The sequence below is a fragment of the Physcomitrium patens genome, chromosome 15 (assembly GCF_059467195.1).
Source record: "Physcomitrium patens ecotype Gransden chromosome 15, ASM5946719v1, whole genome shotgun sequence".
Classification (NCBI taxonomy): domain Eukaryota; kingdom Viridiplantae; phylum Streptophyta; class Bryopsida; order Funariales; family Funariaceae; genus Physcomitrium; species Physcomitrium patens.
In genome coordinates, this window is record NC_143424.1 from 6,392,070 (window position 1) to 6,464,158 (window position 72,089).

Below are 72,089 nucleotides of genomic sequence, written 5' to 3' on the forward strand. Positions count from 1 at the left end.
GGATTGCCAAATAATATTATATTGCATAGAAGGACTCAATTTGTATCAAGATTTTAGAAAGTTCTATTCAAGATTCTAGAGTTAGATATAAAATTTTCTTTGAATTTTTAACTTCAAATTGATGGACAAATAGAACAAGAATATCAAGTTTTGGAGCAGTATTTGAGGTATACCATCAACTATCATCAAGATGATTGGATATTTCTTTTATCATTGGTAAAATTTACGTACAATAATTTGGTGCATTTTTCTACTCAATAAACACCTTTCTTTGCCAATTATGGTTATCATCCACAACTTGATACTCTTGACTTTTCAAAAGTTGATAATCTTGCGGCAAAAGATTTACCAAATCAATTGTCAAAGCTACATGCAACAATGAAGATACAATTAAAAGAAGCTCAAGAATGGTAAAGGATCAATACGGATGCCTATTGCAAGGAGCAACCATAATTCAATATAGGTAACATGGTATGGTTACTTCATTGAAATATCAAGACTACTAGCCCTTGTAATAACTTAAACTATCGTAACTTGGGACCTTTTTTTATTTGTAAACAAATCAATCATATTGCTTATTGATTATATCTATCGGAGTCTATGAAGATTCATCCTATATTTCACATATCTCTTTTCAAGCCGTATAAGACAATGAATATCTTGGAAAGAAGACAAATCCCACTTCCTCCTATAGAAGTGGATAATAATAAAAAAATTGAAATAGAAGAAGTCTTAGATTCAAGGTAGCATCAAAATAGGTTGGAATATCTTGTTCATTGGCATGGGTATGATCTTAGCAAATGCACATTGGAGCCAACAAAGAATCTCATAAATACAACAAAAAATATTGAAGCCTTTCGTCAACGACATCCATCAAAATTAAGATAAAGAATTTCAAAGATCTATGAAAGATGATGACCGCTCCTTGTAGAACTCGTCTCTAGAAGAAGGAGTAATATCATGGACATATACATTTACCTCAATAGTTACTTATATGATTAGGTAGAAATAAATAAATATAGATTAATTTCATAAAGTCTTCTAAAAAAGCTTTGTAGAAGCTTCATAGATGTGGTTTTGACTTTAGATGTGTTTGTAGATGAGAAACTTGGCACACAAGCTAATCACATGTTGGTAGCTTCAAGAATAATTTAACTCTATATAGTAGCTGTGATTGTCATTTTACTTATTCTATAATTCCTTCCACAATAAACATGTATAGGAAAATTTGAACACAGCAAAAGACTAAGTGCATGAGTTTCACTTATTAGGGTCACACAATTAACTATATTCCGAACCACTAAAATACTAAAAAATACTACAATGCTTCCTCCCAGTAACAATACTCCTTCATCAATTGATAACCACAATGTACAACCCTGCACTCTCAAAAGACCGCTCAAAACTCAATAAATTCCATCCAACACCAAGAATAACAAACTTCACTCCAACCAATCTGAATTCACAGAATTCTTATAATCATAGACATCCTTTGTTGAAACATACACACACAACTCTCAATAAACAACAATCATAATCTTCCATCCATAATCAATCTTCCAATAACTTCTCATATAATTCAATCACTCAGTACTCCAATTACATAATCAATAATTCATAAATCAATCTCTGATTTATTCCACACACTCACTTCTAAGTATTCACAAACTATCCATTACTCTTCAACAACAAAGAAAACAAAAAAAAAATAAAAAATAAAAACAAAAACAAAGAGGAGGTACCAAGCTTAACCCCGGCTCATGACTATCACTGTCTAGCCCCCCGACAAACTTCTACAACTCCTATATAATTGCTATTAATTTCCAGATTCTAACCGTAATCTTATAATAATCACTTTTAATAACTGAATCAATCATCTGTCTTCCTAAACTAACTGTTCTATGGACTATTTGTTTATTTTACCAATATCTTACAAAAACAAACTAATATCTATTCTACATAGCCCCACTCCTATCTGTACAGCATCCTTGCAAACACACAATTGATTCCTATTTAAAAACTATTTAACAAAATTCTATAAAATTACTAATTCCTCTGGCCCACCCAATTAATCATTTGTTGCATTATCAAATGTAGGTTCCACCGATTTTGGTTCTAAATTCAAATTCTCCACCTCTTCTAATCCGTCTATCGATTCTTTCTTTAGCTAGTTTGATAGATCTTCATTATACTCACCCAATTCATGGACTTGAGCCTCCAGTTTCAAGATCTAGGCATCACGAAGTTCCAACTGATACTGTTGCTAACTCATCCACTCTAGAATATCTTCAATTGACACTTGAGATTGACTTCTCACTGTTAACTCTTCCGTCAATTTTGTCACCTCAACTTGTAAAACTTCGATTTCAAACCTCAACTTTTCTATTTTACATCTAGATTGGTCACTCAATACTTCTTTCTCTTTCGTCAATAACTTAGCCTTGTCTCCTTCCGCCTGCAACTGGCATTTGAGTTTCTCCCATTCCAAATCCCATGTCTTGTGATTCTGGATCAATTCGTCCTGTTGTCCTTCCACAATTCGTAAGATGTGTTTTTTTTCTTTCGTCCAAGACTCATATTGGTGAACCCATTTTTGCTCCAATACCAGCTTGGATTTTCCAATTTCATTTATCATCCATTCTTGCTCTTCAATTCTTTGATTTTGCTTTGATATCACCTTCTTACTGTCCTCTAAATCCCGTTTGCTACTGCCTTCTACATCCAATGTTTGCACCATACAATGTATTTATGAAATATGCTTCAATAAAATATTCTTAAGAAGTATTCCTTTGGATAATTGACCTTGTGGAAATGCCAACTGATTAATATCCATCGAAATTGGGGTTTCATTCTCCTCCTCTACTGCTAAACAAATTCCAACCCATTCTGATTCAATAACTGGAACGACTCCTTCTGCCACTGTACGACTTCACTCTCCAATTTTATATATTACATCCACGGTATTGATATTTTATACCAACAAATTTCGTTCTCTCTATGGAGACACTAGCACTGGTACATGACTGTCCTCTACTGGCGTTGTTTGATGCAATGTGTGCACGATCACAGCATATACATAATTAAAACAAAGCAAATAAGTGAATTTCTCCAATTTCTACTTGGCTCCTATCTCCGAATGAATACAAGTGACTACGTATGTAGCCTATTTGAACACCATCCCTTCCAATGCCCCTACCGCTGCATACAATAACCGTTTGGACATATATGTGGGATGTCAGTACAATCCTAACCGCTTCACTAAAAAACGAAACCATTCCACGAGTTTTGGTGAAATTACCTCAGTAGTCCGCCAACCTTGGCTTCTCTCAAAGGCCGACATACCTTCCTTGAAATATCTTCCTAGATTGAAGTTGCTTGAGTCATCAGCTCCTATCACAATTTCTCCAATGAGAAGACACAGCACTTTTTCTAAGATTGTTCTATCAATCCCGATAATTTGTCCTTGTACCACACTCGATCCATCCTTCGGGTCGTAATTCGTAATATATTCCTCCACTAATGACACATTAATTGATGGTAAGTAATTTGACAGGTGTAAAAATTGGAACAACTGTGCACTCCAAAAGTCTTTTATTCTTTTCGACGTCCAGCAGATATCCAATTTCATCGGCTCCATATTGGTAACAATTATCACAGAAGGTGGTTTTGATGCGCGTCTAGCTCTGACATTTTGGCCATTGTCCTCTTTATTTGTAGCTCGCTTTGTACTTTCAATTGCCATGATGCTCCCTCTCTCAAACTCTTAACTAGAACTACTACGCTCAAAAACGTAAGAAATACAAGAAGTAGCAATCTCAGAAAACAACTAAGAATGACAATATAGAATGACCTCTAACTGGTGCCCCACTCCTATTCTCTTACTATCGGTGATCATGACAACATATTACCCATATTGTCCATTTCTCACCTCCGTCCCATCTGACACATTAATAATTACTAACTATCTTTTCAGTTGCTTCTACACCCTAACGCACTTATACCATATTTAGGTCTACCTTGTATCCATTCGAAGTCACTCCTCAAAAAAAAAATGAAAATCCATCTCGAGTTTTATGTATTATATAAACGTAATTGGTTCCCGTTAATGCGAGTACTAAAGCGATGGCCTATAAAATCCTCCAATTGAACAGACCTATTGGAAAAACCTTCAATCATCCGATACGGCCTATGCCAACAAACTTAAAAAATTTTCGAAAAATAATTAAATCGGCTATCGTACAGTAATACCAAATCATTGGGCATAAAAATCTTTGGACGTAGTTTACTATCATAGTAACTCTTCCTCCATTGTTGAATTGCCTCTATGTAGAAAAGAGTTGTAGCCCATATTTCATCCAATTCTTCCAATTTTGCCAACCGAGAATGTAATGACTCTTTGTCATTGAGTCGTTTATCCAAGGCAATCCATAAACTTTGAACCTCTAACTCGATGGATAAAATTACCTCTTGACCGTAAACTAGTTGAAACGGAGTAGAGTTGGTAGTTACTTTATATGCGGTGCAATATGCCCATAAAGCCGCAAAGAGTTTGGGCTCCCAATCGATACCTGTCCCCGAAATTGTCTTAGTCAAGACCTTGCACAAAATTCCGTTAGTCTTTTTCATTTGTCCATTAGCACGAGGATGATATGGAGTGATTTTTTGATGCTTAATCTCATATGTGTTCGTCAAGGCAGCTATGGTAGCATCTAGGAAATGGGTGCCGCGATCGCTAATCAATTCCTTCGGACACTCAAATCGAGTTATAATATTCTCGTATAGAAACGTAGCCACCATATTGGCATTATCATGGCGGGTAGTAAGAGCCTCTGCCCATTTTGTTACATAGTCCGTGGCGACTAAAATATATCACTTCTGGCCAAGTTTTGATGTTGGTGCGATGGGACCGACAAAATCAATACCCCATTTTTTGAATGGTGCATATGTCAAGATTAGAACTAATGGTATGGTGGAAATACCTGTTGGTCGACCAATTTGTTGATAGGGATCACAACGATGAACGAATTGGTGTGCATCAAAAAACATTGTAGGCCACCAATATCCGGCCATTAAAGCCTTGCGAGCAGTACTATCTCTCGTAAAATGACCACCACAACTATCCAAATGGCAACCTTTGAGAATCGATTGTACTTCACTTGAAAAGATACAGCGACATAAAATGCCATCTTTACCTTGTTTATACAAAGCATCGCAAATCATTGTATATGGGGTACTCTTTAGAATGAGTCGCTTCTTAAGCTTCTCAGTGAAAGTCAGCAAAAAAGTGTGGAAGGTCAGAAATTGAATGATTTTACTATATTCACGGAAAATCACATCCACCACAAATAATTCGACGTCAGGAAGAGCATCCGAAACAAGCTCGTTGCCGAGAATATTAGACAACCGGGATAAATGATCAGCATTGGCATGTTTCTTCCCAAGTCATACGACAATCGTAAAATTAAACTCTTGTAAGAGTAAGATCCATCGAGCAATGTGCCCACTCAATTGAGGCTTATTAATCATATATTTGAGGCCATCATAATCCACATAAAAAATAAATGGATACCCAAGCAAATAGTACTGAAATTTTTGAACTGAATATATTATACCCAACGCTTCTCGTTCAGTAGTAGTGTAATTGTGTTCAGTAGCCACCAATTGCCGATTGGCATAATAGATAGAATGATTCAGATCCTTGTCATTCTTCTGACTTAACACCGATTCAATAGCCACATTGGATGCATCAATGTATAGATGAAAGGGCTCTGTCTAACGAGGAGCCACCAATATTGGTGCAGAGACCAATTTTGACTTCAATGCTTCAAAGACTATGATACACTCCATGGTCCAGATGGAACTAGTCCTATCTCACGGAGGTTTTTTTAGTAAGTTCGTTAAAGATTGACAAATAACTGCAAACAAATGAATGAATCTTCCATAATAACTGACATGGCCCACAAATCCATGAGCATTAGAGACCGTCTCTGATAGGGGCAAGTTCATTATATACTGCACTTTGTCAGGATCTATAGCAATACCATGGCTGGAGACGATATGTCCTAATAATTTACTGGACGGAACACCAAATTGATTCTTCTCCGAGTTCAATGATATTCTAAACTTAACGCACCGAGCCAAATATTTGCTCAAATAATTAAGATGATCATATTTTGTACTGAATGCACAAAAGTAATCTAAAAAGATCTCCATAAACGACCGGATATAGTCTTAGAAGGCCTGAGTCATCACTCTCTAAAATGTGGTTGGGATATTATATAACCCAAAAGGCATCATGCGATAAGCAAATGTGCCTCAATTCGTAGTAAAGGTTGTCTTAAGCTGGTCTATCGTTGCAAGTTGAACTTGATTATATCCGAAAAATCCATTGAGAAACAAATAACATTCGTGACTAGTTACGGCATCCAATATACTATCTGTGAAGGGCAACGAAAAGTAATCCTTCTTGGTGGCTATATTAAATTTCCGGAAATCTTAACAAATGTGGATTTTTTCATTCTTTTTTGGCACCATCATGATTGGAAAAATTCACTCGCTATTCGATATCAGGTAAATAAAACCAATCGCAAGAAGCTTGTCTAATTCCTCCTTTACCATGAGGGAATATTTAGGATTAAGGCGATGTTGCCTATGTCAGCTACATAGTGATCCTCTTTAAAACTTTGGAGAAGTCGATCCAGCAAATGCAACAAAATGGGCCTCGACTTCATCGGATTCCTATAGTACTCCCCTAGCAAAGGCTTGACAACTTCGATTGCCTCAATTAAGTGATAATGAGGAATCTGGGGAAACAATTGGTGCACAATATGTGTACCAATATCATGATGAATGATGTTAAAGATCCCGTAATCCCTATCAATTGTGGACAGCCCACCACGCATGTAATTCCACTCCTTGCCACGGTACCAAGGAACCTTCTTTTTGTAACTATGATGGTGCATATACGTTATAGTGTCTAGTCACACTACATTTACCTAGTACGGCACCACATACAGCTTGAGTATCCACATCAGTCCCACCGCTATCATAATGTGTGAAGTCTTGCTTGAGAATGCTCCGGGCACCTGGGTGTAGAAGGAAGAATAGAAATTTCGATAACAAAATCCTAAATAGAATACTAACAATGCTCTAATTAGACTATAATAATGGTAAACAAACGGAATCAAATTCAAAACAACTCAAAGAAATTTCAAACAAACAATAAAATTCTTAAAGAAATATTAGAATGATCACAAATTTTACTCAAATATATGTCAATTCAACCTTAATTTAATTCTAGTTAAAACCCTATTGAATTTTAGTCAACTTTAGACCAAACCTAATTAAATCTTAAACCTTAATAATTCCTAAATCCTAAGTCAAATCCTAAACAAATCTTAAATTAAACCCTATTCCAAACCCTAAACCCTAAACCAACCCTAAATCAAATCCTAACCAAATCCTAATCCAAACCCTAAATCAAACCCTAACCGAACCTTAAATCCTAATCCAAACCCTAATTCAACCCTAAACTCTAATCCAAATCCTAAACCCTAAACCAAACCTTAAATCAAACCCTAACCAAACCCTAGTCCAAAATCTAATCCAAATCCTAAATCAAACCCTAATCCAAACCCTAATCCAAATCCTAAACCCTAAACTAAACCTTAAATCAAACCCTAACCAAACCCTAATCCAAACCCTAACCAAATCCTAAATCCTAATCCAAACCCTAATCCAAATCCTAATCCAGACCCTAAACCGAATCCTAGCCAAATCCTAACCAAACCCTAAACCCTAATCCAAACCCTAAACCGAATCCTAGCCAAACCCTAATCCAAATCCTAGTAATTCCTATGATAGATTTAAACCTCAATATGTAATGAATAAACCGTTGATCTCAATTCAAAATTTGCACACTTCTTAAAAATCAAGTTCAAAACGAGTAAAAATATTTTGAAAAGGATCAAAGTTACCAAATTGACGAAAACCTCAAAAATGTGTTTGGGTATTAGCTGGCCTTCTTCTCCAATCTTGTTGCCAACCTTCCAGAGCCAATTTCTCTTCTTTGCGCCGTTCGATTGGTTTTAAATTTCTTACACATATAGAAAAACAAGTTTAATATCCTCTCACATAAGTTTTACTCCAATCCAACTAGTAGATTGCATGAAATCTTAAAAACCCTCACTGGACCTAAAATTCTACTTTTTGAGACCTTGACTCACTTAAACCTCAATATCTCTCAGTTCAACCATTAGATCAAGCTCGAATTCACAACATGTATTCAATACAACTATAACCCAAAAAACTTCACCCGTAGATCTACAACAAAACTCTCGAAATCACTCAAAACATAAATCCTATTTTATTTCATAAAATCCAAATCATCCGAAAAAAAAACTCAACTTTGCAAAGCTCTTACAAATTCATATCAACTCCAAATCACCCAAAATCAATGCTTATAGAAATTCTATCCAACCTTCTCTCCAATCCCACTCTTTGATCTGCCAAAGAGTCTTGGAGTCGTCGTTGAGACTTGGTTTTGTGCCTCAGGGTCTAATTTCGACCCTGATTCATAACCGGCCCTCTCCGGGTATCAATATCTAGTTTTTCTAAGTAACTTTTTTCTAGAATTTACTCTTAACTTTCTTCTAAAGATTCCTATATCATTTTTTTTCCCAATCTACTTTGATTTGCCTTACTTATGGTACTACAAAGTAAGTAGAAGTCACCTTTCTAAAAGGCAGTATTGATACCTTTTAATTTTTCTACCCCTTTGGCTATTAACTATATTTCTAAGATGATTTTTTCTAATACTTTGAACTAAGATCTCTTAAATTATAATAATCTCCATACTCTTTCACCTATTAATTGTATTACATCACGACACCGCGAAGCTGAGAGCTACAAGGCCTGCAAGCATTGCTGCCCAGCATGTTGTAGAAGTGATCTCATCCTTCGCCTCGCTACGAACAAATAGGTCACTCTTAGAATCGTTGTAGTATAGTGGTAAGTATTCCCACTTATCACGCGGGTGACCGAGTTTGTTCCCCGGCAACGGTGCTAAAATATGATTGTCGTTTTACTTATTCTACAATTCCTTCCAAAATAAACTTGTATAGGGAAATTCGAACACATGGAAAGACTAAGCGCATGAGTTTCACTTATTAGGATCACACAATTAACTGTATTCCGAACCACTAAAATACTAAAAAATACTACAATACTTCCTCCGAGTGACAATACTCCTTCATCAACTGATAACCACAATATACAACCCTGTACTCTCAAAAGACCGCTCAAAATTCAATAAATTCCATCCAACACCATGAATAACAGACTTCACTTCAACCAATCTGAATTCACAGAATTCTTGTAATCACAGACATCCTCTGTCGAAACACACATACACAACTCTCAATAAATAACAATCATAATCTTCCATCCATAATCAATCTTCCAATAACTTCTCATATAATTTAATCACTCAGTACTCTAATTACATAATCAATAATTCATAAATCAATCTCTGATTTATTCCAAAGATTCACTTCTCAGTATTCAGAAACTATCCATTACTCTTCAACAACAAAGAAAACAAAAAAAAAAAACAAAGAAGAAGCATCAAGCTTAACCCCGACTCATGACTATCACAATCTGGCCCCCCGACAAACTTCTACAACTCCTATATAATTGCTACTAATTTCCAAATTCTAACCGTAATCTTATAATAATCACTTTTAATAATTGAATCAATCATCCGTCCTCCTAAACTGACTATTCTATGGACTATTAGTTTATTTTACCAAGATCTTACAAAAACGAACTAATACCTATTCTACACTAGCTTATAGAATAAGCTAACTGTATGGCACATACATAGATAACTTGCCTTGCAAGTTAAGACATGGAGATAACAAAGTCAACATGTTTTGGAATTCCTATAGGACATTGCCACATAGCTTCTAGTTATAAGTATATAAGGAAGCAAGAGTGAAGCCTTCTTCACTCTTGTCAATGCCGATCTAGTCTTTAGACTTGTTTCAAGTCTTTCTAATCTTCTTATTTTTGGCAATAGCCATTCTAGTTAATATTACATTACCTTTTGAGTGACTTTCTAGTTGTCTTCAATGACACAAGAGTGTATCAAGGATTCTCTTTTTTTGAGATTCATATCCTTGACATAAGGTAAGAATGAAGCCTATTTTATTTGACTAATGTCTTTTTTATTTTTAGTTTTATTTTAAGAGTTTCTTTTTTTTTAACTTTGACAATAGTCATTATAAATTAATATTATATATTCTTTTTTAATAAAAGAAGAGTGCATTAATCTCTTGGTATTTTATAATTTATGACCTTGATAATTTGACAAGAATTTTAATTTACTATTCTTCTTTTTTTTAAAACGAGTAGATTATTCAAATTCTTTTGTTGTATTTTAAAGGTTACAAATTATCCATTTTTAAACTATATTTTTTATTTTTTAATATTATTTTTTTATTTTAAAATATATATATATATATATATTTTTATAAAAAAAATTATATATTATTAGAGATTTTGAATTACTTTCTTTTAATTTTATTAGTAGATTTTTAAAAGTCATATGTTATAGATATAAAAAAATTATGGATATTATACTTCATAAAAGTGAAAATAGATTTAAAACTATTAAAAAAAAATTATAATCATGTTAACACTTTTGAAGTGGAAATCTCACCAATTACTAATGTCAACTATAAAAGTCATATTTCCATACCTATCAAAGATGTTAATAATAAATTTTAATGTCTATGATAAAAAAATTAAGTAATTAAGAGAAGCAAGTAGATTAACCTCATAATTAAATCTAAAAAGTCCTCCTGTTATAAATACAAGATATGTAAGGATCAATATGCCAAAGAAGTTTGATGGAAAAGATCAAAATTCTAAGGATTTTTATAATAAGCTAACTTCTATATAAAGTTGCATCCTTCTCAATATTTTAGTTGATTTACTCAAATTAAATTTATAAGCGCATTCTTGTTTAAAAGTACTCTCTCTTAGTTTGTAGCTTTGATGGAAAATGATTTATGATTCTTCTATGATCTAAATTCATATTTGGAAGTATTTATGGCTACATTTTTAAAAAGTGATTAAAAAAAAGTTAATAAAATTTAAATTTCTATTTTTTTTTATAAGAATCATATTCATCTAATATATATGTTACTAAATTATAAGACTTTGCTTGTAACATAGATTGAAATGACAAATTATTTATCAATAAATTTTAATATGGATTAAAAGTTAATATCAAAGATTTATTATTGACAATCTTGAAAGTAGACTTATTAAAATAATTTATTACTCAAGCCACTACTTGCAACATATGATTTTTTGAAAGACATCAAGAACAAAGATTTGGTTGAAAAAGAATAAGTCAAGTCACAATAATAACTCTTGAGTTTTCAAAAACTTATTTATCAAGACCAAAACTTATACAAATTAATATAGTACATTTTAAATCTCTCATCCAGAAAAAAAAAGATTTAATATTACCAAGAAAGATTATATTTATATTATAGAGAATCTAAGCACATTGCTTAACATTATTTTAAAAAAAAATAATGCAATTACAAATTAAAAAGCATAGTTGCTAAAGATGAAAATATATTGAAAAACAAATTTATTTAGCTAAAATAGAGTTCATGCGGTTGGAATCTTATATAATATTTGGTAAAGGTCATATTTTCTTTTAGATCTTTCAACTTGCTTTATAATAGATATTTATTTAGGACCAAATAAATAAATTAAATCCATATTAGATTTAAGAGACTTAGCTTATTTAAATAAAAAATATTTTGTTAAAAAATAAAAATATTTTTAATCAAAAAATTAAGCTATTATATATAGAAGTCATAGATAGTCATTTATTATCTTTTAGAGATATTATCTATGAAACTATTTCTTTAGATATAGCAACTAATAGACATAATAGCTTAATAATATTTAATATTATTAAATCTCCATCCAACTTAATTATTTTAGATTTATTGTGGCTAAAAAAATATAATCTTTGAATATATTAATTTTTTTATAACCTTAAATTTTTTATGACATAATCCAAATTTTTATATATAAATAAAAAGTCATAAGTTCAAATCTTCATTGATAGGTATAATAACTTTCATACAAGCTGCAAAAAAAATATCACCTTTATCTATTTATATCATATATATTTTTTATAGTAAAAAGATTTTAAATAGCATTCCAAGTTGGTATTAAAATTATTAGAATATTTTTTTTAAAAGAAGAATGCAAATATTCTTTTAAAGTATTGTTCTTAGGATTTTTCAATTGATCGTCAAGAAGGAGTTCAACTACTATTTAGACCATTTTATAACTTATTACAAAATGAGTTGGTTTCACACAAGAAATATATTGATAAGAATTTGGCTAAAAACTTCATATGTCATTCAAAATTTCCAATAAGAGTTGCAATCTTGATTATAAAGAAAAAAGATAGATCATTGTAGATGTATGTAGTTTATGAAAGACTTAACAAGATCACCATTCAAAAATAAATATCTCCTATTCTTAATTTTAGGACTTTTTGATTAACTAAATCAACTTATAATATATAAAAATATAGATCTACAAAGAATATATAACTTAATATGCATTAAAGAAAGAGATGAATGGAATATTGTATTTTGAATCAAGTATGGACGTTTTGAATAAATGATATCATGCCTTTTAGAATGACAAATGTATCAACTACTTTTTAACATCTTATAAATGATATTTTTTGATAATTTTTAAATTATTTTATTTTCTATTATTTAGATGAAATCTTAATCTATTTTAAGAATATAAAAGATCATGAACTTCATATTTTTTGTATATTACAAAAACTTAGAGATGCAATATTATACATCAAGATAGAAAAGTTTTAAGTTAAATTAAGTTGAATTTTTATAATAAATAATTTAAAATGATGGCCTTATAATAGATTCTAAAAAAGTTCAAACTATCATACATTAAAAATTTTCAAAAAAATAAAATATGTCTAATATTTTTTAAAATTTTTCAATTACTCTCAAATTTTCATTAAGAACTTTTTATAAGTTGCAAATCTATTTATACAATTGACTTGTAAAGACAAACTTGAGTAGAATAAAAAAACTAAAGCATCATTTGAAGCTTAAAGATAATTTTGATTTTTGCACCAATCTTGTATTGCATCAATTTTTCTAAGGTATTTTTTATAGAAATAGTTGCATCAAATTTTTCCTTAAATTTAATATTTTCACAAATGGAAAAAAATGTCAAACTGCACTTAATAGCTTTTTATTGTTGAAAATATTTAATATCACAAATCAACAATAAGATTCACAAGAAATAACTTTTTAAAAATATGGATTTTTTTTAAGAATAGCAATAATATTTAGAAGGTACTTTAAATTTAATGGCTATTTATATAAATCACAAGAATCTCAAATATTTTATATTAATATATATTTTAAATTATTGTCAAGCTTGTTAGAGCATGTCTTTGTTAAGGTTTGAATTCAATATCACTTATTGACCATAAAAGCAACAAGATTTGTTAGATGCCATTTATAAATATTCTTATCTTCTATCAAAAGATAAAAATATAGATTTTGATTAATAATAAATAATTCTTTTGAAACCAAAATAATTTTATCTTTAAAAAATGAAATCAACATTGACTATTTATTCAACTTTTCTTCAGTAAGTTCAATCCAATATGTATTTAGATCCCATTGTTTATGATATTAAGAATAATTATTCTAAATCTCATGATACTTCTAAGTTTGAGTTTAAAAATAATTTATTCTATTTTGAGAGATACTTATATATTCCAAAAGGTAAAATATAATTTTGTGTTCTTCAAACTTATTATGATTTCTTAGCTACATGAAATTTTAGATACAACAAGACCTTGAATTAATATCTAATGATTTTTGGTGTCTTCAAATTTAAAAGCCAGTTAAAAAAAAATTATAAGTATGTGATATTTATTTAAAGTCAAAACTTCTTTGTTATTAATCTTATAGACTTCTTTAACTATTACTTATATCAAAACAATGATATTCTTTTATTTCTATATATTTTATTATAAATCTTCTAATCTCAAGTTCATATAATTTTATATTTGTAATATTAGATTATTTTACAAAGACCTTTTTTATGTATAAAAATTATTATAAGTAAAGAAATAATTAATTTTTTTTAACAATATATAATACTATTGTAGATTATCAAAGAATATATCATAAAATAGAAGAATTTAATTTGTATCAAGATTTTAAAAAATCCTTTTTTAAATATTAAAAATAGATTTAAAACTATCTATGGTATATTATTGTCAAATCAATTTGAAAATAAAAAAGATGAATTAAATTTTACAATAATATTTGAAATATACTATCAATATGATTAGATAATTTTTTTGCTATTAGCAAAGTGTACTTATTATTGAAGAAAGAGAAGTTAGAAGCCACAACACTCAACATCAGTAAGGTTGTACATAAAGTAAAGTATGGAATAAGATGACTCTAACTTCCAACACTCTTTACTTATAGCTAGAAATTATATTTATTGTAGATGAATTTAGTCATTTTCATCCTTCTTTCTTTCATCCATCTAAATCCTAATTTTTTCTTACTCACTTGCCACCTAAAAATCCTAGTTTCTACTATAATAATATCTTTTAATCTTTTATTATCTTTTGACTATTAGAAACTTACTATAGTTTAATTCTATGTGGTGGCAACCATACAAGATCTTACTGATCTTCAACACTCCTACTTTGCTAATTGCCAAAAGACTTTCAAACCTAATGCCTCTATCAACTCGTGGTGTCTATCCTTTATCAATGCTTTTGTAAGTACATCAGCAAGCATGTCTTTTGTAGCATAATACTTCATACATATTACTCTATCTTCAATTTTTTCTTGTATGAAATGATGTTAAACATCAATGTGCTTGGTTCTTGAATGGTGCTTTGGATTCTTAGCAAATGCAAGACATCCTTGATTGTCACACATTATAGGAGTTGCTTCCAATTGCAGTAGTCCAATGTCTTCTGAGAATTGTCTTATCTAATATGCTTTCATTGCACAATGACTTGCTGCCATGTATTCAACCTTCATGGTTGATCTTTCAATAGTAGGTTATCTCTTATAATTCCATAAAATGGCTCCTACTCCAATAAAGAACACATATTCTATTGTGGAATTTCTATCATTTGCATCTCCAACCCAATTAAAATCACAATATCCTTGCAAAACAATATTATTACATTTAAGGTACAATTTGAAGTTCTTTATACCTTTTAAGTACCTTGATTTTTTTTTACCATTGTCATATTATGTAGCGTTTAGCTTGAAAATGCATCAGGCACCTGGCTATGGAAGATAAAAGAAAAATTATAATAACAAATAACTAATAACAGTAATTGACTTTGGTAATAGTAATCAGTAGTAGCAACCAATAATCAATAATAGTGACCAATAACTAATTGCACTAGCCAATAACCAGTAGCGGTAATCAAAAATCAATAATAGTAATCAATATTCAATATGAATAATTAGTATCTACTAGTAGTAACCAATAATTAGTAGTGATAACTAAAAATCAATAGCAATAATCAATATTTAATAGCAATAATCAATATCTAATAGCAAAAACCAATATCTAATAGTAACAACCAATTTTCAATAGCAATAACCAATATCCAATAGTAATAACCAATTTCCAATAGTAATAACCAATATCTAGTAGCAATAACTAATATCCAGTAGCAATAACCAATATCCAGTATCAATAACCAATATCCATTAGCAATAATCAATATCCAGTAATAATAACTAATATTCAGTAGCAATAACCAATTTTTAGTAGCAAAAACCAATATCAAGTAGCAAAAACCAATATCTAGTAGCAATAATCAATATTCAATAGCAAAAACCAATATCCATTAGCAATAATCAATATTCAATAGCAAAAACCAATATCCTTCAAAAATATAGAACTTTAGCACTCAATTTCTTCCAATCCAATTGTTGGATTGAGCTCAAAATTTCTTAGGAGCAAGATAATATTCTTAACTTCAAATAGATGATAATCACAAAAATGTGCTTGGATGTGGATCAGCCTTCTTCTTCAATCTGAATGCTGAATTTCCAATACCAATTTCTTGACTTTGTAAAGCTCTTACAAACTCATTACAAATCCAAATCACACAAAAACAATGCTCATCAAAATCCTATCTAATTTGCTTTCAAATCCCACTCTTTGATGTGCCAAAAAATCTCGAAGTTCTCATAGGTGCTCAGTTTTATGCCTTAGGATCTGATTTCGACCCAGGTTGATAACCGACCCTTCTTAGGTATCAAATTTTGTCTCTTTTAAATTAATGCTTGTTAAAATCAACTCCTAACTTCTTCCTATAAAATGCTCATATTCTTTATTTTCCTAATCTACTTTATTTTACCTTATTCATGGTTCAACAAAATAAATAGAAGGCCATTTGTAAAAGGCAGTATTGATACTTTTTAGTTTTACTACCTTTTGACTATTAATTATATCTCTAAGATAATTTTTTCTAATACTTTGAACTAAGATCTCTTATATTATAATAATTTTTATACTCTTTTACCTATTAGTCGTCTTACATCACAACACCATTGTCCAATATAAAGATCTTGCCTTAGACATGTGTTGACTCACAACACTCATACTAAATGCAAGATTCACTCTTGTAGCCATCATTACATACATAATTGAGCCTATTATTTCCTCATATAGAATATTTTATATTTCACTTTTAACTTGTACATACTCTTCATCCGTGAGCTTTATCAACTTCAAGTTGGCCTTCAAAGGTGTTTCAATAGACTTGCACTCGTCCATGTTGAATCATTTCAACACTTCTTCAATGTACTTGGTTTGATTCATTGTAATAATCTTGTTGCCATGATCTCTTACAAACTCCACTCCTAAGCAATAGTGGAGCTCTTTCAAATCACTCATCTCATATTCTTTTTCTAATATGGCCTTCATCCAATCCATCTTTTCTATATTGTTAGCAAAGATGATCAAATTATCAACATAGAGGATTACAATCAGTAAGAACTCCTTAGATTGTATCACATATAATGAATGATCAGCCTCACTCCTTACAAATTCTTTATTGATAAAAAATATGTCAATATGTTAGTACCATGCTCTTGGTAATTTTTTCAATCCATACAAGAATTTCTTCAACTTGCATACAAGGTGTTCTTTGCCTTGTTGTACAAATCCTTGAGGTTGGTCCATATAGATGGCTTCTTATAATTTCCCATTCAAAAAGGCCGTCTTCACATCTATTTGATGTATTTCCAAGTTCATTACTATCTCAATTGCTACAATACTTCTAATAGTAGTTAATTTAGCAACGAGTGTATAAGTCTCATTGAAGTCAATTCTAGTAACTTATAAATATCCTTTGGCAACTAATTTTGTCTTGTGCCTCACCACCATATCCATTGCATGTCTTTTAGTTCTAAATATCCCTTTACAAACAACATTTGATTGATTTGCTGGAAGAAGTGTCAATTTCTATGTACCATTCTTTATAAGAAATTAGTATTCTTCTTTTATAGCCTTTTTTCACTTCATTGCATCTTAAAACTTTATAGCATCATACAAAGACAACGGATTAGCAAAGAAAGCAACACTTGCATGTTCTTCACTTACTTGACAAAAGATGTAGTTCTTCTACTATTCACTACGAGGTTTTCTTTCTCTCAAGGAATATCTTCTTTTATTTGAAGGAGATTCAACTTGTTTTACTTCAAGCTCTCTTCTAAGCTTTTTTTTTTCTTAAAACTTATCTTTTTTGACTTAAAGGTTGATATTCTTCATCATCATCATCATTATAATCTTCAATATCTTCATTACTTGTCTTTGAAATTTATAAGGCCTTCTTTTTTATCTTCTTTGAATCTTCATCTTTATTCAAACTTTTAACTTCATTTTCTTCATCTTCTTCTTTTGTTGTTGGAATTGGAGATGTATCCATAAACACATCATTACTCTCACTTAGACACATCTCCAAAAGCTTACAAGTACTTTTATGCTCTAAAAATTCAACATCACAACTTTTGATGATCTTTTTGGTGTCCAAACACATTAGCTTATATGCCTTGGTACCTTCACAATATCCTAAAAAAATACGCTTTGTATCTTTTGCATCAAGTTTGGACCTGATACAATTTGGTATCTTTGCATATATAATACATCTAAAGGTCCTTATATATAAGATACAAGGTTGTCTTCCACTCCAAGCTTCTTGAGGTGTCATTGATGCAAGAGCACTTATTGGACGCCTATTTCTTGTATATACTGCATTCACCATAGCTTTCGTCCAAAATTCATAACCTAGCTGCCATCTAAAAATCTTAGCCATTATTATAGTTACATCTTTTAATCCTTTTTTATCTTTTGACTATGAGCAACTTACTATGATTTAACTTTATGTGGTAGCAACTATGGAAGATCTTATTAATCTTCAATACTTATAATAACACAATACATTCTTTTATTTAATAAATATTTTTTTAATTATAATTATCATCTATGAATTAATACTTTAAATTTTTCAAAAATTGATCATCTTTAGAAAAAATATTTAATAAATCATTTATTAAAGTTGTACACAACAAAAAAGAAAGAATTAAATGATACTCAAGAATAACAAAAAATCAATACATATACTATTACAAGGAACAATCTCAATTCTACATTGACAACAAAGTATGGTTATTTTTTTGTAGTATTAAGACTAGTTACTCTTATAATAAATTAGATTATTGCAAACTTATATCATTTCTTATTTTTAAATAGATTAATTTATTTATATATCAATTATACCAATTAAAATCTATTAAGATTCATCTTATATTCTACATGTCTCTTTTTAAGCTATATAAGATAATAAATATATCAAAAAGAAGATAAATATCACTTCCTTCCATAGAAATAGATAATAATCAAAAATTTGAGGTCAAAGAAGTCTTAGATTCAAGATGGCACTAAAATAGGTTGGGATATCTTTTTTTATTGGCACAAATTTGATATTAGTGAATGCTTATAGAAGCCAACTAAGAATCTTCAAAATGTAATAAAAAAAAAAAAAAAAAAAAAAAAAAAAAAAAAATGATTTTTTTTATTGACAACATCTATCAAAATTAAGATGAAAAATCAAGTAGTTTTTTGCTATAAAGAAAAAATAGTTCAGTGAAGATTATATTTTATATTTTATCTTAATTTATAATTTATATATATTTATCATACTAAAAAGATTGAGAATCAATAATCACCAGATTCATCATAAGAACTATTATTTGTTGAATTTTCAAATAAGATATTTAAATTGTTACAATCTTCAAGATAATATAAAAGAAATGAAGACCGTCAATAACATATTTATCCTAAAATTAATGGTGAAATAAAACATATTTGATATCATAATCTTTAAAGAGACTTCTAATATTTGGTGATATTATTAGAAGTAGAAACTATCCTCAATAATGTTTCAAATATTTTATTTGAAAGAAGTTGTAAAGGTCCCAACAATAACAAAATATCAAGGTGGCCTTTTGCCTTTAAATAGAATACTATCAATAGCTAAGATAACTTATCAACTACCTTCAAAGAAAAAAAATTCAAAATATGTAGCAAATACAATTTGTTCCATTTTAGACTTTTTCAACATGTGATTACTACTTCTTATAGAACTCATTTCTAAAAAAGAGGAATAATATCACATGCATACATATTTACCTAAATTAAATAAATTAGATAGAAATAAGTAGAAGTAAATGCATGGTATAAGTTGGTTGTATGGTGCATATGTAAGAAACTTATCTTGCAAATTAAACACATATTTTTCAAGTTGAATATATGTTAGAGGTCCTATAGAACATTACTACATAGCTCTTTGTTAGATAGTAGATATGGAATCAAAAGTGAGGCCTTTTTGACTCTTATCAATGCTTTTCATGTATTTAATCTTGTTTCAAGAATTTTTAGTTTTTCTTGTCTTTGATAATAGCCATTCTAGTTTAATATTATACTATCTTTGAATAATCATCTATTTCTTTTGAATGATACAAGAATGTATTGATAGTTAATAATTATTATATTAAAATATATATTTGCTAAGAATTACTTGATAAAATATTTTTAATCTAAAATTAATCAATAATTCTTAGAATCAACTATTATGCTAATCATTTTGAATTATGATAGTAAGAGAATACTAGATATGTATTTAGATTTGTAAAGAAATGCAATAAATACCTTTATTAACATAATGTAATTAATATGGTTGTTTCAATGGAAATGGCTATCAAAATTTTAAAATCTATTATTACAATTATGAGTGGTTTAGTAAAAAGATAAGTAAAAAGATAAGTAAAAAGATATGTATTATATTTAGGTTATAATATGAAGAAAAAATTTAGCTATAGTAAAGACTATTATTTTTATCTTATTTTAATAATAATAATAATAGTAAATAAATTAATAATAAATAAAACCTCTATTTAAGCAAAAATATACTTTAAAAATCAAAGAAGTTTTTGTATTAGAAAAGCTTAAGGGAATGATTTTATTTCATTAATTTAATAAATTTATAATATATTTTAAATTAAAAAATTAAAAATTCTACTTCAAGTATTTATATTTTTGGCATATTAAAAGAAATAATAATAATGGTTGTTATTTGTGATCAAACAATAATCAAGACTATATATCTTATTATAACTAAGTCAATAGATAATGTGAAGAAATTACACATTTTTTATATAGACCAAACTAACCAAGCTTTGTTACTTTTTTCTTTTATATTTGTGGATACTACCACTACAATACATTGTATTGTTTTAACTTTAGTTTTTTTTAATAGGCTAATTTTTATATCATAATATATATATATATTGATCCACAATATGTTGCAAATACTAATTATCTTTGTTACAAAGTTTTTATTATTTGATTTCAAAATAATAAAAAAAAATTAATTGGCCAAAATAGCTATGCTATTTTTTGAAATAGTTCAAGCAATTACAAAGTCAATTTTTGATGAAAACTTTGTAGAAGTAGATAAATCACAAGTAAAACTTATAATAAAATTTATTTTAATTTTTTATAGCAGTATTTTATTGAAAATTCTTATAACAATGTTTTATTAGTAAAAACCAAGAAAATTATTTGTAAAATTTTCTTATTAAGCTTGCTTTAGAATATCAAGTCTTACAACTAAAAATGATTTGATTGACCTGTAACAATAGGTATTGGTTACTAGCCGTACATATTACAACTCTACTTGTACTATATCACAACAAATAACAATACAAGAAGTTAGAATTGACCTATCTACTCCTTTTATTGTCCATGCTCGTTGAAGTTGATATGGAGCTGCAACTAACAACAAGCTTTGGTCAAACGAAAACTTCATACAAGTGGGGTAAAATTGTTCGGTGTTGAACTTGACTTGGAGCAGAAGAAAGAGCTTGGAGTATGAGCAGGATCTGCATTCTCATCGACTCAAATATTTCTCAACTTTGAGAGAGTTTTATTGTTGCCATCTGCACCCAATGCATCACACTCATCAGTAACCTCGCTTCTCTCCAGGAGCGGCAGACAAAAGCCCTTCAGAGTGAATCTGAATGATGAAGAGGTGATGTGCAGAGAACTGTTGGATTAAATTTTAATTTCTTTAGTTCAACCATCAGTACACGAGCAGGTCTGAAAGGAATTCATTGAAAATGTACAAATTGAATATCCGAACTAATCCCCGCATAGAGTCATAGTTGTAATCGTTGGTAACAAGACTATGGGATCAGCACCTACCCAGGTGGGTTCAAGCACTCCAGCTGGGATTGCTTCATCTCACGATGTGAAACTGCTATGCCTCATTGTCATCGCTTGATCAAGTGTCTGATTCGTACTCTTTCCCTGTCTTCCTTTTTACCATTCAAGAACAATATTCAAGGAACTAAAACTAGGATTTAAGGATTAGCGGAGGGATTATTCTCAAAAGTTCTTTGGCCATGTGAACTCAACGGTTCTATTTAAACTCTTCACCCTTAAACACGTCCATGGGTGTTTGTTAAATGAAAGCTCTAAAATTACTAATGCTGACGTTTGAGGCCAATAATTTCCATTCACATGGTCTGAGCTTTGCGCTCAAGTAATTGCGCAAATGACTTGAAAGCGTTTGACAAAAATGACCTCTTGAAGGCCATGAAAAACATGACCTGAATATGCATCTTACGTGTATACCTAGGATGTAGAGCATGTAAAGCAGGTGGTTGAAGTTCAATACAAGTGTGCCCCGAGTCGACTCGCGGATGACTACTTTGCTCATGTGATTGTTCCATTCCAACTCAGTATATTTCGAGTTACTACCAGATAGCTTCCAGAATATAACTGCTTCAATGCAGCGGTCGCATATGTTACCAATCTCAACACTATATTAACAGAGAATAGTAACACAAAAGAATTTCTACATAATTCGTTTCCACAACAGGCCTTGACCGCACATCGCCTTATCATTATTCATACAAAGGAATTCATCCATGGAAGATTACATAGGTGTGGTAACCGTGTTCTGAAGTTCATCAATACTTGTAGACTCAGCATAAATACGGTACAAATTGCATAAAATGCCTCAATTACTGGGGAAAAAAAAAAAAAAAAAGGAGAAGGATTCGCAAAAATACAAAGAGTTACTCACAAACTCTTGAGCACCGAGCGTGGCAAACCCAGTAACCAATTACCCCAACTAGAAGATGTTCATCATCTGATTGCGGCTTATGGTATGTGCAAAATTTGAACTCAGGCCAATGAAGGATTCAGCATCATTCTCACCAGAGACCTACTCCAAGTGTTCCCGTATCTTGGAAAAAGTAAGATGCTCCATAGTAGAATAAGAAGATGCAATGGCCGAGGCTAACCTACTTGTTTTAAGGAACTGTTATAAAATCAACTAAGGGTTTTATCGTCCGCACAGCTTGTCTCGACGCTGGAGGAGACGTTACAACGAACCATGAGTTTGACGGCATTCCGCCTAGAAACACGCATGACCTCCAGGCATTCCTGAAGATCGGCGTCACAAGCAAGAAGCATCCACTCTTCGTCGTCGTCGAGATATTTCAAGTCAAACTTTAGCCCTGCCAACTTCAGCCTCCTGTTCACCTGATCTCTCAAGTCAAGGTAAGATTTGTCGCTAGAGAGCTTAAACCGCACCGTGTCTTCATTGTATGTGACCTTCATAGTGATGACGTCACTATGAGCTGGCCATGTCTTCATATGTGAAGATGGATTGCCTGCAGACGATGGGGAGCTGCAATCACTAGTCCCTTGAGCGGTGGAAGAGCCAAAACGTGGGGAGTTGGACGTACCCGAACCACCCATTACCTCCCGCTCTTGTTCCTGGTCTTCGTTGAGAGAACTTGATGAAACACCGACCTCAGGACTTTTATTTTTTTTGCAAACATCTTTAATTGCAACCTCAGCACTGGCACTATCATGAACTTGGTTTTGACATCCAGATCCTGTCTTACTTTCCGGCAGCCCGCTTCCTCTAGAATCAACCTTGGAAGTTGGGGGCGCAATATCATCATAGGATCCTGAACTTGGAGAACTTTGTTGGCTCCTTGCCCCCAAGAGATCGTGATGAGCTGTAACTGCATCACAGACGACTGCAAGTCCAGTGTCAATTGTCAAATTGCTTCCAGGAGACAAGGTGCTTGCTCCTCTAAACCCAGAATCATGTCCAACTGCGAGATCATTGCCCTCCGCAGATACACCAGCACTTTTCTCGTTTGTGTGCCAATGTCGACTCGGTTTAGTTTCTGGAGACGAAAGAATGGACATGAGCACCGACTGGGGCGAACATGAATCATGCTTTTTGCGATCTTCCTCTTTTGGCAACAATAAAGTCCCACCACGCACCTTATGGTCCTCCAAATCACGATTGCGGGGGGCTGGCGTAGACCACGAGACAGACCACTTGCTTTTAGCGCATGATCCATCACTACCAGCGTGGCCAGAACCATTATCAGCTGCCATAGATGCGGTGGTGATATCTCCTGTTAATGCATTTATTCGCAGGGCACCATCTGCTCCTTGAACTGAATCAATAACTCCCTGCAATTTCTTTAACGACCGGCTAACTTTATTGATTTTGCGAGATGGCCATCTAGAGATTCCGTGTTGCCGACAGATCCTCTTAAGAGTTGTGGGACATACTGTAAAAAACAATGCAACAGTAGTGGTTGGCATAGAGTCACGGAAAATGACAATAATTGCTCAACAGATTGGAAAAACAAACAGGACTCCTGTAATAGACACCAGCCACAAAAGGATGCTCAAATTGGTGCACAAGGCACGGTCGGACTATAAACATTATTGATAACTATGCCCTCCCACACCCAGAGGGATCGAGCAATTCACAATGAGAGGATTCAGGGAACTAACCACCAATGCTCTTGGCAGCATCTTTCAGGCTACCCGCGAAGTATTGTTGAAGGACACTAAGGCCGATAGTCTTTTCCGTTGTTCCTCGTCTTCTATCAAGCTTACGCCTTTGAGATGCAGCAACTTGAGCTGCATTTGAGCAACCAAGCCTGTCCAAACCGAGGACATGATTCACCAAAGGGTCGCTGTCCTCACTTTTAGATGCGTGTTGTTGCGATTCACTGGGGTTCAATAGATAAGATGATTGCCAATTTGAATTTCGCTGGAGTGAGAGCTGGCTAATTAGAGAAGGATGTGGAAGCTGACAATGAGTTGCTTGTTCTTCGCCTTTAGCACCTGATGAAATTAAAGATATCCCTTCTTGGCTTCCGTATGGGGTACGTGGATGGAAGACACAATCTCCATCAATCGGTTCTTCTTTAGCTTCAGCCTTTACAAGCACGTTCCCATTTCCAGCTATGTGAAGTTCCTCCTTCTCCTCCTCATCGGTGATGGTTCTCAAGCTCCGACAAGTTCGTTGCATTGTGATAGACAATGAATTAAGCAACAATTGCTGCTCCTTGCTTTCTACGCACGTTGAGGGAAGAAAAAACTCCAAAATAAAGTCATCGTTGCCAGTGCGAATGCTCCGCAGTCGAATGGCTACAGCTGCCCCAAGGCCAAAACATTTAGCATGGTGTGCGAGAGGATATTCAGTCTTACAATGGATTTTCACATCGGAATCGAAGTTCGGTTGGTTTGTTTCGAAAGCCTTGCCAGCCACCCCCTGGCCCTTCTCAAGACTATGCTCCAGGCAGGCTCGGCGAAATCCCCAAATCCGACCATCGCTCACATAGCAAGGACCATCACCGGTCCGGAGAATCTCGCCACTACAAGGGGATGAGGATGTATTCCGACTCAAACCGCTTCCATTCTCGGACCGCATGCGTTTGCTGCCACTCTGATGAACTTTGATGTCCATGCTGCCATAGCGATAAGTAGGCACCCAAGTCTGCGCCAGTGGGAGTTTGTGAGTCTCGCATACGGCTGTTAGTACTTCCGCAATCTCGTTCAGGACCGCTTGTCGACCTTGTGACAGCCTCTGCATCACCATACAGTCATGAAAAAGTTCCAATCAGGAAATCCCTTTTCTCAGAATAAAAATAAAAATAAAATACAGCAGTGTAAATGAGTGTGCACTGGGCAGCTAATCATCTTTTTGCGCCCATAAGGCAAATATACAAATTGCAGCATGGATATCAAGGTTCACCAGAATAGTACCTCGGGTACTGGCGTCTCTAGACTGTTCACAGTTGATAAATGCACAGCCTGAATGAAAAACAAGAAATAAGATTAAAAAAAATAAAAAACCGGACAGTTGCTTCAAAACCCGTGAAAGAGAAATCAATACAAGATCATCGTTTCCCATCAGCAATGTCAAATAAATGAACAATATGCATGAAAACTGTTACTTTTGCAGTGAAAAGAATGAAATACAGAAGCACAAAGCTGAATATGGAACAACCTGCACAGCTCGTGAGACGATGTCCACGTCGGAATGAAATTGAATCTTCTCGGTACACCCAACCAACTCAATAACTGCAACGCACTGACTAGAGACAGGATCCATGATAGGGAGTGCAAGTGATCCACGAACGTCACAGCGCTGAGCTTCTACATGTCGCAGGTACTCCTGACAATTATACATCTGAACATTGGGACTCCACTCCGGCATCTGGTGCACAAATACACGACCGGGGAGGCCCATGCCGGTAATCCCAGCATCGGCTGCAAATTCATAATCCTCTGAAGCGCTCCTAAAATTCGACAGCTTATCATTCTTCTGCTCCAGAACGAATGGCTGATCACGCGTGATAAGAACTCGCTTGGAAGAACTGCTGCTCGTTTGCTGCACCACAGGCATCCAAACTTGTACCAGCACGTCCATCCGAAGGCGGCCGATGTAGCGCACAGCCTGCAGCAGTCGGTCGCGGAAAGACATTGGCGGACTTGACAGTGCACGTGTTAGCGTCCTCTTCCTTGTCTCCCCTTCGCCCACTACCTTTTCTTCCTCTGAAAGTCCAGATTTTTCCTCGGCTTCGTCCTCGTCATCCTCACTTGGCATTGCCAGAAAGGACGAGTTCACACGACTTTTTTCGAATAGATCATTGTAATCCACCACGTTTTCCATCGAGCTTAAATTTTGATCCGACAACAGCATGTCGATGTTGCCACTTCCAACAGGGCTTGGGCTCAACGGAGGCGGGAAAGCAGATGGAGCGCCATCGAGGACTTGTTGCAGGAGTTGCAAGCCGTCTAAACCAGCTGCACTGGGGGTCTGCGAGGAGTACAGTGATGATGAGTGCGAGGTTACGGGTGAGGGGGGTGAGAAGGAAGCATAGCAATTATCGCTACTGGCCATTGAGTATGGCGTTAAAGTGAAATCGCAACTGCTGCTTCCGCTGGCCCCATCCATCCATGACTCCTCCTCATCTAATTGGTCACTCAATGAATCCAAGTCCATAAAATCTGACAACAAGCCATCATCCACAACGAACTTGGATACTATATCACCAGTGCTTATACCCATCGCCACTTCCCGCTCAGACGGCGGCATCTGCTTCTAAACTCCACCGCGAATTGAACCACCTGCATTGATCGAAAGCGACCAGAGACCACAGACATCAGGACAGGAATATAACGAGTTGTTTTCTACGTCATGCTAAACAGTTACTAGAACCAGGACCCAAGTCAATGTCCAGCTTTTGAAAACGAAAGTACTTACGCTGCACCACGACAACGAACACAGCAATGAAGAAGAAAAACAAAAATAAAAAACGAAACCAATAATTATATTCATAATAATAGAGTCAACTCGCCAGTAAGGATGTTCTCATAATCTCAATGATCGCATCATCTACCATTTCTCTAAAGCAGCACGATCCATCAATGTGATCTAATGTCAACTTTATGGTAGCGAATTAAGCTTTTTTGATAAAAATAGAGCTTTTGATTACAAAAACTGCTGTTGGCGATTGAGCTTGAGAAGAATCTAGTTCTACAAAAACTATCAAAATACTAACTGCAGTCCTTTGATCTCGGGAAATACAAGAATGATTCACCCTCAACAATGTGAAGATTACCGTTATAAAATGCCTCACTTTCATTGTCACTCAGCTAGCCTTCGACTTTTTCAATGGGTAGACAGTAGATTGACAGTATTTAGTCTAGGAGTTGCAAAACACTTACGAATGACAACAAAATAAGTTCGAACTGGCTGCAAAAATCGAGTTACCACCAAAAAGGCCGTAATATGCTTACTTATATCAAAATCTTCTAACCATTGCAAAACGATGTCACTGAAAACTGCCTATTGAACACGAATCTCTGCTATGATAGAGTCAACACTAAATCATAAACAAAGTTGGAGAAATGCCTTACAGACACTCCGCGCCTAGTTCAAAGCTCGACCACTAACGTTTAAGTATTACATGTCCCTACAATTTTGTTCCAGAGATACAGAAGAACGAACGATACTTGAAAAAAAGCAAAACAACATATATATATATATATATATATATATATATATATATATATTTCTGCAGAATTCGGGAACCTGACTACGAATTGCAAGTTACCACATCCAGTTGAGAACAAGCAGCACAAGGTCTGACTTGAACAAGGGACCTTCGTGCACTCTAGATCATCATCCTGGGGTAAGAACGACTCCAAGACAACTCATCTAGAAGGTTGAGCACACCATCGTCAAGCCGTTGAAAACGTGACAATTCTAAGTCGCTTCAAATGACGGAGGAATAATCTGACAGACGGCCATGCTCTTACCTACTGAGGGGCGCGATTACTATCGAGAAACAACGCCTATCTCTACTACGCTAAATTGAACAGAAATGAAGCCCAAAACTAAACACTATTAGTTTTCTCTCTCCGACATTTCTACAAATTCCATCCAGATACCGTCGAAACGCGACTACACTACCTCTCTACCGACCATCGTTGAATCCCTTAACACCTTCGGCCCAGGAAATTTCGCAAAACCAAAACAGCAGACTCAAACACGAGAATGACGAGCACAAACCTCTCAGCGTCCACGCACAAGGTGCATTGACACCATGATCGACCTCCCGAGACGCTCGCTCTCTGCACCTGTCCAATCCGTGTCTTTCCCTTGCCCCGCACCTCGAATACTCGACAGACTTAACAATAATCGATCACATCAACCCCCCCTCACGTTCACTACCAATGCATCCTCTGCCGAAACAGGAACGGAACTGATCGACCACCGAATTACTCTTCTCCAAGTCGGCTGAACGTGCAAACGGAAGCGGAAGAAAAACTGCGAGACGATCGGTGGCGTCTAAATGCCTGCGAGACTTCATTTTTGGGAACCCCCCCCCCCCCCCAACGAGTCCATGATACCTACCAACCCGACCAGGTCGGTCGGTCATAGCGCAGGTACTGTCCTCCCCTAACACCGCACTGATTCCTGGCGTTTTGGGGTTCACGAAAACTCGTATTCAGGCGGATGAATCGAAAAGAAATTGTCTCTCTCTCTCCTCCTCTCCTCTGCCTCGTTTGCATCCAAGCAGCCCTTTCCTAAACCCTTCCCTTAAAATAGTATATTGGTTTATTTTAAAATAATAATGGGGGTGCCCACGAGATACGAAAAATAATAATGCTAATACTAGTAAGTTTCTTTTTATAAAGCATGTAAACCAAGGGAGTGTGACATTGCTTGTTTAGTGTGACCCAGTCACTACAAAACAATCACCTCCCAATCTAATCAGTCTCTGCTCTCTTTCTCTCCCTCTTTCTGTCCCTTAATTTTTTCAAATGGTTACAACTGAATACATGCAGTTAGCCATAACACAACAGAGGAGAGACTTGGGGAAGGGGGGGGGGTGCAACTGTCATGCCATGGTAGTTACAATTGTGGAGTCACGTTGATTCTCTGGAGGGTTCCTTTCAAAGGACAATGACATTCTTGCCCTACCTCTATACCCCCCCCCCAAACTCTCCAGTATGATTGGCCACTCAGTCAGTCAGTCAGTATATCAGTCATGAGCTTAAGCACAAAGCCCCTACTAAAAAACACAGATTGTGCATTGGGAATCCAACTTTCTCCTTCTCCTTCCCCTTCCTCTATTTCCAAGGACTGCCTACAGTTTCCCTAAGTTTGTGGCAAGGTATGTTACTAGGACCAGGAGGGTTATGAAGAGAGGGAGGCAATCTGTTGTTGGTTGCTGTACATTCTCCAGGATGGAAATGCCCACTTGCAAAGTCTTCCTTCCACTTCTTCATTGGTTTCTATCTCAATACCCCACCTGTCTCTCTGTTCCCCCTCCAAGTCAGCCTACACATAATAAATGGGGAACAATTCCCTCAAGGGGAAGAACCAAACTAGTTATATTCCTGCAGTGTGAGTGAGTGAGTCAGCCAAAGGAGGGTGCTTTGCCCTCTAGGCACATGGTTCTGAAGGAAGGAAGTTGCATGAGCATCCAGCCTCACACCCCCCCCCCCTCCATGCCCAAGGTCACCCATTCATTCCATAACTCTCTTTCCCTTGGGATGCAGCGTCAAGCTGCTGCTACAGCCTCCTTTGTAGTGAAGTGCTGCACCATGGTTCCCACCACCACCTCTGTATTCTATTATCCCAAGAAACATTCCTTGAATTGTCACACTGAACCTGTAATGAAATAGCCCACCAAGGACCATCCTCTAGGGTAAAATTTTGAAACCATAAGTTGTGTATAAAAATTGTATGTGTGAATATTGAGTTGAGGAAGACTGGGTCTCATTCTGATAGAATTAGTAGACAATTAAAGGGATTTTGAGAAGCATCTCAAAAGATATTCCCAAAAGGTCATGCTACTACTTGTTAACTTGGATGTAACAACTGTGGGTGTGACTGGATGTTGGAATTTGTACCTTGCAACACACTTCTTCCAGGTTTTGATGGAACATAAAATTTGGGTATCTTGAATGACATATGCCTCAGGTAAGTGTAATAATATAAGATCATGGGATGACAGTTTTGTTAAATAAGGGCAACTGTAATGCATTATAAAATCTTAAAAGGAAACACTGTACTAAACCTGTCTTGCAGTTTATTTTATCATTCTTCATGCAGATCCTGGACATGAGTTGTAGAAATATGCAAGAAAAAAAACGAAGGAAACAATCTTACTATTTTTTATTTTATTTTTTCAAATCTGTCAACTGTACTAGTTATTACACTGTAGCAAAAGCTATAAGAAATATTTCTAAATACATTTCAGAGCAAAACCAAGAACTTTCCTAACAGTCATTCCACATTATAATTTTTCTAATAGTAAAACTTCAAGCTTCTGAACAGTTAAATATGAATATATTCATCACTCATGCATTTGAAGCTGCACAACTGAGTCTATGTTCCTGCAATTGTCTTATCACTTTTCAACTTTCTCATTTTGATTTTTTTTGATATGTATGTATCAATGTATGTAAGTAGATATACTTACACATTCTCACTTATCATTGCATACACAAAGTATTAATTTTGGTCTAAGTCAACTAAAAATAGTTGTTGTTTGTATTGTATTGAAGCAGTAACAACAACAACAATAAATTTACCTATGGTGGATAACCACTAGTGAGGAATATATATATATATATATATATATATATATGTTTAAAATTTTAAAAATCAAAGTTTGTTGAAATGATTGTTAAAATCACATAGACCAATTTCATTTTTTACACTTTTATTCACTTTTACAGTGTAAATTCAATTGAGAAATTAAGGATAAAAAAATAAATACAAGGGAAGAAGGAAAAGAAGATATCTATGTGTCTATGTAGGGCATGTGCATTGGGAAAATTCTGAGGATGGGAAAGGAGAAAGAGATACATGGATGGTTGCCCTTAGCTCTGTTAGCATCAGCATCATAAGTCCAGCTTTGAATAGGGGAGACAAACTGATTAGTTACATGAGATTCAGGTGAGACTGGTATCAAAAGGGAGCAACTGTGTTTCCAGTTCTCATTGGCACACAGTGATAGAAACCGCCTATAAAGATAATAAACAAATAAATAAAAACACATGTACACACCACAGTGAGAGTGAATTGAGAGGTGGAACCAAGGCCTAATCAAAACTTTACTTGCTTGATTTCTGGGGTGATCTATCTGGACTTCTCCACTCACTTGGGCTTGGTTGGTCCCATTCAAGTCCCACAATACCTGCAACATAATGTGGTAGATAGGAGGGTTGTAGTGCTGGTTTTGTGTGCAGGGGCCATACAGTGTGAGTTGAGCAGGCCTCTAAATGTTGGCTATCTAAAAATAGGTGCCAAATTTGCTTAATGTAAAACAGGCTGAATACCTAAATTAGCATTGTTTTTGTTATGACCAAAATTGCAAATTTGCACACCCTAAAACCATCTGACCAAAATTTTCCATGTCAAAGCACCATACACCATTCCAGCCTCAGCATGCTCTAGACTTTGGAGTTGAGATTCGTTCTTGTGATGTTCATGATGCTGTTTCTTTGGTTCAATGTTTGTTTTGTATGGACAATGGTCAAGGGGATAGAGATGAGCCCAATGTGAAGCATAGATGCATTGTGAATGTTCAATTATGGAAGCAACTGTTCTGCAAAGAAAATTATTGCAGTCACAATGAATGCCAACATTTTGTTGAATGGGAATCATACAATTTGTTGACAAACAAAGCAAATAAATCATATCTTGTAAACAAGAAGAAGTGAACTATGGATAAATTTTTGGATAGCCCCAATGATGAGCTCTACTTTGAGATTTTGGATTCAATTGTTCAAAATATCATTGAAGATGCATTCTTCTGTCTAGAAGACGATGAGGAAGATCATTTTGAAGCCATCACAATGAAAAACCCATTGAAATTGTTCTCTAAATAGCCAAACAAATTATATTTTATGAAGATTAAGAATTCCACTTGATTTGAACTTGCTTTGAAGCATACATTCGTTGGTCTTTTCTTCCTACAGATTGTTGCACTCATCACCCATTACAAGGAGAAGTTCAAAAATTTGAAATTAGTTGGTTTCAACAACCACATGGTCAGCCAGTTTGTTTGTATTCTTGTGGGCATAAACTTACAAATCATCTTTAACATTCTTAGCAATGATTTTGTAAGGTCTTTCATCCTTGCTAGAGAAAGTTCTTGCCATTAAGAGATATTATTCTTTGATATTCAAATCAGAGTTTGAGTTGATGGTGTGATTTATAACTTGCATTTGGTTGCCATTTCCATTCCATTCCATATTACCTCAAACATTACCTTATCTGTTTGCAAAATATTAGACAATATACATTGTGGCTGGTATGGTAAATTAATTGTCTTTAGCTCAGATGGTGAAAACACCATGAGAAGTCAACATGGTGGCATAGCCATCCTTCTTGATATGGAAGCAACTAAATAAACGCTTTGCATTTGGTGTCTTTTGCATCAAATCAATATTGTAATCAAAGAAAGAGTCATTGAGATGAATTCAAGTGACTTCTATAAGTCAATACATGCATTTAGCGTTCATCTTCTAGTGCAAAAGAATCTTGTATTTGAAATGGATTTGAAGTGCTCAAAGGATACAAATCTGTGGACTTATTTCATCTCAATATTGAGATGAAAGCTTTGCCATTGTCACCCACTACTACAATGAATTGCAGAGAAGAATCTTATGTCTGCACCGACATTGTTATGGTAGATAATATGTAATTGCAGTACATCTCATATTAGAAATCTCCAACATTACACTAGTCATTCTGCAGTCTTCAAAAATAATTCTATCATAACAAACTATATAGATTAATATTTTATTTGTGAATCAAATTGGTCAACCTCAATGACACCTTTCAAGACGTTTCTAAGTTCTACATGCACAATTGTTGGTGGATAGAACTACGTAGTGTCCTTGCACATATCTATAAACAATAATTATGGATCTATAACATGTTTGTTTTGTTATCAACTTAAGAGCAATCCTGTATGCTTCTAAAAATCACTAAATTTTTAGTATGTTTGGTTGAAGGAATCTCATGCAATCAAGCGGAGCAAGATGTAGACAATAATATTTTGTTGGAAGTGGTCCCACATGTACATTCATTAGCATTGTTCTTAACCCTCGTTGCAATCACACTAGAAATTATTGGTTGGAGGTTGATGTAGAAACAATTGAAATAGATCACAAGTTGTTAATCAAAGCATATAACAACAAGATGGCAACTACAATTTGTATTGATTGGCTCAATCATAAGATCACATTGAATGATGCTTAGCACAATGTCAAGTGTTGATTCATACACCTTCACAACTTATGTGGGAGATTGGCTAATGAGTTTGCAAATACAACATTGGTGGAGCCAGATTTCTCAATCTTAAAGCGGAAGAAGGATGAGTTTTGCCAATTGCTAATCAATTTGGCTCTAGAAGGAGTGTTCCAAATGAAACAACATTAAATTCTTTGCAATATCAAGTAAAGTAGGTGCAATTCATTCAAAATAGTGATTCCCCTTGTCAAAACCATGCTGATTTTTCTTATAAACTTTCGTTTCTGGCTTTTACTAGAAATGCCATATTTCATCAGAGATTGGTGCCAAAATTAAGCTAAATTTGGAAATTTGGGTATTTGCCAAAATTTATGAGGCTTGGAGTAGAGCCACTCATCTGGAGAACACAAGTTAATTTGAAGATGATTGGAAAGAAAAAAGAAAAAAGAGAAAAACCTCCATTGACAATGGTCAAGTTTTGGTACCTACCACCCTGCAATCATTGTGTGGGATTCTAAACCAAACTGAAGAACAGAGCTTTAGGAATGTCATTAACAGTTTCAGGCACCAAACTTGGGCAATGTGCATGACATGCCCAAAAAAACTGAACACAGGAGAATACATCACAGTAAATAAATAAATACATCACATGCAAATCCATCTCTGCTACTTAACTCTAACACCTCAGGAAGTTTCATGTTCTCTCCCACTAAATCTGCATCTTACCTCCCCCCATTACAAGACATTAGACATTGGGTGGAGGTTAATGAGAACCCAATGGTCCAGGAAGGGGGAACACTTGTCACTTACAAGCCTCCAATTTTATTGTGTGGGGCCTGAGTTATGTTTCTTTGTTTTATTTGTTTTGTTTTCTTAAAAAATTTGACAATTTTGACTGTACATGGGGATGGGCCTACTTGATCATGGGCATGCTTGATGACAAATGGTTCCAGGCTTTAAGCCTTGCTGCCCAGAATATGGGATTCAATGAAAAGGCTTGAAGACCTCATTTCTTAGGGTTAGTGAAACCTTTCTGGGGTCCCACAGATTGCCAAGACATCCAAGCCCTTTCCCACTCTTCATTAGAGGTTCATGGTGATTAGTGAGTGTTTCCACAGCCTATTTTTCCCCTCATTGATTACAAATGGAAGGGTACTTTATGCACATTCCGTACTACTAGACAGAAGATGTGTAATAAAGCAGCATTACCATTTTGATGAGCTAAGAGATATTGATATGTTGGATTCTTTTATCTCATTCTATAGGCTTGGTTTCTTTTCACCTCGTTCATTATTTACAATAACCCTTGAGTGTTTCATCTGCAAGACAGACTGACACTCATTTTATCATGCATATGCAAGTATGTTACGTGAGAAATGAATGTTGTAACATTTGTGCTTCAAAAGATTGATTTTACATTCAAGTATGAGTCTGTTTCAAAAATATTTATTCAAAATGTTGACTTTATGCTTCACTGTGTTATAGATGTTATTATTTTTATATTTAAAATTTACTAAATTTGATTGGGTTGTTTTATTTTATTTTGTTTTAATCTATCTTTGAAACATGAACTCCACATGCACAAGTGTTACTTAACATATAAGAGAAAAAATAAATATAAATAAATAAATAAATAAATAAAAGGAATATTAGTTTTTATCATCATAATAATTTCTGATTTTTATTTTTATTTTTTGAGGGGTACATGTTGAGGAATTTAAATAAAAAAATGGTCACATTTCAAATACACAGTAAATTACTTTATTAATTTCAAGCATTTTCATAAAGTTCTAACAATGCACTATTCAACAAATACAGAAAAAAAAAAAAAAAAAAAAAAAAAAAAAAGTATTGTCTGACTTTGAAGCCTAATATTACCCAACACCAAATTACATAGATTTGTTTTTCCTTCTACTCCACATGAAGCCTTGGATGGCTGTAGAATCTGCAGATGCAACACAATTGGATGAATGTGGGTGCATGTGTGCCAAGTGTGAGGATAAAAACATGCTAGTTTTCAAAACATTGTCCATGGTTGCATTCATGTCTGCATGGAGAGCTTTTGTCAAAAACGCTATAATGGGCTAAGCTCTTGTGCAAAAGAAGCTATTAGATGGTTTGAATATAGACAGAAAAATGTGTCACTGTAACCAAGTAACAATAATAGTTGGCAATGACATAGTTCTCTGGAAGACAAAGAACTTTGGCTCCAAAAGTCAAAATTAAAACACCAAAGAACCAATGTGCACAAAATATCTCTTCAATTAATTCAACCTTTGTTACCATTGACTATAGGACAAAGTTCATACTCATTCACTCTTCATAACTTCATTCCTCAAAAAGTAACCGTAAAAGTGTCAAATTTTCTATCAATATTTTTAATTTACAGAAGAATAATATGTTATCAATTATCACAACCTAAAAATAAACTCAGAGGTATTCCAAATGGTAGCAAGAAGACACAAAAGAGAGAGAAGCCATTGACCCAAAAAGAGCATCTTAACTGAAACTGGGGTCCTCCATACTCATGCCAGCCATGTGGGCCTAAGCCAAGCTCATGGGAGTCCTTGAAACCGCTCACATTTCAATGAAATAGGGGGAGCCGCCTGCCAGCTGGGAATTCCTTTTAAAACAGCCTGAAATTCTGCCATGTCACCCAATTTCTATGCCACCTACGCACAATGCTAGATTAGGCCACCACGTAAGCACTGCTCGCTGGTCCTGCTCAACCGGCGGCCTCCTGCGGGGAACACATGGGAGAGTATTTTAGAATAACTGTATTTTTATACCAAGTCTCAGTATAAATATCAGCACCAAGCTCTCTTTTTTATATCAAGCTTCCTTGGCTGTTTCTAATCCACTCGTCTGCTTTTGCACTCTCTTTCGGTTGTCTCTTCTGGAGGTCAGGAGTGAGTGGGTTGGCAAGGTTGAAAAGGATGCTTCATTCGGAGTTGGGCTCATTCGAGGTTTTTTTGGATCAAAGGTTCCAGTAGTGGAGGTAGTTATTATTATTATTACTGCGATCGTAAATTTATGAACTGCACATCATCTAACACAACTTCAGGGTTTCTCCAATGATCCCGAAGCAGGCTACCACCTCCGGAGCACCCACAGCCATTTCAAAAGCCAGGCCTCTCCTTCGGAGAATCTGGCCCTTCTAATAATGCAACACTCTGCGAAACCTTGAATTTGGAAAAACCCTGAACTGGACACCCACCTCTTTTGCTTTAAAATTTACAATCTAGAATTGGTATAATTTTCATTTGAAAAAAAAAGTGTGACAGACTGCACCTCTACTGCACATCATGGAAAGAAAGGACAGATGGATGAATTGTAGCTCACTTTTAGAATTTGTCTGCATTTGGAGCCTGATATCTAGAATGCCCCATTTTCTTTTTGCATCTGAAGTTGCACAGCTTGGCTGCAGTACACAGTCCTTAGATTGGCTCAAACCCAAACACAGCAAGCTTGCATGCACAGAACCAAGACTTGCAAAGCAACTGAAAGTCATGTACTTTTGAGCTTTCCCATGCGCCTTGACTCAACAACAACAGACCTCTCTGTGAACCTTTGGGAGCTCCTGAATTTCAATGGGAACCAACACAAATACATGAGTAAGTTAGTTATCCAAGTTACTTAGTCCCAGGCATTTTTCTAAACTCACCAGGACAGTTATTTGCACTGTGAGTACCTGTAGGAACCCAGATCATCAATGTCTTTCTTAGAACTGTTGAGCATGGAGGGGTGTGTCACAGATTGGTAAATGAGATGCAGGAAGTCAAGTGTGTGTTCAGCCAAGGGTGTGACTATTAGTCACATCTTCTATTATTGTACACACTTGTGCTATGAATATGTATGGATAATGAACAGAATATGGTAGTTTAGAAAGAGAAGAAAAGAAAAACAAGTCTTTCACTAAGTTGTTCTTCAAAACAGTGACATAGGTGTTGGTTTTTTACAATTTTCCACTTGGTGTGCACTTTGGTTTCAATCAACAGCCTTGAATTTCAAGCACCAAGGTTTTGTTTTAGGCATACAATTAAATGAGTACCTCCACTTTTTATTCAACTCAATTCAAAGCTATATTTGATAATATTGGTGTATGTGGATTGTACTCATTCATTTATTTATTCCCCAACAACAGTAGGCTCTCTCTCGCTCTCTCTCTCTCTTCATGTGTATATATATATATATATATATATGTATATTTTTATGTTTCTATTTATATAATTACACAAGTCGTAACACAATGCCAAATCATCACAGCAATGTTTGGGTGTGCAGAACCGGAACCGATTTTGCACTACATCAGCATTAGAAATAACTTCCCATTCCACAAGTTGCATAAGTTATTTGACATCAATGGAATTTATTAGCAAAAAATTTGAAATGATGTGTCCAAATCGGCTAAATAAAAGCAGAGCAAGGAAGCCAACACACTCTTCCTTCTGCAGCACTGACATATATTACGCATTTGTCATTGGACACTCCGACGAATATTCTCCGTCAATCTTCTCCTACTCTTTTTTTTTCTGCCTTTCAATTGAGCAACAGATCCGTCCGTCCACGCTAACATATGAATGAACGTGGCCGAATACGGATAACATTCTCGTTTATCCACTTGAGGCGAATACGTCCAACGAACGGTTGGGCATCTTACCAAAATACTATTAAAAAAACGAAAAAAAAAAAATGTTCTTTCAACTGTCATGACTGGCCTGCCCGAGAATATAGATTTTTATTCCGATCCACGAAATGGAATTGTTTATTTCTAAAAATATGCGTTTTTTTTCTTGCACGGTGGAAGTATCCGCAGGGGAGGGCCCATGCTGTGTGTGTACCCTCCCTACAAGTTAGTTGAATCAGTTACTCTAATTTTTGAATACGATACCGGTCACGAAAACTATTTCAACAGAAGGAAGTGTCTAATAATAGACCAGTTGCCCTCGCCGGAGGAAGTTGGACAGTTGAAACCCAATGTGCACAATGAGAGAACAGTGCCCGCCAATTCCAAAGCCCCAGATTATGAATGTCCTGATTAATGCAGGTTTGCTGAACAAGGCAAATTTTGGCAATTGTATTGACACTTCATGATTGAGCATGTTCCAGGTGCAGTGAAATGGACAAAGTTAGTTCCTTACCCAGGTCCCAAAATTAGGGTTGGGGCTCTGCTGGGTATCCTGGGTAACTAAAAGCTGGGCATGAATGATGCAGTACCACAGGTTTGTATTTTCCAGGAAGCCAGGGGCGTACTCATCCATAAAATCCCCCTTGGGCTTATTTAGAATCTCAAAGCTCTACAGTGGTGGTAGTAGTAGTAGTCGTAGTAATAATAATAATAATAATAATACTAATATCTGTAAAAATAATCTAAAGGTTACATAAATATGAGTATTTTTTTCAAAAGTGATCTAGGCTTTGTTCCATGATTCCCTGTTTTGCATGCATGATTTTTGCATTTGTGACCAGTGGGGTTATCTGTGGTGGGGGAGAGTGGAAGGGGCTTTAGTAATTGATAGGGGATCCCCTATCTTCTTCTATTGGGGTGCCCTGTTACAAACACAAGCCCTACACTATTCTATATTCTTTTTTTATTCTAATTTTTGCTCACATTCTCACAAGATATTACATAGGGCACAACAAATAACCATTGAAACTGTGAAGAGAAGCTGGAATGGAAACAGGTGTGAAGCTTCATTGCCCCCCCCCCTTCCCCCCAAGTTGAGCAATTCTGGGCCTTTCAGCCAGCCATTGTTCATTAGGATAAAGATGCAAATGGCTTTTTGTGGCATTCAATAACGCACACACTATTAATCTCCTTTTCCACTTCAGTTTTGTGCGTCTTGGGTTGTTGATTGACTGAGTGGCCCATTGACGGTGCCCCCCTTGGTTGCCATGGGATAGATAGATAAACACAAAGAAGACAAAGAGGGGTCCCCACCTTGTTTTGATGGGCCATTGATAAGCAAATGGGCTCTGTGTAGTGTGTGTTTTTCTCCTTCCCTGCTTATGTGGGTTGTCTTTTCATTACTGGAATATTGTGATTGGTAGAACATGGGTTGGAAATTTCCTGGGTGGTAAAGGGTGGCTTGCTTGCCCATTCCACTTTGTCTGTGGGGGGAAAAAAAAAAAAAAAAAAAAAAAAAAAAAACTGATTAACTGTTATTATTATTATTATTTGAAAGAATGTCTGGTTTGGGATGCTGCTTTAATCTGGGTGTTTCATTAGAATAAAAGTAGAGAAAAGTAAAAGGAAGTGTGTGTGTGTGTGTGTGTGTGTTCATTCCATGGCAGATAATGCACATGATGTACACCTCTTTTGGGGAGTAGCCCAACCCTAAAGCCTCTCTTCCAAGGGACACACAAACCCAATTTTCTGTCCTCACACATAAATGGATCCATTATAGATATTGGTATGAAAGACTTGACCTTGTTGCAATGGCTCTCTAGTGATGTAGGGTTTCAGCCAAACAGGGTTGTGATATGAATCCATGAGGACTGAATTTGAAATTTGAAATTGTGGGAGTCTAGTTTCCAATGGGAAGGAATTGGCTTGAGATCTAGGCTTGAGAAGAAGGTCAGTTAGTTAGTGTAGGTTTAGGGTTATTCAAGTTTTAGGGGTGTGTTGCTACAGTGCTGCATATTGGCATCGACAAATTGAGTTGATATGATATGATATTTGTGGAAAACATGAATACAGGTTCATATTCTTTGATATGTGACAGGTATAGCATTATTAGATTGTACTGGATTTATTATTTTGGAGCCTGACAAGGGTGAAGGTAAAAAGAAAAAGAAAAAGAAAATAAAAGTGAAAGAGAAGTAAAAGAAGAAAGAAAAGAGAGGAAATGTTCACGATTAAAAATTGAGGTGAGTTTTTTATTTAAAAAAATACAGTGCAACATACACTTGTTGCACTCAGGGTTATGCAAAATAAGACCTTACTTTTTGAGTACAATTTGTTTTCTTCTAAGATTCACTTTTTGAGATTCCAAGCTTGACCCTTAGCATAAAACCTTTGAGACCAACTTCTCATCCAACTTATGAATTAAATTTGTGAATTGTGCACATCAATAATCTCCATTTGATCTTGGGTCATAATGTAAAATTCGGTCTCTTGTTTAATAAAAATTATGCTTGTTTAAAAAACATTTAAGGAACTTTTATCCGCAAAAATCTCGATTCAAAATTTGGTTTCTCCAATAAGATTATAAAAGCGATATAATTTTCAATCATTTCAAGATGTTTCAACTTGAAAAAACAAAATTCTTCCTTCACCTTTTGGCCAATGCTTCCGAGGCACATACATGGTGTCATTCAGGTGAAGCTGCAGCCGTCAGATCCCCATCCACACGTGAGGTCAGATCCTGTGCACGTGTGGATAGCCGGAAGTGGGATGCTTTGTTTTGACCCCTATCCTCCACATTAATGCAAAAAATAGAGTCATAAGAGAAAAAGGAATAGAAAAAGAAAAGTAAAGAAAAAGGAATAGAAAAATAAAAGGAAAGAAAAAGAAAAATGGAAACGATGAGGACTCAGAAAAGAGACATGGCGAGTTCATGTGGCCCACCTACTCAACTCAAAGGGTGTTGAAGTTGGCCAATCATATGGGTTCATTCCATCTTTCAAGTCAAACTTGAAGAAGTGGGTGTTTTTTCTTTTTCTTTTTTCTTCTCATTCCTCCGTTTTAAACTTATTTATTTCTGTTCTATTTTGGGGGGGGGGAGGGGATGAAGATAGTCATGGAACTGTTCAGCTAGGCTTACAAGATAGTATTTATAGAGCAGGGAGATAAGCAAGGCCTTCCATTTGTATGTATGGGGTGAAGGTGGATTCAAAAATTGAAATAATAAGCAATTACAAAAATAGGAGACCTGGCAGTTTCCTATGGGCTTGAGGAATCAATGAGTTGGAGATTCAGTGTGTTGGCTCTCTCTCTATGCTGTTTGTTTGGGTTGCTACCATCTTCCCCCACTTGTTTGGCAGTTTGGGAATTGATACATTTGTCAGCAGTTGGTTCATGGTTACAGCTAGAAATCTCACAGCATGTGCATTATATATATATATATATATATATGTATACTTCGGTTATACTCAACATTTGGCATCCAAAATTCCTCTTGGAAAAAAGATTGTTTTGCAACGTCTTCTAGTTTTCTACTGCAGTGAAATTTCATTACTCACAACTTCTCTCATTTTGGGAAACAAAGATTTGCACATACTTAGATGAAAAATCTGCTGCCTTTTGTCAAATTTCTCTCTCTTCACACACATAAAATTATGTATATTTATATATACATAGAAAGAGAGAGAGAGTGTGTGTGTGAACAAAAACAACAAAAAAATTACATTATGTTGTAATAATATTCTTGCTATCTCGAAACAATGTGCAGCCCAGGATTACATTCGAATTCCTATTAAGCAAAGATTTTTCTCGAAAGATGGTTCTGTTGCAGAGAGATTTCGAGTTGAAGAGGGTGAGGTATGCCTTGAAGGTTCTGCCCAAAACTTTGATCCCAGATCATTGTTATGATTTGGAGGTTTTTTAAAGAGGGAAAGCTAACTTTGCTACACGGATCTCGCCGAAGAATATCGATCGATAATGCTAGGATGGCGTGTGCTGAGAAATCTCCCCGAATCCATCCAACAATATGGTAGAGCAATGAGGTTTACGTGATTTGCTGCTGGCTCGTGGAGACTGATGCCCTCCACGGTTCCGCCATGTTAGAGCGACAAACGATTCCTCTGAAGATGCTCACTGCACGCAGCTGACACAGCGGGGAGCATCTGAGCGCGGAGGATCGCAGATTCATACATGTGTCCATGTGCTTCAGAAAACATTTGAAACATAGTTCGGGAGCACGAAGACAAATGGTGAAAGGAGAAGATTTTAATGTTGGTACGGAGAAGACGAATGGTAGCGAGAATGTCGAACTAGTCTGATCCAGTCTGGTGGGGATTGAATGGAAAGAAATGTCATGGTGCAGAGAATTGACGAGAAGGATTCGTCTATGCGCGACGCAAGATTGGAGTTTGATACAAGGCTGAGAACATTTTGCCACCATCAGATCGTCACTTCGATGAACTGGGTGCTACAATAAGCTGATTGCCCAATGTTGGGTGATTACATTTGATAGAATGGAAGGGTTCGTTCTACTCTGAAGGGCAGCCTTCGTATGCCAATAATTTTAGTATACAGTGTACATCTAATATTCTTCTACAATGTCATCAAAGCTGAGGCTTGTTCTTGCTACAACATCTTCTCAAACTTGTCGAGGTTGCGAATGCGGCGAACATTGTTTGCCAAGAGTAGCAAAAAGATACCTGCACATCCAAAGATACAACAGAGTGACATAGGTACTTCCAGGTTTTTTGCAAAAAAAAAAAAAAAAAAAAAAAAAAAATCCTAGTCTACATGATTATCCTCACCTTCTCAACTCTTGGAGGTAAGGAACTACAGGCAGTTACGAGGAATGATAGACCACAAGAAAGGGAGTAAGAGACTCTCAGATGTTATAGCTTACCAGCTCCAACAAATGAAGAATTTGAGACAGCTGTGATGCCTTGCGCAGTGCTCAATGTGACTCCAATGTTGGCTAATCCTACAGAAAAGAGGGAGTTTATGATTGCCTCTTGCATCACAGATGCTCGTCGTGCTGCCCTCTCCGCCTATAGGGCAAACAATCCATATGTCAGCTTTACATTTCAACGAGGAATGTGAAGCGATTCACTGACCACTGACCAATAATACGTGGAGTCTCAACTAAGAAAACCAAAGATTGATACCTCGAGGCTCCTGACGCGTAGCTTCAAGTCACCAGACTCTAGTTGCCGCATAATTTGGTCGACGCGTTGCACTCTCTGAGGCATTTGAACTGTTGCGTCCCTTGCCTGCACCCCAAGTAATTGTAGTTGTTTCCGCAACAAAGGTTAGAGGGAAACTACGATCGATATAAGAAATAAAAGAAAAACATACCAGGGAACTATTGTGATAGGTTATCAGGAACATACGTCATTAGCCTGCCGTTGCAATTCCTCAACAAAATACCGTGACCCATTTCTCTGCCCGTTCCGTGTGTCCAGCAGCTCCTGAAAAAGTACATGTGCACAGTGATGAGTGTGAGATTCATTATGCACCGTTTAAACGTCGAACCACTTCTGAGGCGTTGAGTAGAAACATAGTGCATAAATCACATTTTCAATATTCCCGTCACAAAGTTCCCACAAATGTTAACCATGCTGGAACAGATGAGCCCCTCGTGGATCTGATTCTTACCTGGGCATAAGGTGCAGCTATCTTTGCAAATGAAAAATCAGGGTCCAACGTATTACCAATTCCTGCCGATTCACAAGACGCGTCATATGCCATCACGAGCTTTCAGAAGAATGTTAAATTCAGCATTTTGTAGCCCATTCTTGCGAACTGAGAAGCATAAGTTCCAACTCGTGAATTTGTCTTGCATGAAAATGTATTAGTATAAAAGCTTTGAAGACAACATCGCTAGCGAAAGGGTATGAAATAAGTAGAAACCTTCAAGTGTAGAAAATGCCCGGAGCACGAACGTGAAAGTAGCTGGGAAACGGAATGGTTGATCCACCGCTATTGCAAACAAATCCTGACATCAGCAACACAGAAAAAGGTCAGCTTATGAAGAATGATGTAATGAATACAATCGCAAGAATGATCTTGTGACAAGTTTCCACCTCTCCAATGGCTGAAAAGGTCGCTGCTTGGTCAGGCTTCTGGTCCATCAAGTTATCCAAGAAATATTGCACTGATCGTCGCACCTGTTCAAAATCAGTTCACTTGATTACTCTCTATTCCTTACATACCCAACAATAGATATAAGATGCGCAAAACTGGTTCAAAGAGATTAATTAGTGCTTTAAAATCTAAAAAGATTGTCCAACACAGCCATGCTAAAAAGCTTCTAACTTATTTTCACTTTCAAAAACCTATTCGGAACTGACCGATCCCATGTCGCCTGTTGGCACTAGCGCTCCAAGGTCAATCAAGGCTTGAATAATTTTCCTTGCATCCTTCTCATACACAGCGTAGAACATCTCAAGCAGTTTCTCCCGTGTGAAAGACTTTATCTCACCCATCATTCCAAAGTCATAATAGATGAGTGAGCCGTCAGCATCCACAGCCAAGTTACCAGGATGCGGGTCTGCGTGGAAGAACCCTGTCCTCAAAATCTGTAAACAGACACAATGCGAATGTTCATTGCAACTTAACCGTAAGCTTTGGCCCAAGTTTCTACAAAATTTAATGCAGAAGAAGTAAAAACCGCAATGCGATATTTCAAACCTGTATCAAATAGGCTTCTATGGCAAGCCTGGCAAGCTTTGGTTTGTCAAAGCCGCCAGCATCCAGCAGCGCAACATCGTTGATTTTAATACCTGCTCAAAAAGAAAGATTGATAATTCGAATTCAATTCAACTGGTCGCTTAAATCTTGACCATCTGAGCTACTTAGAGTACAACCTAACATACAAACCATTAACTTGCTTTTTGGAATATCATCAGAGGTTTAGATGAGGATAGTGAGAATATTACCGGGTACATACTCCAGAGTCAACACCTTTTGTGATGCATAATCCCAGAAAACTTGCTGCACGTCGCAAACATACAAAGGCAGAAAAGGGATTGAATCAGAAAAGTTAACTCATGCAACTAAGCCGGGGACCATGAGTATGAGGTGTAATAACACAGCACTAGTCAAAGTATACGATGCTCTTCTAACACATACGTGGATCCAACCAGTGAAATTATGAACCAAGGAGGGAAAAAAATACTCACTGGCACTCTGACCCACTTTTGCTTTCGAAAATCCCGCCTAAACCTATCTGCATTGCGTCCTTCTCTCAGATAATCAATTTCCTGGTATAATATCCTGTTCATAAAGAAATCAACCAACCATGTCAAATTCATAATACGAAATTCGCAGAAATAAAAAATCAACTTATCACCAAACGACAAAAACCACCGCACTCTACAGCGTGGAAATTCTAACCCCTCCAATGGAGCCACATCTACTTACGTTGCACACTCCTCGTAGATGCCCAGCCAGTCTCTTGTAGGGCCTCCCATAGATTCACTGTTTTGGAAATACTGAGCAATCACCTTCAGATTATCTGTAAAAAATCAAATGCTGCATCAGTATCGCTGGTCCAGTCAACCGCGAGGCAATATATAATGCAGAGTACAAACCTACAATATGGGCAGACTTGAGATTAACCCCTACTTCCTGCACTTCAAATACGCGCACAAAAATTCTGTGTGAACACATGTTTCTAAACTTGGTAATTGGGATGAACTTTGAGTAACTTCTTACTTAAATCAATGTCGAACAATCTTTTCAGACCAGGTCTTTGAACTTTTACTACAACTCTCTCTCCATTGGGCAAAATTGCTCTGTGAACCTGCCAATACAGACCATCAAAACATCAGGTGGTTTTCATGGAGCAAGGATGCCAAAAATATCGCACGTTGAGAATACTAGAACAACTACCATTAAGATCACACCATCTTCGATACACAACAGCTGATATGAAGGAAATAGTTTCAATTTTGGTGAGCGTCGGAAGATAATCTAGATTGGGTAAATCCTTTAATAGCCTTCAATAGACTTCAAAAGTTCGAAAGAGAAATTTACCTGTCCAAGACTTGCTGCAGCTATGGGCTGGCGTTCAAAATCTGCAAACAATGCATCTACTGGCGCCCCCAGCTCTTTCTCTATGAAGGCCATTGCTTTCCCCGCTGAAAATGCTGGTACTCGGTCCTAGGAATCACACCACCAGGATAACGGTTATAGCAATAATCTCATATTATCCGATCTTGCTAGTGGCAATTTCGTATGTTATAAACAAGCAAAAAATTGAAAAAAAGAAAAACCACAGAATCAGAAGGTGTACTCTAAAATAAAACACTTCAAAGAACCGAGCACTCGTACAACACTAATCCTTAAACCCTAAACCTTCTAGAATTGAGTTTCCTAGTACTGGAAATTTACTTGAAGCTTTGCAAGCTCCTCCACAATCTCAGCTGGGAAAAGGTCTGATCTCGTGGAGGAAAGCTGTCCGAGCTTGATAAAGGTCGGTCCTAGTTGCAAGATCTTCTCTCTGACCCACACCGCTAAGCTTCTCCGCCGTGCTTTCTGCAAATAGGGATCTCACTGTCAATGAAAATAGTCGTCCAATCTCGTGTTCTTCTCTCGTTTGATGCCTCCCAGAGACTTGCGGGTTACAGATTCGCTGGTTACAATGAGCTTTGAGACGAAAAGGAATTCAGCACTGACCTGTTTCTCCTCTGTAAATCCACCGAGGTAGGTCCATTTGGAATCCAAAAACCAAACCCGTGCTCGCAAGGTAAGCACAAAGCTCCAAACATCAATCTGCCTCTGCGTTGTACTGTAATCATCCCTCGCCCAACTAAACCCTTCATCTGATGGTAACACTCTGAAAGCCCCCTCATTGTGCTTCCCTACATCAACTGTTGCGACAGAGCCCATCTTGGGGATCACCACATCGGCACTCATACTCTGATTCAGTTTACTAATAGAGATCTCATTTAACTGACGGCTCATTGCCACTGAATTGGCCCTTCCGTTTGTACTCCCGTTAGTGCTTCCGTTACTGCCTCTATTTGCAACGCCGTTAGAGTTTGCATAGGTGGTTCCATTGCTTGAACCCTTCGCTGCTCCTGTAGTTCAGAGAAAAGCCCAAATTTTCTACAGTCAATAACTTCACCACATTGCCTTAGAGCCTACTAGAATCAAGTCGTAAAGAATATTGATTGTCTGTTTTGGTTGATTGTATATACCATTCGTGGTGCCTTTTGCTTCAGACACAGGCCTTCTGCTAAGAAATGTGGCGCTGCGGCCCTTAAGAGCCTCTTCGATAGGAACCATGCGTGAGGTTGATCCATTGGAAGAAGAGCTGCCATTGTCAGCGGCACTTCGAACGCTAACGTTGTGACACTTCTCACCTCGCTTGCGACCATTGGTAGAATGCAAACGCTTCGGAGGGAAGCGAAGCCCACCTAAACCTTGACCTAATAGCAAATCAGTATTGCCGAAGTCACTGTTAAAGTGGGAGGATTTCGTTGTCAGGGAAGTGACCAAATATGCATTCACCGAAACCGCCATCTTTAGCTCGAGGCAGCAAGCTCGCTATTCTTCAGCAGATCAATTGCCTGTCATGCGACCAAACCTGTGAGTCAACATGATTTTATCCATTGAAAAGCAGAAGCCGATCTTGAACAAAAAAGCTAAGAAAGAAGATTTGAGTAACACGAGTCAGCAGTTCATTCAAATTGGCCATACATGCAACCAAACATGTGCGGAAGCACTTCATAGTTAAATACACAAATTCAATTCTGCATCCTGAGGGCATAAAACAATACCAATACGTCATCGGCCGGTACACCACTCTAAAATTACTTAATCACACTAATTCAAGGTTCAGGACATATGGGTTAATTACAAACTTTGAAGACTTGAAGCTATCCCACTTCTGGTACCAATTGCGGAGGGGAGCATTGCATTTGAGGTTCAATCATTCACGGCGTGTACTTCAACTTATTCAATTCTAGTTCAGTTCTACTTCCGCTCTGGTGTGAAGCTCATAAATTTCAAGGTTGAAGTTCTGATAATTCTGATTGATGGGTTACTCACACACGTCACACTCACACGCAAACGATTGGGGCCCACAACAGAAACTTGGTTCAGTAAAATCAACTGGACATGCCCAGTGGATAAGGACAATTTCAAAACCAGGAATAAACAGCCTTGACCCAATTAGCACTGTCTGCCTATCCGATAATCCTTGTAGTGCTAGAAACTTTTAAAATTCCACCCTGCAAGTTCCGCTCCCCAAACTGAAAAAATACCAGACCGACTGCAGCTTAACGTCGCAGAATTCTAAAATTTGACCACCTTCCAGGTTCATCAAAAATCAAATTCTCACCTTGCAAGACTAGAATCTGCTGTATCCCCAATCGGGAATTCCTCGAAATCGATGAACTCCCAGTCCACAAAGTCTCCAGAAAGAATCATACACAACCTAAGTAGCAGTCCAACACTGACAAAACAACCGCATACAGAACAGCTTCGTGTACTGTAGCGGATGGAGAGAATTTGTCCAACTGTGCCACAAACCAACTGAAGGTCAAGGGAGAACGCAAAGGAACAGAAATGGGCACGGAACGAAGCAGGGTTCGAGGTGAGGCACACTACGCAACGCAACCCTGAGACGACGCCCAGAACGCCCGCTGGACGACTCTAACACACACACAGCGGTGATCGAAAAAGTACTCCCGCACTGCGGCACCAAGTGAAACCATGGCACTCCTCGCTCTCACACCTCCCACCCTCCCCCCACACCCCCCGCTCTGTCCCGCTCGCGGTCCCTGGTTCGAAACCAGGGTTCAAGCTTCGCAAAGCGCCGTGTCGCGCGTGGTCTGGAGGAAATGGGTAGGAGGAAGGACGGGTAGGGGCAGGGCACGTCGCTGGCGTGGCGAAATAAACTCAGGCTCTCACGTGGGCCGCTTCTCGCCACCCGCGCTACGCTCTCGTCGTCCCGTTTCCACCTCTGCCCGTAGCACCACTGCTCCGCTGCATTCTCACCCTAGGAAGCAGAATCCCCCGCCTCTTGGAAACGCATTCATCCATATGTCAATACATTCGTCGGTCTGTCCATCTCATGTTAACACAATAAAATTAGACGATTATTTAGCATGTACAATTTATATTTTTGAAAAATTGTTTAGTTCAAATAGTTTCAGAAAATGTCTTAGTGTGGATTTACACGTGTCAATACATCTTGTTTTTATAATACACTCTTCGACTTTTTATCTTTGAAAGACCAATATTTCTCAAACTTGTATTGAAGAACTTGCAAGTTAAAATAATTACTGTCAAAAAAAAAAAAAAAAAAAAAATCATTGAAGCAAAGATTAGAGATTTATTATTGCAATCATGCACGATTTCAATGTAAAGAAAATCAACTATGGATGAAGGAATAAAAAACCCAAAGTGTTTTTTCACATTTCAATACAATAAGAATGTGTTTTGGTTTTAACTTGTTATGAGGACTGTTTAGTGTGTACATATGTATATGAATATATATATATATATATATATTCATGCATCCATCAATCTCAATGCATTTTAATTCTATTTTTTAATATGGAAATTACATCTAAGAAAATTGTAATGATACTGAACCCAGATTCATAACTAGTCTATTAAAATAACTGTCACAATGGAAGTCAAAATAATCATAAAAAAATCATGATATTACGGTAAAACATAATTTGGAACATACTACTTAGATTGTTAAATTTTCTGAATAAAAATTCATAGAAATGAAATTGACATTAATCGTGTTAAGTACAGAAATAAAGCTTAATGGATACGAAAACTGCTTAAAATTTGTTATATATATATATATATATGCGTTTTCAAGATATTAATATAGCTAGCTTTTAATATTAAAAAGGTATTTGATGTATAACTTAATTTTATAGTCAATTGTGTACACACATGAGGAATTTCATAAACAACTTCCAACTTATGCCCATGTATTTACTTATACTAGAAAGGATCTTTAAACTGAAGGAAGAAGGTAAGAGTCCACAACTTATTTTTTTTATTTTGATTGGTTGAATTTGAAGAGCCTTCCTTAGTTGGTTTATACTTAAAGAAATTAGTGTAAAAGTTCTAAAAAATAATATAAGATGGCATGCACTTTTCTTCTACTTGACATGAACATTATTGTTTTACAAAACTTTCATAAAGCCCATTTTCCAAAGTACTTAAAAAAAAGTTCTAGAAGTTGTGTCAAAATTTGTTAAAAATAACCATTAAAAAAACAAAAAAGTCAATTTCTAAGAACCAAGATATGAGGTTATAAATATAGACTTGTATTTTTTTTGTATATGATTTGAACCATTTCATGACCTCTTCACACTGCATACTATACCCAAAAATCAAGATTTCCAAAAGAGAATTTTCCTTCACTATGCAAAAACTTTGGTCATTCTATTATATACCATGTACTTCTAAGTATAAAATCAAATGACTCAACTTCATCTGTTGAAGACTGTGTAGTAGGATTAAGCTCGTCATTTAGACTAATTGAGATCCACTCACGTGATTAGAACCACTTCGCTGTAATCAAGCTTCACGAGACATGCAAGCTGGGCTAGAGAGCATCAGAGAAATGTGGGTGAGATATGGTTTTCGTTAGGAATCCATGCTGCAATGCTGACCAAATGCAACTACCTTTAAATTAGGTTGGAAATTAAGCAGAGCACAAGTATCAAATGAGATAATCAGTTTCAAAGTCTGAAGCACTCTTCCGCTGCCTATCGTGCGCCGGGGGCATAATTATTCACTTATTGTCATCCGCCAGTTTACTCAATGCACCTGTACGAGCTCTCTAAAAACAAAGTGTCCCCGAGTCAGTTACCGATATTAATCCTGAAAAAAGTGTGCCATTGCAACGACACAAACACCCATTTTTATTTTTACTTTTTTATGTAGACAATGCATTCCGTTCCTTCAACTTTACAAGATTCAAGGTGAACGCGTGTTCCAAACCTACATAGTAAAACCTCAGCAAACCTCCAACCCCTAAAAGTTACAACATGATACTGCTTCACCTTGATGGGTTGTAGACCCACCTGACCATATTCTTATCGTTCGAAAGGCAGATTTCTGCCTTGAGAAACGATTGCTCTACTGATCCCCAATCTTAGCACATTTTATGGTATCTAAAATCCAAACTTTACAATGTCTAGAGCAATATGCATCGCATATCATCTCCAGTACATAGCTCCCTCGACAGGCAAGGTTCCACCGAGAGCTCAACCTTCTTCAACATTGGCCTACTGGGCTGGCAAAGGGACATCGACATATGAAATTGACATCAACTTGCGCCGGAACTCATCTTCCTCGTTACTCTGGTGAGTCGACTTCGGACTTGCTTTGTTCTCCACATGAGATTCAGGCGAGGCTTCTCCTGCTACTTCACCCTGTGAAATCTTAAGTAGTCGGGCACGGACCGATTCGTAACGATCCAACCCGCTCTTCTGATTCTCTGTTTGCTGCTGCTGCTGCTGCTGCTGCGACTGAGCGTCCTTGGACATGTCCATAGGCAAAACCTGTGGTGCCTCCGCCATATGGCCGATTTCCAAGTTTTCTTCACGGACTGAATTTTAAAATAAAAAATAAGAACAACAACAGTAAATGATCAACACGATTGTTTGTAGAAGACCAAAAGAAGCTTCTTATTACCTCAGAAACTGGCACGAAACCCAGAAAAAAACCACAATCGAAACAACCTGGCCCACGACTGCTACAGCCTTGCTGCGATTTCGATCAAACTGCCCAAATGACAACTGTGGATTTTCAATCCACGCACCTACGACCGTAGGCCCACGCAACTTCACAGCAGCAAGAAAACAAACCTCCACAATCTAACGGATCATCAACAACTCAGGCTCGTCGCGTCACAGACAAAACCATTCCCATCTCTTTGCTCTCGTCACCACGACCAACACTTAAAACACACCAAAAACCCAGTTTTGCAACAGAAAACAGAGTTCGAAGCCGTCAAAGCGCAAGGTAGTCAGAAAACTAAGCTGCCTGGAAAACCATGTCGCTCTAAAACGGAAGATTCTAGAATCCGAAATAGTCGCAACACATACGAGAATAATGCACACGTCGACTGACTGATCCCCCTACCTGTAGAAGAAGGGACAACAAAAATCCACCAAATTCGAGAAGCTGCTGCTGCAAGAGGGATAGATACTAAGTGAGAGCCCAGGTACGCACGCAGTGATCGATCGCTACTTCCTCACTAATCTGTAAATGGACAAAATCGCCGAAGTGTTCGATGCCATCTGCTTTGCTTCTAGGTCTCGGTGTCGCAGTAGTCGGCGCGCCACGCGAGGAATTCATTTTGCGCATACTGGAAAGCTCTATTTACATACATTCATCTACAATAGATAATGAATGCACATTCATCTACAACAGATGATGAATGCACATTCATCGTTTTCGTAGACAAGCACCATCCTGGTGGTCGGATTCTGTTGCGTGGATTCCGGACCACGACGTTGACACGTGGCGCCTCTTCATGGATGAATGATAACGAGGTCCATCTGATTTCAGCAATTGGATGAGGGTTAGGGTTCATCTGGATGGATGGACGGATGAAATATGTGGATGCTCTAGGTAAGTGTTGGATGTGTATTTTAAGGGTTATATATGGAATGTTTGTGTTTTTATTGTATGACCCATTTTGTAATGAAGTTTCATTTGTAATGAGTAAGCCCATGTATTTGATTCTCATTTGCTTTCATGACGTGAAGTTATTAAATAGAAAACTCGTTTTATATATGTGAGATGCCAGCTCTTTTTTGTTTGTGTATTAAGGTATGTGATGTCTTCTAGTCAATAAAACTACGTTGTTTATCTTGAACTCAATGAACTGAACTATATATATATATATATATATATATATATATATAAGCTTTTCTTTTTCTTTTGAAGACTGCAAAAAATATTGATTGATTACATCTATCTCTTAAATTCTAATGATTTCATTTTATTGGGGAAATTATGTTATGTTTTAAAATAAATAAATAAATAAAAATAGACACTTTAAACCATTCAAATAAACTTGCTACCCTGATACAGCATGCACAACTCTTAATTGTCTACAATGAAATATTGTTTTTGTAGTGTATAAGTATATGTTTAATTGTGTTTATTATATATATATATATATATATATATATATATATAAGTAGAATAAACTAATCATATGTTAAAAATTGTCATTGTAATTTATTCCAGTTGTAGAAAGCATCATGTATATGTGTGTGTGTGTATATATATATATATATATATATTCATATAAAGAATATCATGGCATTTGAGTTTGCACCCAGGGGCTTACTCATTACAAATGAAACTTCATTAGTGAAACAGCTTTAAGTAGAATATTTAAGTAATATTTTTTGAATCAGTTTTTTGAATTTCGTCCACAAGCGTATGAACAAAAAAATCTTGATAAAAGTTGGTGAAGTTGTATAAATTATATATGGTGCTTTGTTAAATTAAGCTTGACCATGTCTTTCTTTCTGATACACAAAAGATTCTAAAATTACAATACATGTATACATATATTATGTGTATTTTATAAAGGCACGTGTTTGGCTGTATACTACCTGATTTTTAGAATAGTCTATTATGAAATAAGTATCGTTACAACATATTTTTTATAAAATATCTTAAAATATTATTTTATTTCAAATAAACACAGTTAATCACTTAATCAAAATAGTATAAAATTTCAAACATTCACATATCCTGCATCAAAAAATCAAACAATCTAGTATATATTAATAATATAGTTGCTCAGGAAACTCACCAAAAATTAATTTATTAATCAATCAATAAAGATCAATGATTTCAATAATTTATTTTACTTGATGATTTTTTCCATACTAATAATATTTGAGTACATTATGTTGCAGAAGTCAATTATGTGAATTAAATTTATTACAAAATATGTGTGTGTAAATGTGTGTGTATATATATATGTATATATATATATATATATCAGTAATTGATAAATCATAAAACATTTGATATTATTTCAACACAACATTAATTTTCTATTGATCTACTAATCACAAATGTGAATCAAAAATTTTTATTCTGTTTTTAATTCTGTTTTATATTGATTTTTTTTGTTGTTATTGACCAGTATTTTGCAATGCATTATTAAATGCAATATAATCAAGAGTGAAAATGTAAATTATTAAAAAATACCAAAATTTATGTGATATTAATTTTTGATTCACTTATAAACTTAATATTATAAAAAAAAACTATAGGAACATTATTAAAAAAATCTCAAATTATTAAATTAGTTAAACAAAATTTAGAGATTAAATAATAAACCACTATTAAAAAATATAAAATTTAAATGAATAATTTATGCTATTACTTGGACTTTTGGGGTGACGAGTAATCATAAGATAATATCCTAGAAGGTCAAATGCATCACACACTATGATAGGAAAAAAAAAAAAAAAAAAAAAAAAAACATTGTCTATTAATTTAGCCTGAATCACATGGCTTTAGGTGCAACATAATTCTACCTTATGATGCTATTGCTTAATACAAAATAAATATTGGATTAATTCTTGACTATTCTATTGTATTTTTTCAAATTCTTAAATATTCTTTTATCTTACTACATCCTTGTTAATTTTGGCAATACCATAATAGCTTATTATTTCTTTATTTATTATTTTATTTATGCTATGCCATTGGATTATTTTAGCAAGTATAATATCCTGAACAAATAATATATCTGAAGGCAAGTGCAATCACTTTAGGTAGATAACATTTCACTCTCCGAGGTATGTCACATCTTTTTTTTAGGATGATTGTGACACAAAGAAGTCTTTGGCATCATTTTGCAAGAATGGGGCCAAACACTGCAAGGTGATTTTTATCCACTGAAAAATTTCTATATTGCCATGAAAAATCTTTATTAAATATAATGATGTTTGTTATAGGTCTTTAATACATGTAAATAGATGTTATAAAGCAATTTAATTGTTGGCTCTTTGCAAAACAAACAATCTATCAAGTTGGTGTGTGTGGCATGTTGTTTGGTTGTTGTATGCATCTTTATTATTGAGCATGTATTAAATAGCCTAAGTTGCTAGTTGTTGCTTCTATAATATCATCAATGTTGGTCAAAATTCATACTTGGCTTCTAACACGTCAAAATTAAGATCAAATTTACTATCCAAAATTTGTAATTGATTTTCACAATTGCTCATTTGTTTGTAAGATATACAAAGTAAATTAATACCTTTCTTAATTTATTTGAGATATAGGGTTGATTAAGTGGCTGATGGTGTGACAAGCACAAACCATTCTTTATTATCACCAAATCAATTGGAATCAAGGTGGATTTGCTCTAAGCTTACTCTACCAATATGGACAAATTTTGTTCACCTATAATATTCAATTTTTGTATTGAACCTTTGAACTTCGTATATAATTCAATGATTCTAGATTGAATGTTACTTGCACTATTTATAATATGGTATTAATTGCTTATAATTCTTTGATTCAAATTTGAGCAATATATTTCATGGCCTGGAAATTTTCTTGTTTTTATTTTTTGGCTTGAAATTTGTCCTACAATATTTGTAATTTTCCTTTGTAGTCATACAATCGTACCTAAGAGCCATAAGTTCATTTTGCTTTTGGAATATAATGCAGTCTTTTTTCTTGAGCTATAATTACATGCTTTCTATCTTGCGTTGTACTTTGCCTTGGTCCTAGATACTTATGGATGTCAGAGGTGCATTGCATAGCTAGATTAATTCTTAGTGTACTTGGTCAAGTTACATTTGTATCACTATATTGAATTTAAAATATTCTTAGATCATAGCTTAGACATAATCTTTGCAATACTATAACCTTGTGGTTTGTTTCTTACTTAATATCATTAATACATAGATATTTTGTTATAGGATTTTATATTATAATTAGATGTCATGAACTATCACTTTTGAATCTATTTTTAAAGGATTTTTTTTCCATTGAATTAATTAAAATGGTACTAAGATTAATGTTGGTATGGAATTTCTTCTATTTGAATGTTTGCCATACAAAATATGAATGTAGTTGCTTTCGGCTAGGAAAGGCTAAAGAACTTGCAAATATGATTTATCATGATATTAATTCTAGATCCTTTTTTTACAAATACATTAGTTAGTTGATATTTTTCAATGAGAATTTTAATAACTACAACATTGAAATCAATTATTATAGCATTTAAGTCTATGACTACTTATTGTGATGAATTTAAATATGCCTTATATTTTAATTAAGTCAATATCTTAGAATTCAATTTAATAACTTAGCTAATAAAATAGTATATATATTATTATTAAATATATTATTAATTATATTTTCTTCAAAATTAAAGTCAAATGATTTTGAGACCATGTTTATATGTAGCTGCTATTATATTTGTTTATAAATATTTTTGAGCAACTTCTAATATTCTATAATATTTGTACAAGAAGGTTCTTATTTTATCTTTGTTGGTGTTTTGAGCTAGTGTTGATTAACTCAAATTCTTATAATAAGACACTCAGTTTGTACCATTAATATTTTAAGTAAGTGTGGCTCTTTGATGCTTGTGATGGTTATTTTGCCTTGATATAAAATTTGCTAATTTTGATACTTTACTTATTATTATTTTGTATGATTATAATTGTTAATTTAAAGTTTTTTTTCTACATTGAAAACATAAGCATATTTGTATTAATTGGTAGTTTGATCTTTTATTGCATTGTGGATAGAACATATTGCATGCAATTTCTTCCTCTATTTCTATAGTTACAATAATTAGTTTTTATTAAGTATCATTTAAATATCTATTAGATTTAAAATATCTCACCAATAATTTTTAAAATGTATCTTATGGCAATATTTACACATGTCTCAAATATAAATATTTATTTATTCCAATATTTACTTAAATATTATGAATAGATAAAAGTAGATTAGTTTCATGATATCTTATAGGGAAGCTCTATAGACACAATTTCACTTTTATACAAGTCTATAGGTGATTAGTAAGTTAGAAACTTAGCCAACAAATTAGCCTTATATTGCATGTACTAGTAACTTGTGGTACAAGCTAATAATATGGTACACATATAAGAAACTTTCCTTGTCAGTTAAGATAAGTGTTTTACAAATTAGACATATGTCGGAGGTCCAAAAAAACATCACCATACAGCTTCAAATTAGATAGAATATATAGAAGCAAGAATGAAGCCTTCTTCATTCTTGTCAATTTCTTTTCAATCTTTAGTCTTATTTTAAGACTTTTTAATCTTTTTGTCTTTGATAATAATCATTTTAGTTTCAATACTACATTAATTTTGAATGAATATCTATTCTTTTTGAATTATATAAGAATGTATCAAGTTTTTGGTTCATTAAAATTCATGTCTTTGATATTTTGAGAAGAATTTAAAGTCATTATTCTTATCTTATTATTAGAAATAAATAGACTACTCTACTTCTATTGTCATATTTTAGAGGTTGTGAATTATCTATCTTTGATATAACATTTTTTTTAATAGTTATTTTTTTTCTTATAAAGTGTAGTCTTCTCATCTATATGGAAATTTTTATTTGATATTAGAAGTTGAAGATTTCCATCTTCTAATTTGACTTATAGATTTGTTTGATTTTTCTATCGAAGAAAATATTATGGATGCAATTTTGGAAAGAAGTGAAAATAAATTTGCAACCATTGTAGACCTTCACAAGCTTATTAATACTCTTTGGGTAGAAACCTCACGTATCTCTAACATCAACTACAGAGGTACTATTCCAGTGTCTATGGAAGGAGTCAATAATAAAGTTTAAAGTTTATATTAAGAAATTATGCAATTAAAAGAAACAAGCAGATTAAGTTCATAACTAAATCTAATAAGTCTTATTATTATAAGTATAAAAGAGACAAGGATAAATATGCAAAAGAAGTTTGATGGAACAAGATCATAGTTTGAAGGATTTTCATTACAAGTAAAGATTTATATAAAGTTGTATCTTTCTCAATATTTTAATAAATTTATTTAAGTTAAATTCATAGGCATATTTTTTTCTATAAGTGTTATGTTGATTTGAACCTTTGATAAAAAATAATTCATGACTATTTTATGATTTAACTTCATTTTATAAAGTCTTTATAGCCATATTTGGAAAAAAAGATGAAAAAGTATAACAAAGATTAAACTTATATTTTTATGCTAAGGATCATGTTTAATTACCATATATATTGGTAAATTCCAAAACCTTACTTATAATATAGATTAAAATGATAAGGCCTTTATCAATAAATTTTAATATAGATTAAAAGATAATGTCAAAGATTTATTATTGATAATGCCACGAGCAAACTCATTGAAAAAATTTATTACTTAAGTCATTGCATGCAACAATCAATTCTTTGAAAGACACTAAAAAAAAAGATTTGATTGGAGAAGTATATGTTTAGTCATAGCAATAATTTTTAAGTTCACAAAAGTTTATTTATTAAGCCTAGAATCTATGCAAATTGACATAGTATATTTCAAATCTCTTATTAAGCAAGAAAAGATTTGATGCCATTAAGAAGGGGTATACCTACATTGTAGAGAATTTAAGCTAACTATTCAATATTGTTTAAAGAAGCAATGCAACCACAAAATGAAGAGCATGATTTTTAAAAAGAAAAATATGTCAAAATATTAATTTTTTGAGCTATAATAGATACCATGTAGCTAGAATCTCATGCAATACCTAATAAAGGTCCTATCTTCTTTTCAAATCCTTCACCTTGTTTTATAGTAGAAATTTATTTAAAACTAAAAAATCACAAAGTCTTAGCCTTGTTAAATTTAGGCATCCCGACTTATTTTATAGATGAAGACTTTGTCAAAAAACAAAAAATATCCTTAGTTAAAAAAACTAAACATGTGCACGTAGATATAATAAATGGTTGTTTGTTGTATTTCAAAATGTCATCCATGAAATTATTCCATTAAATATAACAACTAATAGTCATAAAATTTTAATAATATTTAATATATATATATATATATATATATATATATATTTAATCTAATTATTTTAAAATTATCATGGCTAAAAAAATATAACCTTCAAATAGACTTAATTTCTCATAATCTAGATTTTTATTTGTAGTAATAATAAGTTTTATGATTACCTTCTTCTGATTTAACTTTTTGAATTTGTTTGAGTTATCTATGGAAGGAAAGATTATGCATGCTACTTTTAGCAGAAGTGAAAAAAGATTTGTAATTATTACAGATCTTCATGAGCTTATTACCACTCTAAGAGTAGAAATCTCACGTATTTCTTACATAAATCATAGAGATACTATGCCTACACCTATAGAAGAAGTTCAAAGCCTAAGATAAGAAGTTGTGTTGTTGAAAGAAGCAAGTAGATCGACTTCACAACTAAATCTAAGAAGTTTTGCTTCTACAAGTATGACAGGGACAAGGATTAGTATGCTTAAGAAGTTTGATGGAACAAGATCAAAATTTTGAGGATTTTTGCAACAAGTCAAGTTCTATTTAAGGTTGCATCTTTTCTAATACCTCGATGGATTTACTCAAGTTGAATTTATAAGCGCACTTCTATCAAGAAGTGTTCTCTCTTGGTTTGCATCTTTAATGAAAAAAGATTCATGACTACTTTATGATTTGAATTCATTCCTAGAAGTATTTATAGCCATATATAAAGAAAGTGTTTAAGAAAGAGTAGCATAGACCAAGCTCTTATCTTTATGGCAAGGATCACGATCAGCTACCATTTATGCTACTGAATTCCAAAACCTTACTAGTGACATGGACTGGAATGACAAAGCCCTTATTAATCAATTTTGATATGGGTTGAAGGATAATATCAAAGATTTATTATTGATAATACAAAAGACAAAAACTTTAGAAAAATTTATTGCTCAAGCCATTGCATGTGAAAATTGATTATTTGAAAGACATCAAAAATAAAGATATGGCTAAAGAAGAACAAATCAAATAATGACAGCAACTCTTAAGTTTTCAGAAACTTATTTATCAAAGCTAGAATCAATGCAAATTGATATGATACGCTTTAAATCCTTTAGAAAGTAGAAAAAGAATCGACAATGTCAAAAGATAAATACAAGATAATCCAATCAGGTATTAGACAACCTTCTAATCTAACCTTGATGTTAAACTTCTAATGCCAATATCTCCTTCTTGAACTGTTTAATTGCTCTTAAATTTTACCTAAATATTACAAATTAAATCTAGTATCTATAAAAAAAAAATCTTTAATTCAATTGACAAATTATTGAATATTTTAGAAATATTCACTGACTTTCAAATTCCAATTTTTGAAATCTCAACCTAAATAAACCTTCACACACTTTGATTTAATTGTTCAATTGACTTTAAAATTTACACACACATTTATAACTATTATACCAACACATTACATAAATCTCACTTTTATATACACTAAAAAACTCAAAAAATCCTTAAATTTGTAAATATGTTTTTATTTTTCAAATCCTAATCCTATCAAAAACATCACTAATTTTGAAAATCTTTTAAAAACTTAATATTGATTTGAATGATATGAAATTAATGTCTAAAAATCTTTTCTTACGTCTCTTCTCAAATTCCACTCTCTAATCTATGAAAAAATCCTTAAATCACCATAGATGCATGGTTTTATGCCTTAAAGTCTGATTTTGACCCTAGTTGACAATTGGTCCTCTCTGGATATCAATTCTTGGCTTCTTGAGGTAAATTCTACTAAAATCTATCCTTAATTTTATTTTATACATTCCTATATTATTTAATTTTCCAATCTACTTTGTTTTGCGTCATTTAAGTCTATTTTGTAAAAAAATAATATTAATACTTTTTAATTTTATTATCTTTTTGACTATTATCTATATTTTTAGGATAATTTGCTATAATATTTTAAAATCAGATCTTCTATAATATAATTTTTTCTTCTTTCTTTCATTCATTAGTTGTGTTACATCATAATAATGCATTAAAGAAGAAGATGAATAAAAAATTGTATCTCAAATCAAGTATGGGCATTTTGAATATAGTGTCATGCCTATTGAAGTTACAAATATACTAACTAATTTTCAACATTTAATAAATGATGTCTTTCAAAAGTTTCTTAATGACTTTATCATCAATTACTTAGATAACATCTTAATCTATTCTAAGAACATAAAAGAACATAAACTTCAAATGTGTTGTAAGTTACAAATACTAAGAGATGTAAGATGAAAAAACATATATTTTACACAACTCAAGTTGAATTTTTAGGATACATCATTTTAAATGATGGCCTAATGATAGATCTTGAAAAAATCCAAACCATCATAAATTGGAAGATTTTAAAACAATCAAAGATATACAATATTTTTTGAAATTTACCAATTATTATTAGATCTTCATCAAATTTTTTTTCAAATTATAGCTCTTCTTACATATATGACATGTAAAGACAAACTTGAATGGAAAAAAGAAGTTGAAGCATCTTTTGAAGCCTTAAAAATATCATTTATTTATGCACAAGTCTTATATTGCATCAACTTTTTTAAGACATTCTTTATGAAAATAGATACATTATATTTTACTATGGATGTAATGTTATTACAAATGAGAGAAAATAATAAGCTCTGTTTAGTAGCTTTTCATTCTAATTTTTTTTTAATAGTTGACATTAATTACAAGATCCATAATAATGAGTTTCTTGTAATTATAGATTTATTTTAAGAATGGCATCATAATCTTGAAGATGCTTCTAACTTAGTTATTATATATATATCACAAGAACCTTGAATATTTTACATTGGTACATATTTTTGAATTATTTTTAAGCTTATTGAAGCATGTTTTTATCAAGTTTTGATTTCGAGATCACTTATCAACTTAAAAAGAAAAGATTTATCAAATTCTCTTTCTTAGACATTCTTATCTTGTATCAAAAGAAAAGACATATGTTTTGATTGAAAAAGAATAATTTTTTTGAAGTCAAAGCATTTTTATCTTCAAGCAATGAAATCAATATTAATTATTGACTCAACTTCTCTCAAGTAAGTTCAATCAAGTATGTTCTTTAATCCTCTTGTTCATGATATTACAAATAATTCTTCTAAGCCTTAAAATACTTATAATTTTGAATTTAAAAGCAATCTATTCTATTTTGGGAGACAATTATATTTTCAAAAAGGCAAAGCGTAATTATGTTGTCAGGGTAAAGAGAATTTGCCTTAACAAAGCACTCCACTTTTGGCTATTACTAATTACTCAAATAACTCTCAAGATAAAAAACACCAAGTTTACATATATAAAATTATTCCTATAGGGGCAATTACATCAATACATAAGCTTTAAATACCAAAGATTATCCAAATTGTGATAAAAATATTCTAAAATCTTATATATCCTTAAGATGAATCTTTCTCAAACTTCAATAGTTCATATCTCACAATTGGACCATCTAAACAAACCAAAATTTTACAAAAAGTATTGATGTACTTTCAACAACTATTATAACAAATTTCAATTGCAAATTCATTATAAATCTTGAGATATTGCCAAAATCCTAATGGTAGCTTCAAATAATTGCTTACATACACCTATATGTAATTTTCTTCATATCTCATAAATTAATTATTTAAATACCATAAAATTTTAATATATAGCTTTTTAAGCTAATAACACATATTTTTTAAAAATTTGAGCCAAAATTTATCCAAAAACTTAAGATATGGCTCCAACCATTACTATCAACAAAATGACTCATTTATTGCCTTTGAATTACATATCCTATCTTCAACATTCTATAACTCTTTTATATAAACTCCAAATATAGAAATTCTTTTATAAAAAATATAGGTTTAAAAATTACTCTTATAGTTGCATCTCTTAATTTCCAAAAATTATCATAATATTCCTAATATCCTCAAAAGAGCTATAATATATCTTAAAAAGACACTTTAATTCAAACAATTATAACTTCATTACACTAACTCCAAATCCTCTAAAATTTACACAAAAATTATAGTCCAAATCATACATCTTATAATTCTTGCTTTTGATCCTCAAACGTTCTTTTTGAAGTTGCTGAAATCCTTGTTATGGTCATAGATAGCCTCTTGAGAGCCTATTGGGCATGGCTTTTGACTAATAGAAATGAAGATCTTCACTCTTTGTCTTCATCCATCCATATCTTGCTTTCATCCTTCCAAATAAGTTTCTTAGAAGTTTAAATCTTCATCTTTGAGCCACAATCTTCTCTTTAAATTTTATAGTAAATATCTAAATCCTATATAATTTAAATATTATAATTAAAATAAATAAATCTTAAAATAAATTTTCTTACATCAACTCTCTTTATATTAATCTATTAACCACTCAAATACACACCAATACTTATAAATATATTATATGTTTTAATTAATTTTTAAATACTGTAAATAATTATAGTATGACAACGTATTTTTCAAACTCATCATGACTTTTCAACAACTAGACATTTTGAATACAATAAAACTTTGGAGTTAGTATCAAGAGATTTTAGTGGCCTCAATTATGGAAGGCAACTAAAGACTTTGTACAATCATGTAATATTTATTTAAGATAAAAAACTCCTTAACATTGACCTTATAGATTTCTTTACCAATTATCTATTCTAGAATAACTACAATCTTTTATTTCTATGGACTTTATCATCGATCTTCTAATTTCAATTTCTTTTGATTCTATATTCATAATAGTAGATTGATTTATCAAAATGGCATAATTTTTATTATGTGCAAAATCTATTACAAGTAAAAAAATAACTAAACTTTTTTTTGATAATATCTATTGTTATTATAGATTTTCAATGGATATTATATTAAATAGAAGGACACAATTTTTATCAAGATTTTGGAGAGTTCTTTTTAAGATTTTGAAGGTAGATATAAAATTATCTTTGGCTTTTTATCTTTAAATTGATTGCCAAATGAAGCAAGTGAATCAAGTTTTAGAGCATTATTTGAGATGTATTATTAACTACCAATAAGATAATTGGACGATTTTTTTTTACCATTGGTAGAATTTTCTTATAATATTTTGATACATTTTTCTATTCAAGAAACACTTTTCTTTGCTAATCATATTAAGATTTTTTTGTCCTTGTAATAAGTTAGATTATGATAGATTTAGACTATTTTTTATATGTAAAAAAATTAATCTAATTGTTTCTATCATTATTTGTAGTTTCTATGTATTTGTAATGATAAAAAGATGGAAAATCAATAGCTAGCAGATTCAACTCAAGAACCATTATTTGATAACTTATTGGATAAGATATTATGATTATCATAGTCTTTAAGATGATGTAATCAAGATGAAGAACTTTAAAAATGATATATTCTTTCTCAAATAGATGGTAAAATATAATGCATTTAATATCATGACCTTAAAAGAGACTCCTGATGTTTAATAATTTTATTGGAAGTAAAAATGACTTTTGATGGTACTAAAAATATTTTGTTTGAAGGAAGTTACAAAGGCCTCAATAATAATCATATGATAGGGTGGTCTAATCTTTTGTTTCAACATTTTAAGGAATAAGACTCCATTGATATTGGCTATAATTGAGTAAGCTTTGATACATTTATTGGAATTATTCCTACAATCAAAGATAAGGTATTTCAGGTTAGAATATCTTGAGTTCATGACTTTTACTAGATTTGAAAGGAAGTTATTGGTGTGTTGATAATAAGTAGAATTTTTCATAGAATCTACATGTGTATTTCTTATTTTTTTTATTTGATTGTTGTATTTGGTGTGCTTGAAACTTGGATTATAAATTAATTATTAATTAAGCAAGTTTTTTATAACATTTTGAAATAATTTGTAAAGTCATTTTCATACAATCTTCTATCTCTGTGGTATATTATTATAGCCAACTTCATAAGACTTCAACCTTTTTGGAGATAGTAGTGGTTTCTTCCGAATAATTATTGCCACACTTAGGTTGATTAAAAGAAGATCTTTATATATCTTTTTATACTTTGGTATTGTGTAGTAATATGATTATATGATGAAATATAAAAAAATATGGATTTTATTATAAAATAATCTAAAAAAAGATATAGTAGAAAAATAAAGATAAATGATAGGAAGGTAGTAAAATTTTTTAGACTTAAGACTTTCTATTTACTTTGTAAGAATATAAATGAGCCAAATCAAAGTAGATGAAATAATTAATTTATATAGGGATTTTTTAAGAAAAAAATAAAGAATATGATTTAGCAAAAATTACCTCAAATTTCTACAAATTGATACCTAGAGACAAATCATTATGAACCATGATCAAAATCAAAACTTAAGACACAAAATCATATACCAATGACAATTTTGGAGTTCTTTGGTTGATCAAGGAGTAAGGAATAAAAGAAGACTTTTGAGACGATTTTTAAAAATTAATTTCATGTGATTTGAATATATCTTGAGTTTCAAAGTGAGAGATATACTTAGCAATTTTGGATTTTGAGAATTTTGTATCACATTTATTGATAAATATTTATGAAGTTATCATTGTGTATGTTGTAAATGTGTTTGAAAAATTTGATATCAATTAAATAGTCAGATTGAAGGATATGAGAGTTTTATTGGATTAAGATCTCTAATACTTAAAATTTATGACTAGTGAAGATATTTGTAATTTTAAAAAATTTACCAATTTGATTAAAATAAAAATAGGTGATGGCTATTTGAACTTCAAAATCTATAAACTAGTCAATTTTTAAAGAAATTGAATGATTCAATAAAGAAAAATCACTACTAAAAGTTTAATATTTAAGTTAAAGAAGGAATTTAAACAATGGCTAAATAATCATCTAGACTCTAATTTTGATTTTTATGAATTAATTAATTTTTTAGAAAATATGGTAGAAATTACAAAAGTTAAGGAAACCCATGGCCTTAATATTAACATAGATGGAATATTAGAAGAAGAAATTGAGGTTCTTAAAAGAAATGACTTAATTCCATCTTTTAGATTTCAAAATACTTCATCAAGAATTTTAGTTAGTAATGGAATTATCAATTATCTCCTTATATTTAGTAATTCATATAAAAATTCTTCAAAAAATTCTCCAATTCAAGAATCTAAATGGAAACTCATAGATGTTTTTCATAAAAAAAAAATTCAAAAATTTTAAAATTGAAGCTTATTTAAATCAAGAAAAGATATTTAGATATCATGATTTGATTATGGAATATTGAGACATTTTAGCATGGTCCTACAAGGATTTGAAGGATATACCACTTGAGGTGGTTCAACACCAATTCTTCTTATTCTTGGTGTCAAGGCAATAAGACAAAAGAAAAGATGTATAAACCATCCATTCCAATTGATTGTTAAGAGAGAGTTGGAAAAATTTTTAGAACCTAATTTTATTAAATCAATAGAAATAAAAAATTGGATCTTTCCTATGGTCCTTGTGGAGAAGAAGAATGGAAAATTAAAAGTATACATAGATTATAAAAAATTCAATGAGCACACTCAAATAGATATATTATTTTTCTTTCTTTCATCAATAATATTTTAAATGAAGTGGCAGGTTACAAAACCAATACGTTTATGAATAGATATTTGGATTATAATCAAATTTCCATAGTTCTAAAAAATTTCCATTAAATAGCTTTTCCAACTTCTTAGGATACCTTCATTTTTTTAGTCACGTCTTTTGGGCTTTGTAATGCTCTATTTGCCTTCCAAAGAGCCATGACATTTGTTTGTTTAGATTTGCTATAAAAATCTATGATGATATTCATAGATGATTTTAGCACCTATTTTAATATTAAGGACCATCTAAAATATATAGAAGTAATCTTAAGAATGTGTAAAAAAATAGAAATTACTTTAAATCTTGACAAAATATACTTGGTAATAAAAAATAGAATCTTATTGGATTATGTGGTTTTTAAAGAGGAAAAAGAACCAATCCAGAAAAAATAAAGATTATAATTAAAATATAACTTCTTATAAATGTTAAGGAGGTAGAAAGGAACTTAAGACATTTTGGATGGTATAGAGAATTAATTCCTAACTATGCCACAAAACCTTCATCTACTACCAACTTCAAAAAGAAGTTGCTTAAATTTGAGTAGAAAAAAGAGTGTCAAGATACCTTTGATTGAATCAAAATGATATTAAGCTCATATTCCATTTTAAAATTACCTAATTAGAATCTTTTCTTCCATATCTATTGTGATGTTTCATCTATTGCAATAAGTAGTGTATTATGTTAAGTAATAAAAGTTAGGCATAAAGATTATCTAATCGTATTTACTAGAAAAAAGTTAAATGTGACAAAACAAAATTATAGTACTACAAAAAGAGAATGCTTAATGATGGTCTTTTTTGTGAAGAAATTCCAACATTATCTTTTATTAAATTCTATGGTGTTTTTTGTTGATCATATATCCATCAAATATCTAATCAACAAAATAGATTTGAATGGTCATATAGCTCAATAGATGTTATTATTACGAAAATTTGATTATAAAGTAGAATAAAAACTTAAAAAGTTACGTAATCAAGCCAATCATCTTTTGAGGTTAGAAGAAGAATTAAGTCCTATTCCTATTGAAGGCAACTTGATAGATGTATTATTTTTTAATATTTCCAATCACCCTACTTAATACTATTACATTGTAGAATTTTTAAATTCTAATCAATTTCCAAAAGAATTATCCAAATACAAACGACATAAAATTGGAATTAATAGCATTCATTTGCTATTATAGAATAACAAATGTATTGTCAAGAGGTAGATGGTCTTTTCAAATGATATGTAGTAGTTGATGAAGTATCAACTATATTAATAGCATGCTATAATAGTGAGTATAGCAAATACTTTTAAAATAAATTGATGTCAAGGACAAAGACTCCATGAGGGAAAATATACACAAAAAGGCTATCTCGATATAATAAGTCAAAATATAAACAAGTTGATATATTAAAAAGAAACTGGAATGGCTATTGCCAAAAGACAAGAAACTAAAGACTCTTGAACCTAGACTAGAAGCAAGAAAGGAGTTGACAAGAGTGAAGAAGCCTTCACTCTTGTCTCTATATATACTATCTAACTAGGGGCTACGTGGCGACGTTCTGTAGGACCTCCAATATGTGTTGATTTTGTAGGACACATGCCTTGACTTACAAGGCAAGTTTTTCTACATGTGGGCCACATAGTTAGCTGGATCTTCAAGCTAACAACATGTGTGGCACATGGCCAACTTGTTGACCACGTTTCTAATCCAAAAAGTCAATTAAAGACACCTATGAAGTCAAAGCAGCATCTAAGAAGTTTCTAGGAAGCTTCTATATTAAATATTATAGAATTAACTTACTTTTATCTACTTTTACTTACTTCTACCTATTTCTATATGTAATTATTAGCTTACATGATTATGGCCGTGACATTACCCCCCCTTCTAGAGACGAGTTCCATGAGGAGCGGTCATCATATGTTGAAAAAATCTATGATGTGACGAATTATATTTGCCACATACTCTGATCTCTGTTCTCTTCGAAGATGATTGATAGAGCCTTTCAACCATCGGTAGTGTCCCATACCAGGGCGGAAAGACCACTCAGTTATTTGATCATTGTTGAGGCCTTCGTAACTTCCTTCGAATAGAATATTTGGAACACCATCAGGAGTTGTTCCTACCTCTAGCAAAATCACCAAACATCGGGAGTCCCTTCCCAAATCGTGATACCAAACGCGTTGTATCTCACCATCTATTCGAGGAAGAACATGTCATTCTTGAAGATCTTCATCTCGATTGCGTCGTCTTGAAGGTTGTGACAATCGTAATGTCTCATCCGGCAAGTCAGCAAATGAAGGTTCTTGAGTTGAATCCGCTAGTTGTTGGCTCTCCATCTAATTAGCGTCACAAATGCAAAGAAGTTACAAACAAGGATAGGAAATTGAATGTTATCTTTCCTCAATCTTGTTTGTTTTATAAAAGAGATTTTCATCTTGCTTTTGATAGATGTCGTTGATGAAAAACTTTGACTTTAGCTGATGCATTTGCTAGATTCCTAGATGGCTCCCATGTGCATTCACTAATATCATATCCGCGCCAATGAACAAGATATTCCAGCTTATTTCGGCGCCGCCTTGAGTCTAATATCTCTTCCACCTCAAATTCTTCATTATTATCTACTTCTATAGGAGGCGGTGGCATTTGTCTTCTTCCTTGTATATCCACTGTCTTATATGGTTCAAGAAAAGACACGTGGAATACAGGATGGATCTTCATTGACTCCGATAGATGTAACCGATATGCAACTGGGTCGATCTGTTCAGAAACAGAAAAGGGGCCAAGCCTACGATAGTCCAACTTGTCACAAGGTCGAGTAGTCTTGATATTGCGACGAAGTAGCCATACCTTATCACCCATGTTGAGTTGTGGTTGCTCCTTACGATATAGATCTGCGTTTATCTTCTGTTGTCTTGAGCTTCTTTCAATTGCGTCTTCATTATTGTATGTAACTCTGACAACCGATTTGCCATCTCTTCTGCTGCAGGATTATCAACTTTTGAAAAATCAAAAATATCAAGTCGTGGATGATAGCCATAATTGGCAAAGAAAGGTATTTGTTGCGTGGAAGAATGTACCGTATTATTATAAGCAAACTCTGTCAATGGCAGAAGGGTTGTCCAATCATCTTGTTGGTAGTTGATAGTACACCTTAAATATTGCTCCAAGACTTGGTTTACGCGCTCTGTTTGTCCATTAGTTTGGGGATGGAAAGCCGAAGATAGCTTTATGTCCACTTTTAAAATCTTAAAAAGTGTCCTCCAAAATCTTAACACAAATTGAGTTCCCATATCCGATATGATATCTTTAGGTAATCCATGATAGCGATAGATATTATCAATGAAAAGCTTAGCTGTTTCTTCACTTGTGATAGATTTTGTACATAGCACAAAATGTGCCATCTTGGTGAAACGATCTACTATCACAAATATAGAATCATAAGATCTTGAGCTTGGAAGATCTGTGATGAAATCCATAGAAACAGAAGACCATGGTTGTTCTGGTATAGGTAATGGCTGAAGAAGTCCGTAAGGTCGATGACGAGGAATTTTTGATCTTGAACAAATATCACATGATTGTACAAAGTCTTTGACTGACTTCCACATTTGTGGCCACCAAAAATCTCTTGATATGAGTTCCAAAGTCTTATTATATCCAAAGTGCCGTGCTGCTGGAAAGTCATGACGTGCTTGAAGAACACGTAAACGTTCTTCTCTTTCTGGAACATATAGGCGTCCTTCAAAATATAATAGATTATTCTTGAACTCAAACTTAGAAGGATCATGAGACTTGGAAGAATTATTCTCGATATCATGAACAAGAGGGTCTGAGGACATACTGGACTGGATTTGCTTGAGAAAAGTTGAATCAACAGTCAATGTTGATTTCATTGCTCGGAGATGAAATTGCTCCGGTTTCAAGAGGACCGTTCGTTGTTGCTCAAAAGCTGCATCTCTTTCTTTTGGTGCAAAATAAGAACGTCTAGATAGGGCATCGGACAAACCTTGTTGTTTTCCTGGCCGATAAGTGATAATGAAGTCGAATCTTGACAAAGACATACTCCAACGAGCTTGACGACGATTCAATACGCGTGCTGACATGAAATACTCGAGGTTCTTGTGATCTGTATACACAATGACTGGACTAGAAGTGCCTTCTAGATAATGACGCTATTCTTGAAAGGAATCCACGATCGCAAGAAGTTCTTTATCGTGGATCTCATAATTGATCTCGGCTGCTGAGAATTTTCTTGAATGAAAAGCTATCAGATGAAGTTTGTCATCTGATCCCATTTGTGATAAAACTGCACCCAAGGCAAAATCTGATGCATCTGTTTTCATAAAAAATGCCTTGGAAAAGTCAATACAGTATAAGACTGGTGCAGAGACAAACGATGTCTTTAAGGCTTCAAATGTTGCTTCCGCTTCTTGATTCCATTGGAATTTATCTTTACTAGTCAAGCGTGTAAGTGGAGTTGCAACTCGTGAGAAATCTTTGATGAAGATCTGATAGTAATTGGCAAATCCCAAGAAACATTGGACATCTCTTACTGTCCTTGGAATCTTCCAATCCATGATTGTTTGGACTTTCTTAGAATCCATCATGAGACCATCATTTGAAATGATGTATCCTAAAAAGTCAACTTGAGTAGTGTGAAATACATACTTTTCCATCTTGGCGTACAATCCTACTTGACGAACATGTATTTCATATTCTTCGACGTTCTTAGAATAGATCAGGATATCGTCTAGATAGCAGACGACAAAATTGTCTAAGAATTCTCAAAATACATCATTCATGAGATGTTGAAAAGCAGCTGGTGCATTCGTGAGTCCAAAAGGCATGACATTATATTTGAAATGTCCATATCTGGTTCGAAACGCAGTCTTCCATTCATCTCCTTCTTTAATCTGTACTAGATTATATACTCCTCTTAGATCTATTTTTGTATAGATCTTAGCTTGATTCAACTGGTCAAGGAGTCTTGATATCAAAGGTAATGGAT

At 33.7% G+C, this 72,089-nt stretch overlaps 2 protein-coding genes and 2 long non-coding RNA genes across 7 annotated transcripts; 1 reads left to right on the plus strand and 3 right to left on the minus strand.

Moving 5' to 3' along the window:
- Window positions 1-22,654: 22,654 nt before the first annotated feature.
- On the minus strand, window positions 22,655-28,876 carry LOC112292789 (protein NLP6). Of its 2 annotated transcripts, XM_024541606.3 has the most exons (6): window positions 28,616-28,694; window positions 27,106-27,168; window positions 26,045-26,857; window positions 25,801-25,848; window positions 24,541-25,621; window positions 22,655-24,311 (listed from the first exon to the last, which is right to left on the minus strand). In XM_024541606.3, exons 3-6 carry the CDS (start codon window positions 26,738-26,740, stop codon window positions 23,044-23,046), a joined length of 3,093 nt encoding a protein of 1,030 aa, XP_024397374.1. In that variant the 5' UTR covers window positions 26,741-26,857; window positions 27,106-27,168; window positions 28,616-28,694; the 3' UTR covers window positions 22,655-23,043. The 2 variants fall into 2 exon arrangements, with proteins under 2 accessions (XP_024397374.1, XP_024397373.1); XM_024541605.3 differs by having other exon boundaries at window positions 26,045-27,168; window positions 28,616-28,876.
- An 8,637-nt stretch (window positions 28,877-37,513) lies between these two features.
- Window positions 37,514-43,899, plus strand: LOC141046254 (uncharacterized). 3 transcript variants are annotated; one of them, XR_016506618.1, is made up of 6 exons: window positions 37,515-37,963; window positions 38,105-39,042; window positions 39,443-39,504; window positions 40,115-40,233; window positions 40,546-41,464; window positions 42,214-43,899. It is a non-coding gene; the product is annotated as an uncharacterized LOC141046254 (long non-coding RNA). The 3 variants fall into 3 exon arrangements; XR_016506617.1 differs by having other exon boundaries at window positions 37,517-37,963; window positions 38,105-39,504; window positions 40,546-40,690; window positions 41,142-41,464; XR_016506616.1 differs by having other exon boundaries at window positions 37,514-37,963; window positions 38,105-39,504.
- On the minus strand, window positions 42,866-49,169 carry LOC112292748 (protein ACTIVITY OF BC1 COMPLEX KINASE 7, chloroplastic). Its single transcript, XM_024541546.3, has 18 exons — window positions 48,790-49,169; window positions 47,645-48,016; window positions 47,121-47,524; window positions 46,836-46,979; window positions 46,479-46,604; window positions 46,158-46,245; window positions 45,864-45,957; window positions 45,623-45,716; window positions 45,380-45,434; window positions 45,132-45,223; window positions 44,792-45,019; window positions 44,525-44,608; window positions 44,352-44,436; window positions 44,097-44,158; window positions 43,832-43,909; window positions 43,607-43,711; window positions 43,345-43,489; window positions 42,866-43,144 (listed from the first exon to the last, which is right to left on the minus strand). Exons 2-18 carry the CDS (start codon window positions 47,967-47,969, stop codon window positions 43,071-43,073), a joined length of 2,283 nt encoding a protein of 760 aa, XP_024397314.1. The 5' UTR covers window positions 47,970-48,016; window positions 48,790-49,169; the 3' UTR covers window positions 42,866-43,070.
- A 2,130-nt stretch (window positions 49,170-51,299) lies between these two features.
- Window positions 51,300-52,719, minus strand: LOC112292031 (uncharacterized). The gene is made up of 2 exons (XR_002972587.3): window positions 52,572-52,719; window positions 51,300-52,035 (listed from the first exon to the last, which is right to left on the minus strand). It is a non-coding gene; the product is annotated as an uncharacterized LOC112292031 (long non-coding RNA).
- Between the last annotated feature and the right edge of the window lie 19,370 nt (window positions 52,720-72,089).

Excerpts from the sequence above, each read along its gene's own strand:
- LOC112292789 (XM_024541605.3), bottom strand. The coding sequence starts at position 27,136 with ATGCCGCCGTCTGAGCGGGAAGTGGCGATGGGTATAAGCACTGGTGAT. Across the intron at positions 25,622-25,800 it reads TAGAGACGCCAGTACCCGAG|AGGCTGTCACAAGGTCGACA; the intron begins GTACTATTCTGG and ends ATGGTGATGCAG. Across the intron at positions 24,312-24,540 it reads TGCTGCCAAGAGCATTGGTG|TATGTCCCACAACTCTTAAG; the intron begins GTTAGTTCCCTG and ends TGTTTTTTACAG.
- LOC112292748 (XM_024541546.3), bottom strand. The coding sequence starts at position 47,969 with ATGGCGGTTTCGGTGAATGCATATTTGGTCACTTCCCTGACAACGAAA. Across the intron at positions 46,980-47,120 it reads GATTTACAGAGGAGAAACAG|AAAGCACGGCGGAGAAGCTT; the intron begins GTCAGTGCTGAA and ends CCCTATTTGCAG. Across the intron at positions 43,712-43,831 it reads TGCAACGGCAGGCTAATGAC|GCAAGGGACGCAACAGTTCA; the intron begins GTATGTTCCTGA and ends CTTGGGGTGCAG.